This window comes from Nerophis ophidion, linkage group LG07 (genome assembly GCF_033978795.1).
Source record: "Nerophis ophidion isolate RoL-2023_Sa linkage group LG07, RoL_Noph_v1.0, whole genome shotgun sequence".
In the NCBI taxonomy this organism is placed as follows: domain Eukaryota; kingdom Metazoa; phylum Chordata; class Actinopteri; order Syngnathiformes; family Syngnathidae; genus Nerophis; species Nerophis ophidion.
The window spans coordinates 60,227,996-60,300,084 of record NC_084617.1 but is presented as its reverse complement, the minus strand read 5'-3'; the positions used below and the strand labels follow the sequence as shown (position 1 = coordinate 60,300,084).

Here is a 72,089-nt window from a genome sequence, read left to right as displayed (position 1 = left end):
TTGCTGTGTAGTGGTTTGTTGCATTGAGAAAAAAAAAAAAATTGATTTAAAAAAAAAGAGAATCCATTCTGAATCGCACAACGTGAGAATCGCGATCCGTATTCGAATCGATTTTTTTCCACACCCCTAATATATATATAAAATCTCCTGATGATTGAAACAGTTGTGTAGAGATTAAGTAGTCTTGTGATTTTTCCCACACATAGCTGAGATAGGCGCCAGCGCCCCCCGCGACCCCAAAAGGGAATAAGCGGTAGAAAATGGATGGATGGATACATATATATGTATATATTTATATATATATATATATATATATATATATATATACATATCTATATATATAATAGTGGAGAAATATTTTTACACACTTGCAGTGTGTATATAAAACGTTGATGGAGGGTTTTGAAGTTGTTTTAGTGAGCTTTAATTTGAAGGTGAAAAAAGAGATGTGTTCTTGTCTCTCATAATGATCGTGAACAATGGGCACAATTCCCAAAAAAAGTACAGTTCCCCTATTAAAACAATAGAGGGCTGTCATAGAGATGAACTTTTACTAGCATCTTTTGCAGAAGGTCCTTAAAAAATAGCAAGGCACTCCCTTAACTCTGACACAATAAATAAACCATTGTCAAATATTCACCGTGGAGAGCGCTGGTTCTCCGGAGTATACAACATAAGACTAATAGTGAAGGTAGAAGTGGGACCCCCAGGTTCTAAGCTTTCTGGAAATGTGACCACCCCCCCCAGAAATGTTGTCGAATACCCCTGATCTAATGTATTACAAAGTGTTCTGTTGCCTTCTTAATTCCTGTTCAACCTGGTACCTACTGAAGGGTGCTCCTGCTTGCACTTTGCCTATTCCTCTTTGCATCCTGGGATCACACCAACAGCCGACATGCGGCAGGCATTGTCACAAAAGCATGTTTTGTAGTAAAAATACGGTTCAAACTGAAGTATCAGTGAAATTAAGGATGTGCTTACTTATTGCTATTAATGAGATGGTGGACATGGTCTTGGTGTAGGTTAATACTTCACTTACATGTGCATTATTCCAATAGCGTTTTGGTGTAGCAAGAGCAGGGTGATATTGCAGAGTTACATTATGGGGATTTATCAGTAATAAAGAGAAAGATAGCAGCAGGGTGGGGGTGGTTGACTCCTCAATGGCTGGATCAGCATCATCAGCATTGTAATGAAAGGATTAAGCTCTGCTGGGGTTTTTGGACCAAGACTGCGAAATTAGGCCATCTATGTGTGGGTTGAACTATGTGTATTTTGGGCATGCAGGAATGGTTTTAGTTGATTTATCCCCTGACGGGTGACAATGTACGTCTTTGTACCGTACTTTGCTGAAGTGCAGTTCTTGTGCCAGCACCACTGCTTTCTCATACGTCTTTTTTTGCTATTTTTCAGAGGGTGTTCAAGCAGCGAGACGGAGAGCGAGGCGGGAGATTTGTTGGACCAACAATTTGAGGAGATAAACAACAAGCTTAACTCCGTCACTGATCCCACGGGCTTCCTGCGCATGGTGTCCAGAAACAACCTTTTCAACAGGTAGTTTGCACCTGGACATTTGTGCGTACCCAGAGAGTCTGTATAGGAAAGGGGAAATCAGCATTTACTGATTCATCTGGGAAAGGAGTCATTTTCCATTGTTCAGCCCGTGCAGAGGCAGTATGTGCGGAATCCCCTTATTAGATAGACTGAGTCGAGCCAAGCCTCTAAAGCCCCTATCATCTGTCTGTTCTGATGAGGCGGGTCCATGTGTGCATATACAGTGCATGCCAGACACTGACACCAGTGTGCGGAGGTATTTGTCTGTCCCGTCTGTTTGCTGGGCTAGACATTTCAGTCAGGCTAGAGCTCGTTCATTTACCAATCATCAAATAATTTATCATATTACGACGCAAAGCGCTCGTTTACACTGGTGCCGGTTGGTAATGTACACCCATAGATCACGGGCATGTGTGACTGTGTCATATTTCCCTGTCCTCGTCCTCTATTGAGCTTCTTTTTGATGAGAGGGTAATTCCGTCTTTAATTGAGTCTTGGTGCTCATTAAGCTGCTTTAATGGGCTCCCGGTAATAATCCACTCATTCTTTTTTTTCGCCTCAAAAAGAAAAAAGCCGGGAAATAGATAGCTCCTTGTACTGTGGAGCCGACCATCGATCTCATTGTTAAAGCAAGAGAGGACAGAGGCAAAGCTCATTGTCAGTTCAACGCGTACATCGCTGGGTTATGATGATAAACTGCGTGTGAATTGCATTCTGTACCGCCTTACTGCTCACGGATCTAACGGCTGTATTATAAGGACAATAACCTCTAATTAAAACACAAGTCAAAAACACAAAATATTCTAACATTCTTTAAGAGGTATTACAAAGATATCTGATACAAGGCCACTGATTTTCGTGGAAAAAGTACCTAATAGCCATTTCTGATTAAAGGGGAACATTATCACAATTTCTGAAGGGTTAAAACCAATACAAATCAGTTCCCAGTGGCTTATTTTTTTTCGAAGTTTTTCTCAAAATTTTACCCATCACGCAATATCCCGAAAAACGGCTTCAAAGTGCCTGATTTTAACCGTCGTTATATCCAACCGTCTATTGTCCTGTGACGTCACTGCGTGAAGCCACCTGAGACAAACATGGCGGATTGCACAGAAAGGTATAGCATAGTAGCTCGGATTCAGACTTGGATTTCAGCGGAGAAAGCGATTCAACAGATTACGCATGTATTGAAACGGATGGTTGGAGTGTGGAGGCAGATAGCGAAAACGAAATTGAGGAAGAAACTGAAGCTATTGAGCCATATCACGACAGACAGCGGCACGGGAGGAAGCGAGGACGAATTTGGCGATCGCCTTCTAGCCAACGATTGGTATGTGTTTGTTTGGCATTAAATGTGGGTGGAGGGAAAGGCTGGATACAAATATAGCTACCAATGAGGCATAATGATTGAATATGTACATACAGCTAGCCTAAATAGCATGTTAGCATTGATTAACTTGCAGTCATGACGAAAATGGTGGATTGCTTCATGTTGTGACGTCACAGGTGAAAGGTCATTGCTCCGACAGCGAACAATTGAAAGGCGTTTCAATCGTCAAATTCACCCTTTTAGAGTTCAGAAATCGGTTAAAAAAACATATGGTCTTTTTCTGCAACATCAAGGTTTATATTAACACTTACATAGGTCTGGTGATAATGTTCCCCTTTAATGCCTTTTAAAGCCGATCAGAAACTTTGATGTTCTTTGACAAGCAGCTAGCAGGGACCATATTGTCCGTACTATAGAATACACCACCCACCAAATTTTAGAAAAATGTATATAATTACATATATAGGCCGCATATATGGGCCGCATATATATACCGGTACGAAGGATTCTGTAAATGTTAATTTACATAGCCTAATTGTTTCCAAACATTGCCTGTCACACAGCAGTAAAACGACTGATCCAACATAACAGAAGTCATCGTCATGGACCCACTAGCTGCAGGAGCGAGGTCTCCAATTCACTAAACAGACGTTGCTTGGACTGATAATTGAGGAATCCTTTCGAGCAGAAATGATATTGTCGGTCGTACTTCCGGTTAAAAAGACAACCCTCAATGGATACCGGTCCGACTTACTGCCAGCAATGCGGACCAAGCTCTGACACTGATCATGCAGCGAGCGGACTGCCACAATCAGACAGTTCGTTACCCCATACTCTCTGAGCACTCCCCACAGGACTTCCCAGGGTACACGGTTGAATGCCTTCTCCAAGTCGACAAAGCACATGCATTGATTCTGTTTATAACTTTTATGGACAGAATTTCTAGACGCAGTCAGGGTGTTGAGGGTATCTGGTTTGGTGGCTGCAAGATTAGGTCTCTGCTTTTTGCAGATGATGTGGTCCTGATGGCTTCATCTGGCCAAGATCTTTAGCTCTCACTGGATCGGTTCACAGCCAAGTGTGAAGCGACTTGGATGAGAATCAGCACTTTCAAGTCCGAGTCCATGGTTTTCGCCCGAAAAAGGGTGGAGTGCCATCTTGGTTGGGGAGGAGATCTTGCTCCACGTGGAGGAGTTCAAGAACCTATGGGGTCTTGTTCACGAGTGAGGGAAGAGTTGATCATGAGGTAGACAGGAGGATCAGTCCGGCGTCTTTAGTAATGCAGACGCTGTATCGATCCGTTGTGGTGAAGAAGGAACTGAGCCGGAAGGCAAAGCTCTCAATTTACCGGTCGATCTACGTTCCCATTTTCACCTATGGTCATGAGCTTTGGGTTATGACCGCACAGTATAAAACTTTCGGTGGACAGAATGAGACAAAGGAGTGGAAGATTTTACATGTAAACAAACTGTTGCGTCTTAATGTTTTAATTGATTTTACCCTTTAAAATTGTTTTTAATCATATTTTTTTAATATTGTTTTTTATATTGGTTTTATATTTATTTTTTGTTTGTTTTCATTCAGTCATTGGTGGAGCATGATATTGTTTTTAATATTGTTTTTAACATGGCTGTGCAGCACTTTGGAAACGTTCTTGTTGTTTAAATGTGCTATATAAAGGAAGTGGATTGGATTGGCGCCGTCCTCTTCACGCCAGCGATATTTGCCGCCACATTTTGGTTTTAAAATCCAAGAAAATGGCGCGGGGGCTTGCTTAGAACACACAACACACATAGGCTACCTGATTGGTCAACAACACACTTGCTCAGTGTTGTGTTGTCTTTTTGGCTACCCGCCAATGTGGCGGGTAGATTGACAGTTTCATCCGCCAATCACAAAAGTTACCCGCATTTGGCATGTGGGCGGGTGCTAATTTCATGCCCTGTATATGTATATATCCACACACATGCACATATCCATACATATACATATATATACATATACACATATACTTGCATCAAACTAATCAATCTCAACAGCACTCACCATACATCAATGAAAAATGTACCGTTCATACGTGTGTTTGGGATCGGTATTGGTATTGACTGATCTTATTCATGGATGATCGGTACTGGGATCGGCAGCATAAAACCCTGATCAGAACCTTCCTAATTCAAATCCGACAATTTACATTCCTTCACATTGGAAGGTGTGGTTGTGTTTTGTCCTTTTTTTGTATCAGCAGTTTTACGTGTCGTTGACCCCCAAAGTAGGCACCCACACTAGCAAAGAACCATCCTGCGTCTGTTCAGCAGCTACACTTGACACTCACATTGTCTTGGATTATCCCTTCATTCTGCTCTCATTCTTCCATCCTGTCAGGCTAACAAACGATTGTTTGCTTTCCATCCAGGCTCATGCCAAAGGCTGAGAGAGAGAGAGAGATGGGGGCCAGTGTTGAGAGGCATTAGAGAGAAGCTCGTGGCCTCGGGTTCCCATAAGAGCCAGCTAGATGCCTTTTGGCTGGGGCTGGGAAGGAAATAGCAGATGGAGGCTTGTGACAAGTATGGCAATAAAAGCTGGCCCCGTGTTCCTACTGCACCAAAGGTTTTCCACCCTATGGCCATCATTAGCAAGTTCTCAGTATGTTGCGTCTTCTTACTCAAACACACGGACGCATTGGGAGTCAACACATTCCAATTTGTGGCAGAACTCATTCATAATGCATATCTGACATACCTATTATAAATGGGATTTAAAAAAAAAATTTTTTTATCAACCATCTCTTTAAGTGGTGCCTTTAAATAATTGTAGGACCCAAGGCTACTGCACATGCTGTAATTGCAACATACCACAGTCCAACACTGCCACCTAGTGGAGTCTTGAACACTTCTTCTTCTTCAGACACTATGCCTTGTCAGATTCTCTCAACATCCATGTATTTTCCAACAAGTTACCTGGAGCCTATTCAAACCGACTTTGGGCAAGACTCACATCCACACTAACCATGTACAGTGGGTCAAAAAAGTATTTAGTCCGCCACCGATTGTGCAAGTTCTCCCAGTTAAAATGATGACAGAGGTCTGTATTTTCATCATAGGTACACTTCAACTGTGAGAGACTGAATGTGAAAAAAAAATCCAGGAATTCACATTGTAGGAATTTTAAATAATTTATTTGTAAATTATGGTGGAAAATGAGTATTTGGTCAACCATTCAAAGCTCTCACTGATGGAATAAGGTTTTAGCTCAAAATCTCACGATACATTCATTCTTTCCTTAACACGGATCAATCGTCCTGTCCCCTTAGCAGAAAAACAGCCCCAAAAAGTTCTATTTTGGTTTCATCTGACCACATGACATTCTCCCAATCCTCTGCTGTAACAAATGTTTATACATTTTGGTATAAACTCAACTCGTCGTGTTTGGAGGAAGAAGAATACTGAGTTGCATCCCAAGAACACCACACCTACTGTGAAGCACGGGGGTGGAAACATCATGCCTTGGGGCTGTATTTCTGCTAAGGTGACAGGACGATTGATCCGTGTTAAGGAAAGAATGAATGGGGCCATGTATCATGAGATTTTGAGCCAAAACCTCCTTTCATCAGTGAGAGCTTTGAATGGTTGACCAAATACTTATTTTCCACCATAATTTACAAATAAATTCTTTAAAATCCCGACAATGTGAATTCCTGGATTTTTTTCCCACATTCTGTCTCTCACAGTTGAAGTGTACCTATGATGAAAATTACAGACCTCTGTCATCATTTTAAGTGGGAGAACGTTGCACAATCGGTGGCTGACTAAATACTTCTTTGCCCCACTGTACATACATTATATTGCCAAAAGTATTTGGCCATTGCCTTGACTCACATATGAACTTGAAGCGCCATGCCTTTTCTAACCCATAGGGTTCATTCAATATGGTCGGTCCACCTTTTGCAGCTATTACAGCTTCAACTCTTCTGAGGTTGCGGAGTGTGTTTTTAGGAATTTTCGACCATTCTTTCAAAAGCGCATTGGTGGGGTCACACACTGACGTTGGTCGAGAAGGCCTGGCTCTCAGTCTCCATTCTAATTCATCCCAAAGGTGTTCTATCGCAGTGGTCCCCAACCACCGGTCCGGGGACCGGTACCGGTCTGTGACGCATTTGCTACCGGGCCGCACAAAAACATTTTCTCCAACTTAACTTTGGCCTGTCCCACTAAACACACCAATAACTTGTTAATAGTTGTATATTACAAATCCTAAAAAGGAAGTTGCTATTTGTTCTAGTACACTAATGAACATATAAAATGTTAATGTGCTAGATTGTTGCCAAAGGCTGATTTCCATCTGCAGGGTCATTGTATATAGCAGGGGTTCCTAATCTGTTTGACCTCAGGACCCAACTTTTCCACTACAGAGAGACCCACGACCACTCCAATATTAACACTGAATTAGTAATCTTACTCTTGTTTTTTTTAAATCATATTCAATACAATTAAATATCTACCCTACTTTCAGTTTAATAACTTGTAAAATGATATGAAAGCATGTGTTAATCACAAAGATTATATTATTAATTTCAACCTTAGGCTCAAGTCAGGCTGATTAGAATATATTTTTCTTTTACATACAATATGTATTAGGTTGTGCTAGAATAAATAAAATCCATTAATAAAAAATGTTTCTTAACTAAACTGGCAATATAATTAAAGTACAAATGAAAATACTGCTGCAAAGCTATAGTCATATTTTTTGCACTTAAAAAATTCTCTAGGGCTTTAGCGCCAGACTTCTTCTCTTTTTTTTATTTTGGCATTACTGCCACAAGTGGTGGAAAAGTGTATTACAACTAAGTACCGCTGCGGCCTATATGAACCACAGCTGAAAAACACATATTACATTCTAGGGGGTGCTCATGGCCCTATGGTTAAGAAAGACTGGTATATTGTACATGCCATCAATGTGCGTGGTATTAAGTATATGCCATCAACGTGCCGGGGACCATCTCTTCGCAAATAAACACGCCCAAGGCTCCCATGACTTCAGCTTTATAGTGAGTGTATTTTTCATGCTCATTTTGCTTGCGGTTTTTTTCTGCCAAACGTGTAAAGCCGGTCGGTGAGAATAATGCATACATTAAACCGGTCCCTGGTGGAAAAAAGGTTGGAGACCCCTGTTCTATCGGGTTCAGGTCAGGACTTTGTGCAGGCCAGTCAAGTTCATACACACCAGACTCTGTCATCCATGTCTTTATGGGCCTTGCTTTGTGCACTGGTGCACAGTCATGTTGGAAGAGTAATCGGGTTGTTATTAATTGTACACGTAATCCAAACAATGCCTGTATATATATATATATATGTATATAAAGAGCATTTTTTATGCTTTACAATTATTAAATACAACTTTTTTTTTAGATGCTTTAATCAATCAATTAGTTCCTATATGGTCATTGTCATAATAACAGAAGTCATACATGTCAACGAGTTTTTGTTGGAGCTTAGTCGAGCGGCATAGAAACTGCATTGATGTGCAGGTTGACAGTAGTTTTCATGAGCATTGTAAAGAAGATAAAGGTAAGGGGGGTACGGGGTGGGCCAACAGTCAGATGTCTGAAGAGTGCTATGTCGGTGTTGCAGCAATGGAATGTCCAGGGCACAATTATTGAGGTGGTGAAGAGTGAGGTATTAAGATGGACGGGGTCAGTAAAGGGGCAGGCTGTTCATTTAGCAGCCTGACAGCCTGGGGATACAGGCTGTGAGACAGTCTGGTGGTCCTGGTGCAAATAGACCTATACCTTATCCCAGAGGGTAGCAGGTTGAAGAGTCCATGTGTTGGGTGGTGCCTGTCCTTCAGGATGTTGCGTACTCGCTTCAGACAGCAAATGGTGTACATGGCACTCATCTCCGGGAGTATTGTCCTTGTTTTCCCGCCGTTTTGACCAGTGTTAATTTTGTTGACGAAAAGTTTTCGTCATAGTTATCGTCAATGACCTTTTTTTCCGACTAAAACGAGACAATAACTAAATAAAAGATAATTTACTTGGACTAAGACGATGACGAGGGGTATTGACATATTCGTCAACGAATAAAAACGAGACGAAAATGTCTGCCAGAGACGAGATCCAATCGGAACTCATTTAGTTAGGAAGAGGAGAGAGGACATGTGGGGAAATGTTATATTTGACGTCAAAGATAACAAGACGCAGTGTAAGAAATGCAGCGCGAGGATTACGGGGAAAAACACAACAAACTTGAAGCGACATTTACAGTCAAATCACCCCGAAATCCACACACAGGTAAGCATTTTCCACAACATACAACTCAAGGGACATTATCCCGTTTATTACACGGCTTACTTGTGAAATACTAAATTTGAGACATGATTTTCATCAAAATACGACTTGTATCGGTGATTTTTCCGCTGTTTTGCTTTGACTTTCAGAAATTGAAGGGAAAGTTTCCATATTACCCTTTAGTCGACAAAATCTACTGTAGTTTTCGTCGACTATAATCTTACGATATTTCGTCAACTAAAACTAGACTAAAACTAGAGATAAAATACGTTGTTTGGTCTTTTCGACTGTAGAAGCAGTATTAATGTCCCAGTATAGATCTTCTGTTATAGTCACCCCTAAAAATTTTCATCATTTTGTACAAACCCCGTTTCCATATGAGTTGGGAAATTGTGTTAGATGTAAATATTAACGGAATACAATAATTTGCAAATCCTTTTCAACCCATATTCAGTTCAATATGCTACAAAGACAAGATATTTGATGTTCAAACTCATAAACTTAATTTTTTTTTGCAAAAAATAATTAACTTAGAATTTCTTGGCTGCAACACGTGCCAAAGTAGTTGGGAAAGGGCATGTTCACCACTGTGTTACATCCCCTTTTCTTTTAACAACACTCAATAAACGTTTGGGAACTGAGGAAACTAATTGTTGAAGCTTTGAAAGTGGAATTCTTTCCCATTCTTGTTTTAAGTAGAGCTTCAGTCGTTCAACAGTCCGGGGTCTCCGCTGTTGTATTTTACGCTTCATAATGTGCCACACATTTTCGATGGGAGACAGGTCTGGACTGCAGGTGGGCCAGGAAAGTACCCACACTCTTTTTTTACGAAGCCACGCCGTTGTAACACGTGCTGAATGTGGCTTGGCATTGTCTTCCTGAAATAAGCAGGGGCGTCCATAATAACGTTGCTTGGATGACAACATATGTTGCTCCAAAACCTGTATGGACCTTTCAGCATTAATTTTGCCTTCACAGATGTGTAAGTTACCCATGCCTTGGGCACTAATGCACCCCCATACCATCACAGATGCTGGCCTTTGAACTTTGCGTCAATAACAGTCTGGATGGTTTGCGTCACCTTTGGTCCGGATGACACGATGTCGAATATTTCCAAAAACAGTTCATATGGAAACGGGGTTTGTACGTTGTTGGGTCTTTCCGACTGTAGAAGCAGTATTAATGTCCCAGCATAGATCTTCTGTTATAGTCACCCCTAAAAATTTGAATGGTTTTCTACGACCTTGTTATTAATTAAGAGTGAAGGGTGTCTTCTGAAGAAAATACTGTATCACAAACAAATCAGCGATGTAATGAGGCCGCAACATTTATATTAAAGTGCTATGTGGCGAGGGACGACAGTATGCAATAATATACTGTATTTTGACTCTTTTCACCCAACTGTTAAAACACAAATAGGCAGAAAACTGCAGTGACTGGACTACACCTCCTCTACACAGCAAAAGGACATTGACACATGGACTGAATAAGCAAGAACATTTTTCCATAATGTTTTCGCTCAGGATGCAATATCATGCCGTGTCAAATACGATATCATCTGTGCTAAGATGGATGGGTTCTTAATTTAAATGTACTGTTATCTTATCATCTTTAGCGAACAACTTTATAAAGGCAAGTTTGGTTAATTAAAGTGCCTTAACGTAATTGGTAACAATGTTTTTTTGTTTTTTTTTTCATGCAGGAGCTGCCAGAGCATGACCAGCCTGTTCAGTAACACCGTGTCTCCTGCAAAAGATGGTTGTTCCTCCCTGTCTCGTCGTTCCAGCAACCTCGGAAAGCCTCCGCTCAGAGCACTTTACGATTTGCTCATTGCACCTATGGAGGGGGTGAGCATTACCTCTCTGCGGGAGAGATGAGGCCAGCACACTGCACGCTTTATTTCCTTACTGCATCATCGCGCTTTTCCTTTTCAGGGTTTGATGCATTCCAGTGGGCCGGTGGGCAGACACAGACAACTTGTCATGGTGCTGGAGGGAGAACTGTACCTGATACCCTTCGCTCTGCTTAAAGGAAGCTCATCGAATGAGTACTTATATGAGCGTTTTAGCCTCATTGCTGTGCCCTCAATCCAAGGCCTTGGGTCCAGTGCAAAGGTTAGTCTTATTATAAAAGTTGATGAAACACTGCAACACTCGTTCTGAATTTTTGCGGAATGATTGCACATTTACAGCAGGGGTGCCAAACTCAAATACAGAGTGGGCCAAAATTTAAAACCAACCAAAGCCGCGGGCCGAGGTTGAACAAATTAACCTTTTAATAGGGACCCAAACAAGTTTTGCATTGAATATTGAACAAGCAAGGCTTATATAACTTTATAGTGACATACAAAATCGAGTTTCAAATAATAATAATAATTTAAAAATATCAATGGCATATCAAATAAAATTTAAATAAAAAATTATTGCCTCTTTTGGGCGGTGGGGTTGAGGTGGACGGGGTTTGGTGATAGCGAGGGGTGTATATTGTAGCGTCTCGGAAGAGTTAGTGCTGCAAGGCGTTCTGGGTATTTGTTCTGTTGTGTTTATGTTGTGTTACGGTGCGGATGTTCTCCCGAAATGTGTCATTCTTGTTTGGTGTGGGTTCACATTGTGGCGCATATTTGTAACAGTGTTAAAGTTATTTATACGGCCACCCTCAGTGTGACCTGTATGGTTGTTGACCAAGTATGCTTGCATTCACTTGTGTGTGTTTGTATAAGCCACATATATTATGTGACTGGGCCGGCACGCTGATTGTATGGAGGAAAAGCGGACGTGGAGACAAGTTGTAGAGAACGCCAAAGGCAATACCTTTAAAGCCCACCCCAAATATTGTTGTCCCGGATGAAATTCGGGAGGGGCACTGAACTTCGGGAGTCTCCTGAGAAAATCGAGAGGGTTGGCAAGTAAGAGTATTAGCGGTGAATGCGGTGTTACAGCGGCGGGCCAGATCTATTGTTAATTATATATTGCCTCAAGGGCCAAGTGAAATTACACGGCGGGCCAAATTTGGCCCGCGGACCGTAGTTTGACACCCATGCCTTAGAGAGAAAATACGTTGTTGGGTCTTTTCGACTGTAGAAGCAGCATTAATGTCCCAGTTTAGATCTTCTATTTTAGTCACCCCTAAAAATTGTAATCATTTTGTACAAAACCCGTTTCCATATGAGTTGGGAAATTGTGTTAGATGTAAATATAAACGGAATACAATGACTTGCAAATCCTTTTCAACTCATATTCAGTTGAATATGCTACAAAGACAATATATTGGTCCTGCTGTTTTTTTCATGATACTATTTCTATGAGCACTTGTGGTGACGGTGTGGCTATGTATGTGTGTAGTGTGCATATGTATGTATATATTTATCATTTATGTATATACAAGTTCATTAAGTTTGAACATAGAGTGAACAAGGAAGTTCGAGCTCAGAGTAATTTATGATTTAAAGAAAAGGGTTGGGATTAAATAAGTGTATACTTCTTCTCACTCAAATATGTAAAAAAAAAATAAAAAAAAGTCAAATGCTCATTTGTTTTTGTTTTTTTTATTCTCCATTGTTTTCATTTTGTTATAATAGCCGTTAAGGCTATAGCACTGTATTGGATCATGCTTGCTCTTGGTTTTTTTTTGCATATTTGAAATAAAAATATATCAATCAATCAATATTTGATGTTCAAACTCATAAACTTAATTTTCTTTTTGCAAAAAATAATTAACTTAGAATTTCTTGGCTGCAACACGTGCCAAAGTAGTTGGGAAAGGGCATGTTCACCACTGTGTTACATCCCCCTTTTCTTTTAACAACACTCAATAAACATTTGGGAACTGAGGAAACTAATTGTTGAAGCTTTGAAAGTGGAATTCTTTCCCATTCTTGTTTTATGTAGAGTTTCAGTCGTTCAACAGTCTCTGCTGTCGTATTTTACGGTTCATAATGCGCCACAGATTTGAATCTAACTACTGTTGTGGATTTAGGTTCACTCCCGGCGTCCTGGTCCTGCGCCATGCGGTGGTGTGTCCATGGCAGCGGTGGTGGGGAACCCGAGGCTGCCCTCACCTGTGATGGACCGCTGGCTGTGGGGGCCCATGCCCTCCGCAGAAGAGGAGGCTCTCATGGTAGCCGAGCTGCTGGGATGCCAACCTCTCGCTGGTCCTGCAGCCACAAAAGAAAGGGTCATGAGTGCCCTCACACAGGCGGAGTGTGCCCACTTTGCGACTCACATTTCCTGGAAACTCGCAGCTCTGGTGCTAACCCCGAACCCCGAGAGCGTGCCTGGTGCAGCGAGTGCAAATGTGGGAGGGGGTACCATCGGCAGAGGTGCCAGGGGAAGGAGAGGAAGTAGTGGACGTGGCAGGAAAGGATCTATCGGGAGCAGCTACACCAATCCGGAGTCTCTCCACATGCAGGAGGACAGCAGCGATGTGGAGAGTATCTGTGATAGTCCACCTTTACAGGAGTTTCTGCTGACAGCTGCAGATATATTGGACCTGAGGTTACCTGTCAAGCTGGTTGTGCTTGGGTAGGTGGGCTACATAGGGCAGCGCTTAAGTTGCTGTAGAAAAACATTTAAAGGGGATCTATGATGAATTTCGTCTTTTGTGACATATCTTTTTAATTTTATTCAGCCTTTATTTATTTAACCAGGTAAAATCCCATTGAGAGCAAATATCTCTTTTCCAAGAGGGCAGCAGCAAATCAAATCAAATCAACTTTATTTATAAAGCACATTTTAAAGGCCTACTGAAATGAGATTTTCTTATTCAAACGGAGATAGCAGTTCCATTCTATGTGTCATACTTGATCATTTTGCGATATTGCCATATTTTTGCTGAAAGGATTTAGTAGAGAACATCGACGATAAAGTTCGCAACTTTGGTCGCTATTAAAAAAGCCTTGCCTTTACCAGAAGTAGCAGACGATGTGCGCATGACGTCACGGGTTGTAGGGCTCCTCACATCCTCACATTGTTTAGAATGTGAGCCTCCAGCAGCGTGAGCTATTCGGACCGAGAAAGCGACAATTTCCCCATTAATTTGAGCGAGGATGAAAGATTTGTGGATGAGGAAATTTAGAGTGAAGGACTAGAAATAAAAAGTTTTTTTTTAAAAAGGCGATTGCAGTGAGAGCAATTCAGATGTTTTTAGGCACATTTACTAGGATAATTCTGGGAAATCCCTTATCTGCCTATTGTGTTGCTAGTGTTTTAGTGAGATTAAATAGTACCTGATAGTTGGAGGGGTGTGCCCACCGGTGTGTTGAGGGAAGTCACAAAGCTGCAGCAGACAGAGGCGACTTTTTACCACAATTTTCTCACCGAAAACTGCCGGTTGACATGTAGTCGGGATCCATGTTCGCTTGACCACTCTGATCCTTAGTAAAGCTTCACCTCCAGGAATATTAAACAAGGAAACACAGTGTGTTTGTGTGGCTAAAGGCTAAAAGCTTCCCAACTCCATCTTTCTACTTTGATTTCTCCATTATTAATTGAACAAATTGCAAAAGATTCAGCAACACAGATGTCCAGAATACTGTGTAATTGCGTGATGAAAAGAGATGACTTTTAGCCGTAACTGGTGCTGGGCTAATATGTCCCCTCCAACCAATAACGTCACAAACACGCGTCATCATTCCGTGACGTTTTCAACAGGATCTCCGCGGGAAATTTAAAATTGTAATTTAATAAACTAAACCAGCCGTATTGGCATGTGTTGCAATGTTAATATTTCATCATTGATATATAAACTATCAGACTGCGTAGTCGGTAGTAGTAGGCCTTTAAGTTGCTGAAGAAAAACATTTAAAGGGGGACCTTTGATGAATTTCGTCTTTTCTGACATATTTTTTTATTGTATTTTGCCTTTATTTATTCAACCAGGTAAAATCCCATTGAGATCAAAGAGCTCTTTTGCAAGGGAGACCTGGCTAAAAACGGCAGCAGCAAGGTTACATTAAAAACAGTAAACAACACATAAAACATCAAATTTACAACATTAAAACTTGCTCACATACCACATGTGCATACAGACAACATAGATTTCAATCATTTCACAGAAGTTTTAAACTCATTTAATGTAAGAAGGGTTTGAAGTTGAAGATGCGATTGTTGGTTATTCCAAGAATTCGTTGATGAAAACCTCAATGCTTTCTTGCCCAGTTCAGTTCTTACTTTGGGGACGACAAATTGCAGAACATTCATTGAAGGAAGATTGTGACTTCCTTGTGTCTTTGTTAAAAGACAAGACAAATTATTAATGTTGTTACAGTGTTGGATACACGTGTTAAACAATGTCAACTCATTAGGTTCATGCATCAAATCATTATGTTCATGCATTTTGGCTGATGATGTCTCTGCAGGGTTTTGCAGACTGGCTATGTTACACACATCAGTGTTTCCCCCAGACCAGAATATTTCTTAGTTAAGGTGGTGTCTCTCCAGGGGGAAGGGGACAGGCGGACGGACGGGGAAGGCAATATACGATATATACCTCTATATTTTTAACGTAAAGTAAAAACAAAACAGTTCTAGTTGCCGGAGATACTGAGTACGTCATTATTTTGACTTAGTAGTTGCCTGAGATACTGAGTACGTCATTATTTTGACTTAGTAAATATTGACTTACAAAGACAAAATAATGACTACGTCAATTTAATATCTGTATGAATAATGAATACAAATAAGGCAACAAGAGAAGCATCCTACACTTCTCTTTTGTAAAGTAAACTGAACAGCCGATATGTGCATCTACATCAACTATATGGTTTGCCTGAGAAGCTAGACAGGACAAAAAAATATATATATACATATGTATATATATGTATATATAAGTATATATATGTATATATATATATATACAAAAAAAAAATATATATATATATGTATATATATATGTATATATATATATGTATGTATATATATGTGTGTATATATATGTATATATATATATTCTTTTTTAAGACTTTAGTTTAGGCGGTGGCTCTTTGTTAAGGCAGCCGCCTTAACAACAAAACGCTGCAGGAAACCCTGGACATTACGACATAACAAAACAATCTAGTATACTGTATAATTTTTATATAATTTTGGCATGTGCATGATAACATATTGCTGCTAAAAGCAATTTTTTTTCATGCACAGTCTCGAGTGTGGGGGTATTCCTAATGATGTGACCGGGTAAATCTATGTTAGATGGAAAAAAATGTATATATATTTGTATATATATATATAAATATATAAAGAGGGTACGTTAGTATGTGTGCCTCACAATATGAAGGTCCATGGTTCGATCCTGGGCTCGGGATATTTCTGTGTGGAGTGTGAATGTGAGTGTTAATGTTGTCTGTCTATCTGTGTTGGCCCGCTGATGAGGTGGCGACTTGTCCATGGTGTAACCCGACTTCCACTTGTGTGCAGCTGGGATAGGCTCCAGCACCCTCGCGACCCCTTAAGGAAAAAGCGGTAGAAAATGGATTTATGGACATTTTCCAAAGAAAGATTATGATACTTATGGAGAAGGTAGGCTGCGATGAGGTGGCAACTTGTCCAGGGTGTACCCCGCCTTCCGTCCGATTGTAGCTGAGATAGGCACCTGCGCCCCCCGCGACCCCAAAGAGAATAAGTGGTAGAAAATGGATGGATGGATGGAGAAGGTATGTTGTGGTTTCATTTGCAAACTGGGAATAACTCCACAATCAAACATCCTATCAAAAAAATGGGTTGTAAAAATTACTGTGAAGCAAAATTTATACCGATGTACATCCAACACATATTATCTAAACAATGTTTTAAATGTAGATTAAGATCATCCTAGGTCCCCTTTACAGGAAACATTTTGTAAAATGAACAAATCAAAGTCATTGACTTCTTTAAAATTGTTTCATTGTTGTGTCCCAGTTCCTACCTGGAGTCAAGCAGCAAGGTGACAGCAGACGGTGTCGTGGGCCTGACCCGCTCCTTCCTGGCTGCGGGAGCTCAGTGTGTTCTTGTCTCCTTGTGGCCCGTCCCAGTGGCAGCCTCCAAGGTTTTTGTCCATGCCTTCTACACTGCCCTTCTGAACGGGACCAAGGCTAGTGCCGCGCTGGCCGATGCCATGAAAACTGTACAGAGCAGCAAGCAGTACTCGCACCCCTCCAACTGGGCAGGTTAGTGACTAATCGCAAATGATTTTATTAGTACAAACCCCATTTCCATATGAGTTGGGAAATTGTGTTAGATGTAAATACAAACGGAATACAATGATTTGCAAATCATTTTCAACCCATATTCAGTTGAATATGCTACAAAGACAACATATTTGATGTTCAAACTGATAAACTCTTTTTATTTTGCAAATAATCATTAACTTTAGAATTTGATGCCAGCAACACGTGACAAAGAAGTTGGGAAAGGTTGTAATACATACTGATAAAGTAGAGAAATTCTCATCAAACACTAATATGGAACATCCCACAGGTGTGCAGGCTAATTGGGAACAGGTGGTTGCCAAGATTGGGTATAAAAGCAGCTTCCATGAAATGCTAAGTAATTCACAAACAAAGATGGGGCGAGGGTCACCAATTTGTAAGCAAATTGTCGAACAGTTTTAGAACAACATTTCTCAACGAGCTATTGCAAGGAATTTAGGGATTTTACCATCTACGGTCTGTAAAATCATCAAAAGGTTCAGAGAATCGGGAGAAATCACTGCACGTAAGCAATGTTATTACAGACCTTTGAGCCCTCAGGCGGTACTGCATCAAAAACCGACATCAGTGTGTAAAGGATATAACCACATGGGCTCAGGAACACCTTATAAAACCACTGTCAGTAACTACAGTTGGCCGCTACATCTGTAAGTGCAAGTTAAAACTCTGCTATGCAAAGCAAAACCCATTTATCAACAACACCAAGGAACGCCGCTGGCTTCGCTGTGCCCGAGCTCATCTAAGATGGACTGATGCAAAGTGGAAAAGTGTTCTGTGGTCTGACGAGTCCACATTATATTTGGAAACTGTGGACATGGTGTCCTCCGATAAAAAGAGGAAAATAACCATCCGGATTGTTATAGGACCGAAGTTCAAAAGACAGCATCTGTGATGGTATTAGGGTGTATTAGTGCCCAAGGCATGGGTAACTTACACATCTGTGAAGGCACCATTAATGCTGAAAGGTCCATACAGGTTTTGGAGCAACATATGTTGTCATCCAAGCAACGTTATCATGGGCGCCCCTGCTTATTTCAGCAAGACAATGCCAAGCAACATGTTATAACAGCGTGGTTTCATAGTAAAATAGTGCGGGTACTTTCCTGGCCCGCCTGCAGTCCAGACCTGTCTCCCATCGAAAATGTGTGGCGCATTATGAAGCGTAAAATACGACAGCGAAGACCCCGGCCTGTTGAACGACTGAAGCTCTACATAAAACAAGAATGGGAAAGAATTCCACTTTCAAAGCTTCAACAATTAGTCTCCTCAGTTCCCAAACGTTTATTGAGTGTTGTTAAAAGAAAAGGTGATGTAACACAGTGGTGAACATGCCCTTTCCCAACTACTTTGGCACGTGTTGCAGACATGAAATTCTAAGTTAATTATTAGTTGCAAAAAAAATAAAGTTTGAGTTTGAACATCAAATATGTTGTCTTTGTAGTGCATTCAACTGAATATAGGTTGAAAAGGATTTGCAAATCATTGTATTCCGTTTATATTTACATGTAACACAATTTCCCAACTCATATGGAAACGGGATTCGTATGTTAAATATACTGACTATGTGCTAATTATGGTTATATTTAAATCCCAGGTTACATGCTGATCGGTAGTGATGTGAAACTGAACAGCCCCTCCTCTTTGATCGGGCAAGCTTTAGCGGAGATCCTGCAGTATCCTGAACGTGCACGGGATGCCCTGCGGGTTTTACTCCACCTGGTTAGACATAGACACACAATATGTGTATAACAGTACAAGCATGTGCAACACTGACACTAATATTGCACTGTTACAGGTGGAGAAGTCTCTTCAGAGGATCCAGAATGGTCAGCGTAACTCCATGTACACGTCGCAGCAAAGTGTGGAAAATAAAGTGGGCGGGGTCCCTGGGTGGCAGGCCCTGTTGACGGCCGTGGGCTTCCGCCTCGACTCTGCAGGCACCGGAATCCCTGCCGCAGTTTTCTTTCCCACTGTCGACCCAGGAGACAGGCTCCAACAGTGCAGTACCACTTTACAATCACTTCTGGGTATGTGACACACATGGCCTAATCTACTAAGTTCCGAAGAACACGTGCTAAACAGCGTGGTGCAAACTACAAAAATGTTGTGTACTGTCAATGGGCGTGTTGCGGCTGATCTACTAAAATTACGTGCACAATTACTAACCAGTGCAAAAGTGGTGCGGACCACCCTGTATAAATTACAATTTTGCATGTATACTAGCTGTCACCATGGAGACACTCATTTCCCGCCACATTTATGGCATCAAATGGACCAACATGTGGTGTTTTGTTTTGTTGTTGACACGCAGCACACAGATATGATAAGAACCATATTTTCTATGCGATAATGAAGCGTGATCTGGACATCAGAACTTTTAACATGCCGAATGTGTATTCTGGAAGGCGCTGCGGTGTCTTGATGGTGCATCATGAATGACCCAGTGGCAAGAAAATGCATATTGCAGGATTTTTTTTCATGTAGGAGATATTTTTCCAATTGGAAAAAACAAACACATTTAAACAAAAACACTAGCAATTTTTTTAATCAACTGCTTCAGTCGTCTAGCAGCTATAAGAATATAAAATGTCCTTGCTGAAAAGACATTTGTGTAATATTTAATTTTTTTTAAATCGTCTCCATCCACTGTCATTGCAACACAATCGCCTGTTTTCACACAGTCGTTTGTGCGTAACTGTGCCAGTTTGCACAAACTTTCCAGATGTGCAAAAGATAAATGCACAATTTCGACCCTTCACAATAAAATCCGTGTGTGTGTTACATCTGACATCTTATGTTTGACCGTGCTAACAAAAAAACTTCTAGAAACAATACCTTCATGGAATTTGTTGTGATATAAATTGCAATACAAATACAATTTTACTTACAATTCCTTTCCTATTTCAAAATTGCACTCATGAGACTTGAGGCACTCTTGTTTACAGTTCACGCTTAAATGCCCAAAGTTGGGTATGGTGAAGAGAAAAAATGAAATCCGTGTTTTGTAACCAAGTGTTGTGATGGTGCATCATGAATGATCCAGTGGCAAGAAAATGCATATTGCAGGATTTTTTTTCATGTAGGAGATATTTTTCCAATTGGAAAAAACACATTTAAACAAAAACACCAGCAATTTGTTTTAATCAACAGCTTCAATCGTCAAGCAGCTAAAAAGATATAAAATGTCCTTGCTGAAAAGACATTTGTGTAATATTCAAAATGTTTTAGATTGTCGCCATCCACTGTCATTGCAACACGATCACCTGTTTTCACACAGCCGTTTGTGCGTAACTGTGCCGGTTTGCACAAACTTTCCAGATGTGCAAAAGATAAATGCACAATTTCGACCCTTCACAATAAAATCCGTGTGTGTGTTACATCTGACATCTCATGTTTGACCGTGCTAACAAAAAAACTTCTAGAAACAATACCTTGATGGAATTTGTTGTGATATAATTTGCAATACAAATACAATTTTACTTGCAATTCCTTTCCTATTTCAAAATTGCACTCATGAGACTTGAGGCACTCTTGTTTACAGTTCATGCTTAAACAGCCCAAAGTTGGGTATGGTGAAGAGAAAAAATGAAATCCGTGTTTTGTAACCAAGTGTTGTGATGGTGCATCATGAATGATCCAGTGGCAAGAAAATGCATATTGCAGGATTTTTTTTCATGTAAGAGATATTTTTCCAATTGGAAAAAACAAACACATTTAAACAAAAACCGCCAGCAGACACCAAAACGACTAAATTGAATTTGTTTTAATCAACTGCTTCAGTCGTCAAGCAGCTATAAAAATATAAAATGTCCTTGCTGAAAAGACATTTGTGTAATATTGAAAAAAATTTAAATCGTCTCCATCCACTGTCATTGCAACACAATCGCCTGTTTTCACACAGCCGTTTGTGCGTAACTGTGCCGGTTTGCACAAAGTTTCAAGATGTGCAAAAGATAAATGCACAATTTCGACCCTTCACAATAGGATCCGTGTGTGTGTTACGTCTGACATCTTATGTTTGACCGTGCTAACAAAAAAACTTCTAGAAACAATACCTTCATGGAATTTGTTGTGATATAATTTGCAATACAAATACAATTTTACTTGCAATTCCTTTCCTATTTCAAAATTGCACTCATGAGACTTGAGGCACTCTTGTTTACAGTTCACGCTTAAACTGCCCAAAGTTGGGTATGGTGAAGAGAAAAAATGAAATCCGTGTTTTGTAACCAAGTGTTGTGATGGTGCATCATGAATGATCCAGTGGCAAGAAAATGCATATTGCAGGATTTTTTTTCATGTAGGAGATATTTTTCCAATTGGAAAAAACAAGCACATTTAAACAAAAACACCAGCAATTTGTTTTAATCAACAGCTTCAATCGTCAAGCAGCCAAAAAGATATAAAATGTCCTTGCTGAAAAGACATTTGTGTAATATTTAAAAAAAATTTAATCGTCTCCATCCACTGTCATTGCAACACGATCGCCTGTTTTCACACAGCCGTTTGTGCGTAACTGTGCCGGTTTGCACAAACTTTCAAGATGTGCAAAAGATAAATGCACAATTTCGACCCTTCACAATAAAATCCGTGTGTGTGTTACATCTGACATCTTATGTTTGACCGTGCTAACAAAAAAACTTCTAGAAACAATACCTTGATGGAATTTGTTGTGATATAAATTGCAATACAAATACAATTTTACTTACAATTCCTTTCCTATTTCAAAATTGCACTCATGAGACTTGAGGCACTCTTGTTTACAGTTCACGCTTAAATGCCCAAAGTTGGGTATGGTGAAGAGAAAAAATGAAATCCGTGTTTTGTAACCAAGTGTTGTGATGGTGCATCATGAATGATCCAGTGGCAAGAAAATGCATATTGCAGGAATTTTTTTCATGTAGGAGATATTTTTCCGATTGGAAAAAACAAACACATTTAAACAAAAACGCCAGCAGACACCAAAACGACTAAATTTAATTTGTTTCAATCAACTGTTTCAGTCGTCACACAGCTATAAAAATATAAAATGTCCTTGCTGAAAAGACATTTGTGTAATAATAAACATTTTTTTAGATTGTCGCCATCCACTGTCATTGCAACACAATCACCTGTTTTCACACAGCCGTTTGTGCGTAACTTGCACAAACTTTCCAGACATGCAAAAAATGAATGCACAGTTTCGACTCTTCACAATAAAATCTGTGTGTGTTACATCTGACATCTTACGTTTGACCACAGTAACAAAATAACTTTCATATTTACTGTTATTATCATTTTTCACTTGGAGAAATAATGGAATTTCTTGTGATATAATTTGCAATACAATTACAATTTTACTTCCAATTCCTTTCCTATTTCAAAATTGCACTCATGAGAATTGAGGCACTGTTGTTTACAGTTCACGCTTAAACTGCCCAAAGTTGGGTATGGTGAAGAGAAAAAATTAAATCCGTATTTTGTAACCAAGTTGAGAATTTTTTAGTTATTTCAGCGTAAATCCAATTGAATTGTGATTAAGCCATTTAAATCCTCGAAATGGAATTGATTTCGGTACTTGTCCAAGATACCCATATTAGAATATTTGAAATTAATGGACCACAATGGACACAAGCCTTTTGGCTTTTTGTGCCATCCATTTGCCTTTTTAAAAGCATAACATGGATTCAATTATTTAAAATGTCATTAAACTTCTCAATCAATGAATCAAAGAAATGTGCTTGGTTGACAAATAATGTCACAAATCTCTTTTATCTTTAATCCTGTCCTTCAGGTCTGCCACCACAAGCCCTCCAGGCTTTGTGTAAACTCATCACAGCTTCGGAGGCAGGGGAGCAGCTCATCAATCGGGTATGAACAGGATACATAACATTGTTTTAGCAACTTTACTGTAGGAATGTCTGACTAATTAATAGCGCAGATTTGTCATTGCATAATCGTATTACGTCAGGTCTGGATACACACTAATGCTCTGGCACCTCAGGTTTCAATTTAATCTGCGGCAGTGAAGCCTAACTAGCTTTGCGTCAAGTACTGGGTTTTATCTAAAGTCTTGTTCTCTTACACTCAAGCATGTGACGCCATAGAATAATCTTTATCCGCATTTCTGCGTCACGTGAGGCTAACACGTGTTTTAAGTGAATGGCTACCTATTTGTGGCAATAAGCAGTTTCTGTTGCCTTGATTTTCAAGTAATGCTCCAAATAAACCATTACAATTTATTTTGCCCCAGGGTGTGATATTACACGATACTGCTCCTGTTATCCTTTTCATTGACTTGAACCCCTGTGAGCTTTGTGAATGGTGTGTGTGCATGCAATTAAAAACCTATTCTCTCTTCCCTTTCCCCTTACTGTGCAATCTGAAGGCTGTTAAAAATATGGTGGCAATGGTAAGTGGGCCTTCACCTACCTGCACTCCATCCCACACTAGCCTGTTCCTGCCTCACCTTCTGTAACACCACTGTCCTGTAGTTGTATCAACATCTGCATGCATAGACTGTAGCGTAGCAAATATGTGCTGTATTCCACTGCATACATGTTCATATTTATGTTATATCCCAAAGATAAAGGGCCTGTTTTACTAAGCTCAAAATATTTTGCGCTAAACAGCGTGTGCAATCTATAAACCGGCGTGTACTATTAGTGGGCGTGTTGCATTAGATCTACTAAACCCAGATTTCCACAGGACGCGTTTATTTTCAAGTTAAAGTTAAAGTTGTCACACACACACTAGGTGTGGTGAAATTTGTCTTCTGCATTTGACCCATCCCCTTGTTCACCCCCTGGGAGGTGAGGGGAGCAATGACCAGCAGCAGTGGCCACGCCCGGGAGTAATTTTTGGTGATTTTAACCCCCAATTCCAACCCTTTATGCTGAGTGCCAAGCAGGGAGGTAATGGGTCCCATTTTTATAATCCTTGGTATGACTCGGCCGGGGTTTGAACTCACAACCTACCGATCTCAGGGCGGACATTCTGACCACTACGCCACTGAGTAGGTCAATGTGTTCGTTTCCACTGCCTGCGGTGCGTTGACTTCCAGATCCCTGTGCTAAATATATAAGGGCCCAACGATTCGTAAATGTCGACAGATACATTTGTTGAAATAGTCGTGAAGTGATCACTCGTGCTTTTCTGTACGGACGCGAGTCAGCACCGCCACTCGCCTCAACATTGTGAGTAAAAACATGTAAAGTGTGGGAATATGTCCTCCAATGCTTGCTTGATCATCCATCCATTGTCTACCGCTTGTCCCTTTTTGGATCACGGGGGGTGCTGGAGCCTATCTCAGCTGCATTTGGGCGGAAGGCGGAATACACCCCGGACAAGTCACTCCTCATCGCAGAGCCAACACAGATAGACAGACAACATTCACACTCACATTCACACACTAGGGCCAATTTAGTGTTGCCAATCAACCTATCCCCAGGTGCATGTCTTTGGCGGTGGGAGGCAACCCACGCAATCATGGGGAGAACATGCAAACTCCACACAGAAAGATCCAGAGCCCGGGTTTGAACTCAGGACTACTCAGGACCTTCGTATTGTGAGGTGATGAGTGTCGATAAATCACACCGTGTGTGCTAAATATTATATACCGTATTTTTCGGACTATAAGTCGCAGATTTTTCATAGTTTGGCCGGGGGTGCGACATATACTCCGGAGCGACTTACGTTTGAAATTATTAACACATTACCGTAAAATATCAAATAATATTATTTATCTCATTCGCGGAAGAGACAAAGAAAATGTCAGCAATCGTTACATACACGTCAGCAATCGTCACACACACGTCAACCAATAAGATTTCGGCAGGGGAGGGTCATAGCAGAAGTGCATTGTGGGTCATGGAATGCTAACTGCGATATGCTATATGCTACTGACGTAGCTATTAAGTTGGATCATTTCATCGTTGGCGATAACTTATAAAAACTGAGAAGGGTTGAACAAAAATTGGACCGAAAAGGAAATAATGTACTTCAGATTACAAGCTGGACGTAGTGAAATATGCAGCAGAAAACGACAAGAGGAACCGGCGCATACCTTTGGAGTTGGCAGAGTTGTTTAGAAACGACATCGAGGAAGATTTCATCAGATCTAGCAATTAGAAGTGACAGATTGTTTGGTGAAAATATAGCATGTTTTATATGTTATAGTTATTTGAATGACTCTTACCATAATATGTTACGTTAAAGGGGAACATTATCACAATTTCTGAAGGGTTAAAACCAATAAAAATCAGTTCCCAGTGGCTTATTTTATTTTTCAAAGTTTTTCTCAAAATTTTACCCATCACACAATATCCCGAAAAACGGCTTCAAAGTGCCTGATTTTCACCATCGCTATATCCACCCGTCTATTGTCCTGTGACGTCACTGCGTGAAGCCACCAGAAACAAACATGGCGGATAGCACAGAAAGGTATAGCATAGTAGCTCGGATTCAGACTCAGATTTCAGCGGAGCAAGCGATTCAACAGATTACGCATGTATTGAAACGGATGGTTGGAGTGTGGAGGCAGATAGCGAAAACGAAATTGAAGAATAAACTGAAGCTCTTGAGCCATATCGCTTTGAACCGTATACAAGCGAAACCGACACAACAGACAGCGGCACGGGAGGAAGCGAGAACAAATTCGGCGATCGCCTTCTAACCAACGATTGGTATGTGTTTGTTTGGCATTAAATGTGGGTGGAGGGAAAGGCTGGATGCAAATATAGCTACAAATGAGGCATAATGATGCAATATGTACATACAGCTAGCCTAAATAGCATGTTAGCATTGATTAGCTTGCAGTATATGTCTGATTAGCACACTCCACATAAGTCAATAACATCAACAAAACTCACTTTTGTGCATTCATGCACGTTGGAAATGCATCTGCCTTGAGTGTCGCAAGATATCCACACATTCTTGCCATCTCTGTCGTAGCATAGCTGTCGCCGGTAAAGTGTGCGGAACAAACGAGGGGCTTTTGCATCTTTTGGCCACTGGTGCAACTTGAAACCGCCTGTTAGTGTTGTTACACCCTCGGACAACACACCGACGAGGCATGATGTCTCCAAGGTACAGGAAAACAGTCGAAAAAAACGGAAAATAACAGAGCTGATTTGACTTGGTGCGTGTAATGAGATTGAGAAAATGGCGGATTGCTTCATGTTGTGACGTCATCGCTCCGACAGGCTATCAATTAAAAGGCGTTTAAATCGCCAAATTCACCCTTTTAGAGTTCGGAAATCGGTTAAAAAAACATATGGACTTTTTTCTGAAACATCAAGGTATATATTGACGCTTACATAGGTCTGGTGATAATGTTCCCCCTTAACATACCAGGCACCTTCTCAGTTGGTTATTTATGCGTCATATAACGCAGTGGTCCCCAACCACCGGGCTGCGGAGTGGCCCGATTGGTACCGGGCCGCAGAATAATTTTTATTCATTTTTATTAAAAAAAAAAATATATATATATATATATATATTTTTTTTTTTATTAAAGTGAAGTGAAGTGAATTATATTTATATAGCGCTTTTCTCTAGTGACTCAAAGCGCTTTACATAGTGAAACCCAATATCTAAGTTACATTTAAACCAGTGTGGGTGGCACCGGGAGCAGGTGGGTAAAGTGTCTTGCCCAAGGACACAACGGCAGTGACTAGGATGGCGGAAGCGGGAATCGAACCTGCAACCCTCAAGTTGCTGGCACGGCTGCTCTACCAACCGAGCTATACCGCCCCATTAAATCAACATAAAAAACACAATATACACTTACAATTAGTGCACCAACCACAAAAACCTCCCTTTTTCATTGACAAAAACGTCCCTTTTTCATGACAAAGAAAAATGAAATAAAATAAAAATAAAATTAAAAAAAAGGATTATTAAGCGTTGACCGGTCCGCGGATAATAAAAGGTTGGGGACCACTGATATAACGTACACTTATTCAGCCTGTTGTTCGCTATTCTTTATTTATTATAAATTGCCTTTCAAATGTCTATTCTTGGTGTTGGGTTTTATCAAATAAATTTCCCCCCAAAATGTGACTTACATGTATACTCCAGTGCGACGTATATATGTTTTTTTCCTTCTTTATCATGCACTTTCGGCCGGTGCGACGTATACTACGGAGCGATTTCTAATCTGAAAAATACGGTATTTGCATCTTCCTTTTTCCCAGTATTGTGGGCGTTTTGATGATCAGCTTATATTTTGACAACAGGGAAGCAAAATGGATCGCACGCCTTACTCTGCTCACTTAGGAGAGAACAGTCCGCTTTGCACACGTTTAGTAGATCAGCGTTGCGTGTGCTATTAAGTTTGCACGTGTTTGAGTCCATGCAGACGTTTAGTAAATCAGGCCCAAATTGTATTTTGAGATGAATTACAACCCTCGGTCAAAGGTGTTAAAAGAGAATTGAGGACAAAAGCAGGTTGCTATGTGTTGACAAAGGCGTCTCTGTTCTCAGCTAAGTAATCCCCAAACATAACAGGCGGAGGCACGTGTGGCTCGCCATAACGTTCTCCTGCCCTTAAAGCCTATTCATAGCTGAAACTTGCCTGCAGAAGATGTAGTCACATATGTTTTGTTATTAATTTTAGTGGATGTAGAAATTTTTTGGACAGGAACATGTGAAGTCACACTGGGTTGTACATAAAAACACCAATATACGTTTAAAAATTGTGTAATTTGATATACTGTGTATAGTGGACCCTCTATTTACAAAGTTAGTTGGTTCTGGAACACTAGAAAAGTTTGTATACTGAAGCAAGTTTCTTCGTAAGAAACAATGCAAACATGAATGATAGTAATAATAAAGTCCCTATTTTTGTAATGGTTTGTACACTTTGAACAAAATATAAAGCGATATACAGTATGTACAGTGGGGCAAAAAAGTATTTAGTCAGCCACTGATTGTGCAAGTTCTCCCGCTTAAAATGATGACAGAGGTCTGTCATTTTCATCATAGGTACACTTCAACTGTAAAAGACAGAATGTGAAAAAAAAATCCAGGAATTCACATTGTAGGAATTCTAAAGAATTTATTTGTAAATTTTGGTGGAAAATTAGTATTTGGTCAACCATTCAAAGCTCTCACTGATGGAAGGAGGTTTTGGCTCAAAATCTCACGATACATGGCCCCATTCATTCTTTCCTTAACACGGATCAATCGTCCTGTCCCCTTTAGCAGAAAAACAGCCCCAAAGCATGATGTTTCCACCCCCATGCTTCACAGTAGGTATGGTGTTCTTGGAATGCAACTCAGTATTCTTCTTCCTCCAAACACGACGAGTTGAGTTTATAACAAAAAGTTCTATTTTGGTTTCATCTGACCACATGACATTCTCCCAATCCTCTACTGTATCATCCATGTATCCATTTTGGTATAAACTCAATTTGTCGTGTTTGGAGGAAGAAGACTACTGAGTTACATCCCACCATACCTACTGTGAAGCATGGGGGTGGAAACATCATGCTTTGGGGCTGTTTTTCTGCTAAGGGGACAGGACGATTGATCCGTGTTAAGGAAAGAATGAATCGGGCCATGTATCGTGAGATTTTGAGCCAGAACCTCCTTCCATCAGTGAGAGCTTTGAATGGTAGACCAAATACTTGTTTTCCACCATAATTTACAAATAAATTATTTAAAATTCCTACAATGTGAATTCCTGGGTTGTTTTTTTTTTCACATTCTGTCTCTCACAGTTGAAGTGTACCTATGATGAAAATTACGGACCTCTGTCATCATTTTAAGTGGGAGAACTTGCACAATCGGTGGCTGACTAAATACTTTTTTGCCCTACTGTATATCAAACAAACATAACAGGGGTGTGATCAACTTTCTATTTAATAAAAAAAATCCAAAAAATAACAACTAGCTGAACTACAGCTTACACAGACACACACATTGTCAGTAGCCCAGTGGTGCATTCAGAATTTAGAATCCCAAAACTCCTTAACTTTAACAGCCAGGTTCCTACAATAATTAGAAATAAAAAATAAAAATCCACTTCACTTGGTTGGTTTGCCTTCTTTGCCTGCAGCAGGGGAAGGGAAAAGGCCGTTTCGACAACGCTGTGGATACTTTCTGAATGTTTCAAACCACACATCGCTTGTCCATTGCTTTTTTTAGACTCATGTTGAGCTGGCAAAACTGGAAATGTGATGTGAAAAAGGCTAAAAAGACACTTAAAAAGCACACAACATAACACATTAGCTAATAACTGCAGCACTCTGCTGAATGAATGGAGATTTATCAGCCAGCCCATAATGGATGTGCTTCCCGTCACAAAATGACTGCCCTACAGGCACACAATTGGTAGATGAAACGCCCATTCACTGAGAATTTTTTAGTGTTCAAAATTATCAAAAAGTTTGTACAATGCGGGGGTTGTGAATCGAGGTTCCACTGTACTTACCAACAATACAATCAATGCTACTTTCTCTTATTAAATTGCAACTTTTTTGGTTCTTTCCTTTTTTAAGCTCCACCAGGTGCTAGTGCAACTTCAGACTGGCGAAAAGGAGCAGGACTTTTCTCTCCTGCCCATTCAGGTGTCCATTAGTGTGCAACTCTGGAGGTTGCCAGGGTGCCATGAATTCCTGGCTGCACTCGGTGAGTCAGCTCCCTCCCAACTGAAGCATCCCACGGCACATCCAGCCACGTACGTAATTGCTTTATCTTTTTTTCACGCCCAGGTTTCGACTTGTGCGAGGTGGGCCAAGAAGAAGTGGTGCTAAAAACGGGCAAGCTAGCTAACCGCCGCACTTTGCACTTTGCTCTGCAGTCTCTGTTGGCACTTTTTGGTTCGTATTTGTGATTTGTCATTTTTCGTTTGTGGTGATTGTGTGTTAATATTTGTTTTTCATCATATCTCGCAGATTCCACAGAACTGCCTAAGCGTCTGAGCCTAGACAGCTCATCCTCCCTTGAGTCTTTGGCTTCAGCACAGTCTGTTTCCAACCCCTTACCGACGGGATACTCGAGCCTTCCCTTCTCTCCTCATTGCCTGGACAATCAGGCATCAGACGCCATCTCCGTCTACAGCCTCAGCTCCGTGGCTTCGTCCATGAGCTTTGCTTCCAAGTCCGACTGCGACTTCCTCAGTCACCGACACCGCAGCGGTGCCGCAGCACACTACGCGGCTCACAAGCACCCTCACGTTCCCCGCAGCCGCTCCTCTCCTCATGGAGCAGCGGCTGCTATTTCCGCAGCCCGAGGGGAGGAGGAGGAATATGAGGGCTTCTCTATCATCAGTAGTGAACCACTCGGAAGCCACTGTGACTCTTTACCCCTGCCGCCGGGCCACAACCAGCGACATCACAGAGGAGGCCGAGGGTTTGTTGCCGGGTCCAGCACCGGGGCTGGGAGAGGTTACACAGTATCGGTTTCATCAAGAGGCAGCGTCAGCACCCCCACTTCCCCAGTCAAAACCTGCCTCGTTCCCAGCCCGAACTCACCGTTCCAAAAGGTGGGTAAGGTGAGCAGCTCTGACACAGGCGAATCCGACCAGTCCAGTACCGAGACCGACAGTACCGTGAAGTCTCAAGAGGAAAAAAGTGCTCCTCTTGATCCTCAGGAGTTGGCCCAGAAGATTCTAGAGGAGACTCACAGCCATCTACGGGCTGTAGGCAGTCTCCAACGAGCCAGGGCAGAAGGTGGAACTGCAGGAGGAAGTTCCCCACAGAGTAGCGCCTTCCGTTCTTCGGAAACGAGTGCTTTTAGCCGTCCTAACAGCAGCGCTAGTGGCAGAGCTCAGTCTTCCCCAAGACCCAAACCTCCCTCCCGGTCATCTTCGCTGCAGAAAATAAGCTCCGGCTACAATAGTCCTGCTGTCTCGGAGTCTTCCCAAAAGGACGGCAGCCATCCGTCCCCTACTTCAGACAGTCATGCGCTGTTCAAATTGAAGTACCCGAGTTCCCCGTACAGTGGTCACATATCTCGTTCCCCAAGTAATGTCTCTCCCAGTTCAGGTCACCAATCTCCGGTTGGTAGTGCTCCATCCCCCGCCCTGTCCTATTCGTCCACAGGCTCTGCCACATCGGCCGACACCCCAGACCTTGACCGATTAAGAAGAGGGGTCATTGATGAAAAAGTCCAAGCCATCCATAACCTGAAGACCTTTTGGGCCAATGCTACGGTCCAGCAACAGCATATGGGCCCCGTCAAAGGTGTTCACAGCTCTGCGAGTCCTCTGGCATCTGCCAGTAGGGATGTACTGAGCCTTCTAAACCTCTCTCCACGACGTTGTTCCCCTAATGATACCCAAGACAGCCTGGAGCTGCGGGAGCTTGGACTACAGTCAGTGGAGAGAGCGAGCAAGAACTCTAATGGGCATCACTGCTCCAGTCCCAAGAAAGGGGCTCCATCGCCGACCATTTCTACAAGCAGCAGTCCCGGTGCTCGTTCCATCCGACTGCCTGCTGGGAACGGATACAAATTCCTGTCGCCTGGAAGATTTTTCCCTTCTTCGAAATGCTGAGACCTCCGATGAAGCTGAAGAAGTAGGTCGCTTTTCAAGGCCGTGATTGGCCAGCCAAGCTTTACAGACAGTGGGAACAATTGGTGATTGGTCAGTGTGATTCACATGCCTGCAGTTTTGTCTGTGCCCAAAATTGTGTAAATGGCAAAGAGAAATACTCAACGACCTGATACTGTGTTTGTGTGTAACTGTGTGTCAGGTAAATGTAAATGCCATTTGGTCCTTCACCCCCGAAACATTACTGTTTGTGCGGGCCAAGATGCAACACATATGACTGACTTCTTCCATTTTACATTTGGTTTAAAAAAAAATAATGGTTATTATTGGTTGTTATTGTTATTAATATTAAAATTATTATTATTATGTTTGTAAATTAATGCCAGTGTTTCACAATCAGTATTCAGCGTTTTTTATCTTATTGAAAAGTGAACAAACATGTACCGTGTAAAGATGGGTAGAGTGGAAAAAAAAAGATTTAATATTTTTTATTGAAGTCAAAAGGGCATTTTGCCTGATTTCTTTGTGAATTGAGTGTCTGCTCTGAAGCATGGATTCTCTTGCTATTCAATGTTAATTAAGACGTATGACTTTTTAGCCCATGATTTTTTGAGGTTAAGATCAAGGTTTCATGACAACCATCTGTCATTTATCAGTAAACTGTTTCAATAAAAACAAACAAAAATATTCTCTCTTCTCCTTTGGATCAGTTTATAGTCTGCAACTACTACATACAGTCCTGGTCAAAAGTTTGCATACACTTGTAATGTCATGGCTGTCTTGAGTTTCCAATCATTTCTACAACTCTTTTTTTTTTATGATTAGAGTGATTGGAGCACATACTTGTTGGTCGCAAAAAACATTCATGAAGTTTAGTTATTTTCTAATTTATTATGGGTCTACTGAAAATGTGACCAAATCTGCTGGGTCAAAAGTATACATACAGCAATGTTAATATTTGGTTACATGTCCCTTGGCAAGTTTCACTGCAATAAAGCGCTTTTGGTAGCCATCCACAAGCTTCTGGCAAGCTTCAGGTTGAATTTTTGACCACTTCTCTTCAAAAAATGGTGCAATTCAGCTAAATGTGTTAGTTTTCTGACATTGACTTGTTTTTTCAGCATTGTTCACATGTTCTCATTCTAAAAATCTTAATTGGATGAATTAATTAATTAGGGAAGGCATTCGACCGTGTAAGCCGAAGTCCTGTGCGGAGTGCTCAGAGAGTATGGGGTAACGGATTGTCTGATTGTGGCGAACAGCTCCCCGTATGATCAGTGTCAGAGCTTGGTCCGCATTGCCGGCAGTAAGTCGAACACGTTTCCAGTGAGGGTAGGACTCCGACGAGGCTGTCCTTTGTCACCGATTCTGTTCATAACTTTTATGGACAGAATTTCTAGGCGCACTCAAGGCGTTGAGGGGTTCCGGTTTGGTGACCGCAGGATTAGGTCTCTGCTTTTTGCAGATGATGTGGTCCTGATGGCTTCATCTGACCGGGATCTTCAGCTCTCACTGGATCGGTTTGCAGCCGAGTGTGAAGCGACCGGAATGAGAATCAGCACCTCCAAGTCCGAATCCATGGTTCTCGCCCGGAAAAGAGTGGAGTGCCATCTCCGGAGTGGGGAGTAGATCTTGCCCCAAGTGGAGGAGTTCAAGTACCTCGAGTCTTGTTCACGAGTGAAGGAAGAGTGGATTGTGAGATCGACAGGCGGATCGGTGCGGCGTCTTCAGTAATGCGGACGCTGTATCGATCCGTTGTGAAGAAGGAGCTGAGCCGGAAGGCAAAGCTCTCAATTTACCGGTCGATCTACGTTCCCATCCTCACCTATGGTCATGAGCTTTGGGTTATGACCGTAAGGACAAGATCACGGCCGAAATGTGTTTCCTCCGTCGGGTGGCGGGGCTCTCCCTTAGGGTGAGAAGCTCTGTCTTCCGGGGGGAGCTCAAAGTAAAGCCGCTGCTCCTCCACATCGAGAGGAGCCAGATAAGGTTGTTCGGGCATCTGGTTAGGGAGGTGTTTCAGGCATGTCCAACTGGTAGGATGCCACGGGGAAGACCCAGGACACGTTGGGAAGACTATGTCTCCCGGCTGGCCTGGGAACACTTCGGGATCCCCTGGGAGGAGCTGGACCAAGTGGCTGGGGAGAGGAAAGTCTGGGCTTCCCTGCTTAGGCTGCTGCCCCCGCGACCCAACCTCGGATAAGCGGAAGAAGATGGATGGATGAGATGAATTAGATTATCAATATGTGTATCATGGTTTTTGTTCTTTGTATGTGGTAAACACTTTGACTTTGAACATTCTCTTGAAACCGGATCATTTTAGTACATTGTTTGATTTCTTTACAAATGTTTTAAGTTATTTTTTTCTGAGTTTGTATTTGTCCTATTTTGTTGAGAAGAATTTTGGTATGTGCTTGGGTAGGTTATAGTTTGCTTTGTGCATAATTTAGGAGATTTTGTCAAATGCACTATATCTTTGAATTTTTATATTTTTGATTCAATAAATAAAGGGTTTGAATATTCTCTTTTAAATGGAGGCAAACCGGAAGTACAAAGAAAGCGCAAAAATACAAATAGAAATATTACAAAATACAATATGATTGGCAACACTAAATTGGCCCTCGTGTGTGAATGTGAGTGTGAATGTTGTCTGCCTATCTGTGATGAGGTGGCGACTTGTCCAGGGTGTACGCTGCCTTCCGCCCAAATGCAGCTGAGATAAGCTCCAGCACCCCCCACGACCCTGAACGGGACCAGGGGTAGAAAATGAATGGATGGACATTATGATAACTGTTATGTGAGCTCATGACACTACTTATCTTGCTGATTGTATTGTACCATATGTCCCAGCAAGTAATCTGCATCCTAAGAACCCCGGTTTATTAGTGATTCCCAGAGCCCAAAAAAAGTCTGCGGGCTATAGTGCGTTTTCCATTCGGCCTCCAGTACTCTGGAATACTCTACCGGTAACAGTTAGAGACGCTACCTCAGTAGAAGCATTTAAGTCCCATCTTAGAACCCATTTGTATACTCTAGCCTTTAAATAGATCCCTCTTTTAGACCAGTTGATCTGCCGTCTCTTTTCTGCTCTGCCTCTCTCCTGCGTGGAGAGGTTATAAGGTGACCACAGATGACGCGCTAGCTGTACAAAGTCGGGACCCGGGGTGACCATTCATCTGTGCATCAGTTGATGACGTCTGTACGCTGCTGACTTGTCTCCACTCAACATGATATCCTGCTGGCCCCACAATAAACTGGACTCTCACACTATCAACTAGATCCACTCGACGTCCATTGCACTGATCGGCCCGGTCCCCACATCTGCGGTCCCCTCCAAGGTTTCTCATTGTATCGCATTGGGTTGAGTTTTTTCTTACCCTGATGTGGGAACTTAGCCGAGGATGTCGTTGTGGCTTCTGCAGCCCTTTGAGACACTCTGGATTTATTTAGGGCTATATAAATAATCTTTGATAGATTAATTGATTGACATAAGAGTCACTCTCCTTCACTCATAAACCCTTGTGTATTTTGTTCATCATATTGTTGTATCGAGAGGAGCCAGATACGGTGGTTCGGGCATCTGGTCAGGATGCCACCCGAATGCCTCCCTAGGGAGGTGTTTAGGGCACGTCCGACTGGTGGGAGGCCACAGGGAAGACCCAGGACACGTTGGGAAGACTATGTCTCCTGGCTGGCCTGGGAACGCCTCGGGATCCCCCGGAAGGAGTTGTACCAAGTGGCTGGCAGTGACGTACTGTCAGGGGAGACAATTGAGGCAGTGCCTCACCTGCCACCAGGTGGCTTAACCATGAGATGTTCCAAAACAAAGTAATAAAATAAAATACGTTTTAATATTTCTCTTTTGGTTTATGCTTTCTATGTGATTTTGGTGTGGTTCCTGTATATTTTGATAATTTTCATTGTCAAAATTGCGGAAATTCCATATTTCCTGATCAAAACACTGCAGCATACGAGAAGTGAGGCAGACACAGGCGGTGCCTCAACGGCTACAACCGGTGTGTATTGGACGTGTGCGTGCGAGGGGGCGCATGCTTGTTGGCAAAGGGAAAAGGCAGGCAATGAGGCAGCATGTACCTCTGCCTTAAGGTAGGGTGCGATATATTGTCAACCTGCAGTTCAATGCCTCGGCAGTACTCTGACTCGCCACACTGGGAGAAGTGGGGGCGCTCAAGCTAGCAGACACAGGTCTCTCCAGCAGGAGCCAGCCTTTTTTCTTTTCTTTTTTTTTAAAACTGTATTTATAACAAACATGGCATTTTTATTACAGTAAGCCAGCATTTGTGGGTGTTTTTTGTCGGATGCAAAAATATTGTATAATTTTTTGGAATGAAATGAAATTAAATGAATGTGTCTGCCAATATGGAGGATTATATACTATATCCAAGATTAAAATATTTTCTAAACTGGACTTTAAGACAAAATGAATGTGGTCATACAAAGTATGTTTTCATGGAGGATAGCTATTGTTGCTTCAGATACAAATGCAGAAAGGTAAGATACACTCACGATACTTGATTTATTTTGTTAAAAGCAAATGGGACCAAAAAGTATTTAATAACAACTTTATTAAATACTTTTTGGAACCATTTATCATATCATAATATCATTATGATAACGTTTTTATGAAAGCGAATAACTCCTTTCTTTCCCTGTAACTATAATGTGCAACATAAATCAACAATGACTAGAGCTGCACATATGAATTTAAGTATAAAAAAAGAAGAAGAAGAAAAAATATGCATGCCTCACCTGGTGTTTAGTTAATCGCATGTCACTGGTGGCTGGGGACAGGGAAGCCTGGGCTTCCCTGCTTAGGCTGCTGCCCCCACGACCTGACCTCGGATAAGCGGAAGAAGATGAATGGATGGCTGGATATTGTTGTATCATCTGCCTGGGGACTACAAATGAAAAACAGACATTTTACTAACTGGCATAGACTGGACACAGACTTAGACTTAGACTTCCTTTTTATTGTCATTCAAATTTGAACTTTACAGCACATATAAGAACAACATTTTGTTATACAAGCTCATGGTAGTGGAGGATTAAAAAAAGCAATAGGGTGCATATATAATTACATAAATATATATAAATAATATATATATAAAAAAATATATAAACCAATAAATACATTACTGTACAGATAAATATATTGCACTTTTTCATATGCGTCCACGTTTATGGATGAATGTTATATTGTCTTTTTTATTCCAGCGAGTTAATCCATTTTGGGGGGAGTTGAGGGGATAATTTAATTATGATGCGTTCAAGAGTCTTACAGCCTGAGGGAAGAAGCTGTTACAGAACCTGGAGGTTCTGCTTCGGAGGCTGCGGCACCTCTTTCTAGAGTCCAGCAGTGAAAACAGTCCTTGGTGGGGGTGGGAGGAGTATTTGCAGATTTTCTGAGCCCTGGTCAGGCAGTGGCTTTTTGCAAACTCCTGGATAGGAGGAAGAGGAGTCTTGATGATCTTTTCCGCCGTCCTCACCACTCTCTGGACAGACTTCCAGTCTGAGGCACTGCAAGCACCACTCCAGACAGAGATGCTGTTGGTCAGCAGGCTCTCTATAGAGCTTCTGTAGAATGTGGTGAGAATGGGGGGAGGGAGCTGTGCTCTTTTCATCCGACGCAAAAAGTGCATGCGCTGCTGAGCTCTTTTTACAAGCGCTCCAGAGTGTAGGGACCAGGTTATATTGTCAGTGATCTGCACCCCCAGGAAATTGGTGCTGCTTACCATCTCCACTGCTGTGTCGTTGATGTAGAGTGGAGCGTGGCTGGACTGGTGCTTCCTGAAGTCAACGATGATCTGACATTTTTATAAATATACACCGTAAAAAATGTACTTTTATTTTGTTAAAGAACTACTGAAACCCACTACTACAGACCACGCAGTCTGATAGTTTATACATCAATGATGAAATCTTAACATTGCAACACATGCCAATACGGCCGGTTTAGTTAGTTTACTAAATCCATCCATCCATCATCTTCCGCTTATCTGAGGTCGGGTCGCGGGGGCAGCAGCCTAATCAGGGAAGCCCAGACTTCCCTCTCCCCAGCCACTTCGTCTAGCTCTTCCCGGGGGATCCCGAGGTGCTCCCAGGCCAGCCGGGAGACATAGTCTTCCCAACGTGTCCTGGGTCTTCCCCGTGGCCTCTTACTGGTTGGATATGCCCTAAACACCTCTCTAGGGAGGCGTTCGGGTGACATCCTGACCAGATGCCCGAACCACCTCATCTGGATCCTCTCGATGTGGAGGAGCAGGGGCTTTACATTGAGTTCCTCTCGGATGACAGAGCTTCTCACCCTATCTCTAAGGGAGAGCCCCGCCACCCGGCCGCTTGTACCCGTGATCTTATCCTTTCGGTCATGACCCAAAGCTCATGACCATAGGTGAGGATGGGAACGTAGATCGACCGGTAAATTGAGAGCTTTGCCTTCCGGCTTAGCTCCTTCTTCACCACAACGGATCGATACAACGTCCGCATTACTGAAGACGCCGCACCGATCCGCCTGTCGATCTCACAATCCACTCTTCCCCCACTCGTGAACAAGACTCCTAGGTACTTGAACTCCTACTAAATTGCAATTTTAAATTTCCCGCGAGGTATCCAGTTGAAACGCTTATATTGACGCGTGTTTGTGACGTTGTTGGTTGGAGCGAACATTTTATTCTAGTACCACTCACAGCTAAAAGTTGTCTGCTTTAATCGCATAATTATACAGTATTTTGGACATCTGTGTTGCTGAATCGTTGGCAATTTGATCAATTAATAAAGGAGACTATAAAGAAGAATGCTGTTGGTGGAAAGCGGTGTATTGCAGCTGCCTTTAGCAACCAAAACACTGCCGGTGTTTCTTTGTTTGTTGTGAAGCTTTAATATGGAGCAGAGCGGTCAAGTGAACATGTTTCTCTACCACATGTCAACCAGCAAGTTTTTGGATTAGAAAATTGTGATATTAGGTCAGCTCTTGCCGGAGACTTGAGCGGAGTTTGCGTCCTCCTGCAGCAGCTGTCAAAAAGGCAGCTGTGACTTTCTTGGCTCCTCCATATGGCTTCCCTCAGAGACACTGGCGGTCACCGCAGCCCTCCGACTTTCAGGTATGACCTTATAATCTCACTAAAACCCTAGTAACACAATAAGCAGATAAGGGATTTTCCAGAATTATCCTAGTACATGTGTGTAATAACATCTGAATCGCTCCCACTGCCGTCGCCTTTTCTTTTTTTTCTTCTTAGTGCTTCACTCTAACTTTCCTCATCCACAAATCTTTAATCCTCGCTCAAATTAATGGGGAAATCGTTGCTTTCTCGATCCGAATCGCTCTTGCTGCTGGTGGCTCACATTATAAACAATGTGAGGATATGAGGAGCCCTACAACCCGTGACGTCACGCGCACATCCTCTGCTACTTCCGGTACAGGCAAGGCTTTTTTATTAGCGACCAAAAGTTGCTAACTTTATCGTCGATGTTCTTTACTAAATCCTTTCAGCAAAAATATGGCAATATCGCGAAATGATCAAGTATGACACATAGAATGGACCTGCTATCCCTGTTTAAATGAGAAAATCTCATTTCAGTAGGCCTTTATTATGCATGCGTTTTGTCCTAAAGGTAAATAACATTTACTGTTGGGGGCTGGGGAGCAAAGGGAATAGATTTGATTGGGTAATGCGTGTGAGAGAGTGCGTCCATCCAATCACCGACAGCGAGGGGCGGGGCTAAAGATTTCTAGGCAGCTCATGACGTCAGCAGCAAGCCGCAGTGGCGACAACAGCAAGCCGCAGTGGCGACAACAGCAGTCCGGTGGGGTCGGAAGAATCACGACGAGATGGTCGTCACCAGGGAATAGTAAGTGTGATATTGTCGTCGAAACATTGTGACATGTAATACGGCGTTTGGATTGTACGTAATGGGTTTGGTTTTGCGAGTTGGATAGTCGCTCGGAAAGTTTTCATGATGTGTGTAACACAGACACGAGGGAAGTCTGGGCTTGCCCGTCAACTACTAACTCTGTGGCCTACCGGCGTTAACAGCTGCTCTTATGTTATGTTTCTCAAACGGCCGTGTAAATTACACATTAACATCTCCGGTAACGGCTGTCGTCTTTTTTTTTTTTTTTTTTTAAACCGTTGAATATTATTCCTTCACTTCCGTGAAGTAAAACTTCATCTAACTTGAGCCAAACGTTAACTTCCGGTTTGCTAATGCTAACATAGCTTGCCATTTACTAGGCGTCAACCATCTTCTAGTGCCAGAGATGTGTTTTCGGGCATTAAGTGTAATTAAATACACTCTGTTTCCATTTTTTGAGTGACTAAACTTTTAAGTTTGTTAATGTCTCCATACAGTAAGTCAGGGGTCACCAAGCCTTTTGAAAGCAAGAGCTACTTCTTGGGTACTGATTAATACAAAGGGCTACCAGTTTGATACACACTTAAATAAATTGCCAGAAATAGCCAATTTGCTCAATTTGCCTTTTTAAATATATTTTATTATTAGTAATTAATGATATTTATCTTTGTGGAAACACTGATCATCTTAATGATTTCTCACAACAAATATATATAGAAACAGATAAATATCAATATGCAACACTTTATTTTTTATTTTTTCTCAAAGTGCACATTTTTCAAATTGAACATTTCCAAATGATCACTTCTAAAACAGTCTTGGTAAATCACAATATCCCATTTTCACTAGCTAGCCACTAACATTTTTTAACAAATCATGAACTACTTTGTACCATGTTTGTACAAACAATAACTCATGTAAAATACAAAAGTCAACTCTCAATTTTTAAATAAATCATGTCATACTTTGAACAGGACACCAGATCTGTAATCTGTTTCTTTGTCAGTTAGTGGGAATAGAATCGAATAGAAAGTACTTTATTGATCCCTGGGGCAAATTCAGCACCACAGTTCGCTCACAATAAACAATAATAATAAATAATATTTGACATATATTATATATATAATATATGAATAATATAAATATATTCTACATTTAAGTGCAGTCAAAAAGGAACATATGACCTCCTGTGTCGTTCCGTGTTACATTTTGGGAGTCTGAGCCTTCGACTGAACGTGCTCATTCTCACCGCAAAGTACGAGTGTAGTGGGTGGGAGGTGTTGTCCATAATGGCTAGGAGTTTTGCTAGACTTCTCCTCTCTGACACCACCGCCAGAGAGTCCAGATCCACTCCCACCACATTACTGGCCTTCTCTACCAGCTTGTCCAGTCTGTTTGTGTCCCTCACTCTCAGCCCGCTGCCCCAGCAGGCAACGTGTACAAGAAAGCGCTCGCCACCAGCGACTCGTAGAACATCTTTGTACAGCAGTTGAAGGATCCTAGCCTCCTGAGGAAGTAGAGGCGGCTCTGTCCCTTCTTGTAGAAGACCTCAGCGGGTTTTGACCCATTCAGCTTGTTGTCGATGTGTACACCGAGGTATTTATAATCCTCAACCATGTCCACATCAACCCCCCTGATAGAAACAGGGGTCGCCAGAGTACTCCTCCGCCTTTCCAGGTCCACAACCAACTCCTTGGTCTTCGTCACATTGAGCTGGAAGTGGTTCTTTTCACACCATGTGACAAAGTCCTCCACCAGTGCCCTGTATTCCTCATCATCACCATCCTCAATACACCCCACTATCGCAGAGTCATCAGAAAACTTCTGAAGGTGGCAGGACTCTGATTGATAGTGGAAATCGGTGGTGCAAATGGTGAAGAGGAAGGGGGAGAGGAATGTATTGCTGAAGCCTGGCATTGCTGTTAACTTGTGTGTTGTACTCTGGTGTGTAACTTGACACTGCAACTCTGAGTGAGTCTTGCAGATGTGCATCAGTGAGGTGTGTTCTGTGTTTGTTCTTGATGAAGTTCATGTCAGAAAAGGCTGATTCACAACGATATGTTGAACCAAACAGGTTCAAAGAATTTATTTAAACAAGTGAAGACTAAGTCTTTAAAATATTTTCTTGGATTTTCAAATTCTATTTGAGTTTTATCAATCTTAGAATTAAAAATGTCGAGCAAAGCGAGACCAGCTTGCTAGTAAATAAATAAAATTTTAAAAATAGAGGCAGTTCACTGGTAAGTGTTGCTATTTGAGCTATTTTTATAACAGGCCAGCGGGCTACTCATCTGGTCCTTACGGGCTACCTGGTGCCCACGGGCACCGCGTTGGTGACCCCTGCAGTAAGTAATGATGCTAGTTTAACAGTTAGCCCGGAGTCCTAAAGTTGGGACTAACACAACCCTTACAAACAAACAATAATATACATTTCAGTTATACACTGAAACGGCACAAAGATATTTATGATGAATGCCTGTAAAAAAAAAAATAATGCTTGATTTGATTCTACTAGTGCCTGGCGTTTTTTAAGATTAGTCCAATTTCGCAGGCAGTATATAAAGTACAACTGATAGTCACCCACACACGAGGTGTGGTCAAATTACCCTCTGCATTTGACCCATCCCCTTGTTCCACCCCCTGGGGGATGAGGGGAGCAATTAGCAGCAGCGTTGGCCATGCTTGGGAATCATTTTTGGTGATTTAATCCCCAATTCCAACCAAATTGATGCTGAGTGACCATTATTCATTACCATGAATTGATTAACATGGACCCTGATTTAAGCAAGTTGAAAAACTTAACCGGGTTAGGGCTGGGCAATATGGCCTTTTTTTAATATCTCGATATATTTAGGCCATATAGCGATGCACAATATATACCTCGATATTTTGCCTTGGCCTTGAATGAACACTTGATGCATATAATCACACCAGTATGAGGATTCTATGTGTCTACATGAAAACATTCTTGTTCATACTGCATTAATATATACTAATTTTAAACTTTCATGCAGAGAAGGAAATCACAACAAAGTCATTTGACCAAATCTGTATTTATTAAACAGTTATTAAGCAGTGGGACAAACACTCACGCCATTTCCAAAACAGAAAGTGCAAGATTGATTTTAAGTGTCAAATAAAAATGAGCTGCATGATAAGAAATCAAATAGTATTCATCCTTCGCTATGTGTAAGTTACTACGGACGTTTTTAAATTCGGTGCTGATCTGGAAGTGTTTGCCTCGGCATTTTGATGGTGTGGGCGTCTGGCACCGAATGGAGATGTTGACATGCGGAGTTTCAAACACTCTTCATTCTCTAGCGGGTGACTTTTCAAATGATGCTACATATTAGCAGTGATTCTACTTTTTATAGCAACGCTTCAGCACCACACTTGACAAAATACGGTTGTCTGTTCGACATATTCCCACTTGAAGCCGAACCACCGTCAGACGATGGACTCTGCTGTTTTTCATGGAAATTAATTATTCCTTCATTCGCAACTTCTTTCTCTCGTATTGCCACTCGCAAGGCTCCACTAGTATCACAGCTAACGTTACCCATGCTGCTACGTCTCTGCTCCGCGAGGGCGTATGACGTTGTATGTGACGTATGTAAGAAAGTGCGCTTATCTGTGAGAAGGAGAGACAGGAAAGAGCGAGAAGAGCCTGTAATGTAATGCCCGCAGCTAAAAGCAACTGCGTGAGAACGTATACTTGAATATCACGATATACTCTTTCTATATCGCACAGAGACAAAACCGCATTATATCGTGTATATCAATATATCGCGCAGCCCTAATTTGGGTGTTACCATTTAGTGGTCAATTGTACGGAATATGTACTGTAATGTGCAATCTACTAATCTCTAAAAATTCTCAATCAATCAATCAAAGTGCCAAGCAGGGAGGTAATGAATGGGTCCCGTTTTTATAGTCTTTGGGATGACTCACGACCTACCGATCTCGGGGCGGACACTCTAACCACAAGGACACTATGTATTTTTAGTTGAATTACTGCCCGAACTCCACAAACACACAATGTTATTACTCACGCCCAATGATTCATAAATATAAAAACTATTTTCTGATGGTAAAACAACGTTTCCCAAATATATAAAAAAATGTTTGTTTACAAGTTTAAAATGTTTGGCAGTGAAAAGCGGCCCCGAAAGGGACAAGCGGTAGTAATTGGATGGATGGATGGATGAAATGATTCCACCCTGCGTGATCCGCACACTTGCACTGAGAGAACCCGTAATTCGTACTCTACAATGACGGGTGGTGCTGCTGTGTGAATTTAAGGCCGTCAGGGCTACTGTTATTTTGCGCATGAGACCGTCCGCCAAACTTAACAAAGAAGAAGCAGGGTGGGGAGTAAAATGGTGGACAGGCGAGAGGGTAAACAAGTTTAACCTGTAAGTTTCCCCTCTCGTCTGTCCGCCATTGTGCTGCCCACCCTGCTTCTTCTTCTTTATTTTTGGCAGATGGCACCATGCACAAATAACAGTAGCACTGACGGACTTAAATTGTAGTCAACAGCACCACCTATCATCGTAGAGTGAAAAATATGTGTGTTCTCAGTGCGATTGTGTGGACTATTACTGACATTAGTTTAACTCGTAGAAAATTGTTTCTACCTGCAAATCGTTTTTTTTCTGCAGAAATGTTATGTTTTTTTTTTTACTTGGGAATCGTGTTTTTATTGGCTGAAAATTCTCTTTTTTTACTTGGCAATTATTTTTGTGTTTGTGGAGTTTTTGGTTGCACTTTTACTACACATTTGTCAGTCACTATATGCGCACCCCCTTGTTTTTTAAATGCAACAGCTTAGTCAGTATAAATGCACCCTCTTTGTTTTTTAAATGCAAAAGCTTAGTACACAAAAGTTGTTGTTTGGGCACTTTGTTGCCCTTAAAGCAGTGGTCTACATCCTGTTTGGCACCACAGACAAGTAATTTAAATAACAAATAGGTAGGGGGCATTTGTGTTGGTGTCAAATCCCACATGTATTTGAAATGCATAGCCCCATCCATCCATTTTCTTCTGCTTATCCCTCTCGGAGTCACGGAGCACGATCAAAAATTTTGACTGTATGCTATTAATTCTTTTAAGCCAACTGATGGACAATCAAAGGAATAGTTGGCCATTCTAGCTGAATAGCTGGCTGTGCATGTCGTAGTGAGACTGACAGAAAAAAAACTCAGGTAGAGAAGTGTCTTGTAAACAAAGCTGGGCTTGGTCAGATGTTAATCAATGTTTTGAAATTGAGATAAATCAACTCTCGGTGTACCACAGCCTCTTGCTGCCCTAGGACAGCTGCCGCCAAACCAACCTATAGGAACATGCCAGTAAATGATGTAAATATCACTGCTAAATGGAAGCGGATCAATTTCAGAGGTCCAGTGAAGCAATATTAGCCGGCTAAAGCAAATGCTAATAGTCTATGTAAACTTGCATTAACGTGACTCAACACTGACATCAAACAAATGTAAACAACAGCAAAAAATGTAAACCCATATTCTTCTTCCTCCTTTTCATGTCTTTGCAATTCACCTAAGTCTAACACCACAAAACACCACTGTGGGCATCTGTTGCCATGTTAACAATTTGCATCATTGGTGGCCAAAGGGCGTACGTCAATGAAGCTTAGAGCCTGGTACAGTATTTGCTTACTCGTAGTCAGTGCATTGTAAAGGACTGAACCAAATCGTACAGTATTTAAAAGGTATTCTTGACTGTGTGACAGGTGAACTTCTGCAGTGTGAGATGGAATTTTAAGACTTTTTAAATTGTGCAGTTTATGTCCAGCTTCACACCCAGTCAGGTCATATTAATTATTACCAAAATACATAAATATCTAATGTAAGTGATAATCAGAATGTGTCTGTAGTCCTTGGCAGCCATAGTAGTGCTGTGCGATATTTAAACCACAAAAATGTCTATTGTATGATACAATCCTCTTGAATATATCATACCTTTTGCGTCTAGGCTACTTTGCGTTAACATTTTCACATCACTTGAAATAACTTACTGGCGAGAGCATGCATATCAACAGCATGGGACATACGGTAAATACAATGTAAGCCAAACAGGAATTAGTGCCGGAAAGAGGAACTCCTTTTGTTTAGATTTTTTAAAAAGTCAGACGCCAACTAAAAAAAAATCTGCAAAACACACAGCTAAAGAGTTGTTGCTAGTGACTTGAACAGATCTGTTCTGTCACCTGAAAACAGGACATCAAAAACCATACAGAGACAGTGTTAAAATGCAGTAATACGAACGTCAACTCAAAACTACAAAGTGATGAAAATAAAAACACACTAGACGAGCTGAGCAAAAATAGTTGTCCAAAGGCACCTTCAATGTCAAGCAGGCACTAAGGAATAAGAGATTCCATCTCAAAATTCATGTTGACATGACAAAAGTATTCAAAGAAGGGCTGGGGCTTTATTTTAAAGTATAATAACTATTAAGGTATAATAACTAAGTTATTTTTTTTGTGTGTTTAACAATATTTTCCTTTTTATATATTAAAATAAGATGTTTTACAAATAATGCGAGAAAAGGTAAGCAACATTGACATTCATTTTGTGTGCGTATGTAATTTTAAGAAAAAATACTATATGGTCATATATTGTTATCATGACACAAAATTACCTATATCTGAATATATTTTCGTCCATATTGAACAGCATCATGTCACAGTAGAGCTGGGTGGTATACCGGTGTTATAGTTAATACCGGTATATTTTAAAAAACGGTATATATTTGAGACAATACCGCCATACTGGTATCTTTTGGTGTGCCTTTGTTACGGCCATTACTGGCTAGTGTGGCGTACCCCCGCCAGGGTGTTCAGCAGGCACTGTAGCTGAGGAATTATCCAGCGAGTGGGAAGTATCTTTGTCGATACGATTTCAAAATACAGTTATATATCGCATACAGCGATACAACCTAAAAACACTGGGATATGAGTTTTGGTCCATAACGCCCAGCCTTATGTCACAGTAATGATTTGTTGTTATCAGTATGTGGCCCTTTGTGTTAAACTGCAAAATACAGGCTCACTATGGGGTGTCGGTGGTACCCAAAAATGTCCTCATATTCATTATTTGTTGTGAGCACAGCTTACTAAACTCTAAAGGAAAAGTAAACTGTTAATTAAGTTTAACCCAGCAGAACTTTATAAGAATGCTGGCAGAAAAAAAATGTGTGTGTGTGTGTGTGTGTGTGTGTGTGTGTGTGTATGTGTATATATATATATATATACATATACATACATTTTTTTAATCCCAAACTAAGACCCTTTCAAGTTTTCCATTTGTTTCAGTAAGGTTCCTGACATGCTGCTGAAGTAAACATTGTGTCCAACTGAGCATTAATGTCTTTACTTAAGAAAACTGGTAATTGCATTTGTTAGAACATGTTGGAACTGACAATTTGACAGTCTATTTGCAGCCTCCATTGCTTTTTTGTACTGTTCAGTAATGATGTTGAGATGTTTGTAAGACTATAAGAACTCATTGTCATCTTTCTCTCTCTTTGTTTGACCAGCCGTGTGGTTTTACCCTGTAGTGTTGAAGAGGTGAGTAATGTTTTTACTTTGTTAAAAGCAGTGCTAAACCTTTTTATTCAGAAAGTAATATGATTGCCAACAATTTCTGTTTTTTAACCTGTTTTTTTGTTTTCATTGACTGTTTTGTCTCACCCACTCTGTTTTTCTTTACTTTTTACTTTGTAGCACTTTGAGATCCTGTTTGATAAAAAAGTGCTTTAGAAATTAGTGTATTAATATTATTAAAAGTAGTTCTGTGATTTTCCACATTTGTTTTCTTAACCCACTGAAATTGGGATCTTTTTAGTTATTTGCTAACGTCTTACATGACCTTATCTATAAACTGTTCAATTATTCAATGAATTACCCTCAGTTATTTGATGTTTGAGCTAAAAATATATGACCAATTATACTATACCGGAACTTCCAGGTCAATTTTTTTTTTAATCCAACATACTGCCTCAATATCTAAAAAAATCAGTTTTACTGCTGTTGTTGACATATTTTAGTGACTGTGTTACAGTATCAAGTGGGACAGTTGTTCTCAGTGGCAGAAGCAAGTAAAAATGAGACGGGTGGTGGCGAAGGGATTGAGGTCCTGAAGAATGAGCCATATGTGGAAAATAATGAAAAAGGACAGTATACACACAAAATCTACCACCTGAAGAGGTTTGTGTCACTGTAGATGTTTTTCTTTTCAATGTAATTGCACTATGGTACCAGGTAGTGGCAGTATTGTCATTGTTGATAATAAGTAGAGCTTTATTGCAAGTACTTACACCTAATGTATCTCTTTATCCCCCACCACGTGACTCCACAGTAAAGTTCCAGGGTTTGTAAAGCTCTTTGCACCAGAAGGTGCTTTGATATTTCATGAAAAAGCTTGGAATGCTTACCCCTACTGCAGAACAAGTGAGTCATCTTTCTATCATTGTTTCCGTTAGGCTTTCCATAATTTCTAACATCTGAATTTTATGTCACTGTGTTCAATATGTTTCATAGCTAACATGTTTTTCTTTTTTGTCTTTATACCTATGCTTGGCCAGTTGTGACGGTAGGTATCCTTTTTTTGTTTTTTATTTATTAATCCCTTAATGCCTCCCTCAGAGGGCCGCCTGTAACTGTGAATAATATATGAATATAAATGTATAAGGACTCCCCTTATCATACTGTCACACAATTGCCTTTGTATTTTATTATTTTATATATTTTTAATGTACACTAAAACAATCTGCAGTTTTTGTGGTAAACAAACTGGAAGCTCAGCTGCCAGAATTTTACCATAAAATTTGTTAAGATTTTCCCACAGCATATTACTATATATGGGAAAACAGTTCCGCTGTTTTTACGGTATAATTCTGATAACTGAGCTGCCATTTTATTCAACCGTAAAACAACGGTTGTTTTTCTTTTTTTTTTCACATTGTATTCATGATAATAGAAAAACAACACCATTGTTTTTGTTTTAATGTACAGTAAAATTGTAATTTTTACAGTGTACAATTTGATGGATTTTTTTCTTCAAAGTCAAGCAGATATTTAAGTATTTATTTTATTAACAAAAATGTTTGTTGTATACTATTTGTTGCATTATTAGAAAATAAAGTATTCTCTACATGTATTTTTTCTGTCAAAATGTAGATAGAAACTTTGTAGATGGTACTTTTATTGAGGCATATTATGTCCAAGCTTTCACGGGCGCCACATAAAATGATGTGGCAGGTCAGATCTGAGCCCTGGCCTCAGAGTTTCATGAACCTTTTTAATAGGTGAAGATTCACTGCATTCTAATGAAGTGTCGTATTTTTTGCAGAATGAGTATATGAAAGAAAATTTCTTTATCAAGATCGAGACATGGCATAAACCAGATCTTGGAACACAAGAAAATGTAAGAACCTGTTCATGACATAAAAATAATACTCTGCATCTTAATCTGTGTTTTTAGTCAAACATTTTATTTGCATGTTTATATTTCAGGTGCACAAACTAGACCGTTCTGCGTGGAAGGAAGTGACTGTTGTGCCCATTGACATTGCAGACAACAGCCAGGTTTCCTCTGCTGTGAGTAGAAGTTCATTGGACCTCAATTAAAAGTTAAAAACACACTTTGGCGCCTTCATGTGGACAAACCTTTTCATTGCATGCTCATTGTAACACTTTATATAGCAATAAACATGGTTTTATGTTTTTCAAAGGCAAATGTTAGTTTTTTTGATGGATTTATTTGCTCGATTGTGTTAATGTTGCTTTAAAAAAATTTTGAAGCTATACTTTAACTACATTGATTTATTTTCTTTTTATGAGCTTCCATGTAGAACTGTTTACTCAGAAAAGGAAATATTCAATGTATAATTAAAACACAATTGTGCTCGATTAGTATTGGATAATTTGTGTAGAATGTGGTCCATTTTCTCCCGCTTGTCCCTTACGGGGTCGAGGTGGGGGCTGGAGTCTATCTCCGCTGCATGCGGGCGGAAGTCGGGGTACACCCTGGATTAGTCGCCACCTCATTGCCGGGCCAACACAGATAGACAGAAAACATTCACACACTAGGGCCAATTTAGTGTTGCCATCCATGTTTTTGGAGGTGGAAGGAAGCCAGAGTACCCGAAGGGAACCCTTGCAGTCACGGGGAGAACATGCAAACTCCACACAGAAAGATCCTGAGCCCAGGATCGAACCCTGGACCTTTTGTATTGTGAGGCAGATGCACTAACCCCTCTACCATTGTAATGCCGATTATTTCCTTTCAAAGCCGATCCACTCCGATACTTGATTTTTATATGATGCCTTAACTATCGGAGGTGGCTAGCAGCTTACTGCGTTTATCGATACACTGTAAAGTCAGTAATCATCATCTCCATTGTGGAAAATAAAAATTTCTTAGAGGACAAGGCTAATAAACATGTAACACACCGACTGAGAGCAAGCACGAGCAGACAAGAAGGTATGCTAATTGCTAAAATAGTTTGAAGCAACACAACATACGTGCATAGTAAACTTAAAGAAGTGTAGATGGAACTGTGTTACAGCAGAAAGTAAGCAAGATATGGCAAGTTTATTTATAGAACAACATTTTTACAGAAAGCAATTGAAAGTTCTTGAAAATAACAGAGAAAAATGGCAATCATAAAAAAATGACCAAAAAATATATATATATAATTATAAAAATAATAATTTCAATTTGAAAATACAATCATAATTCAAAATCAATCAAATAGTGTAGAAAAATACTTTGTCATAAGCACGATTTAATAAAAAGAACATTGAGGCCTGTCTCACATCTTCTGGAAGACTTTTGTTATTGATTTAATGTGGCTGTAAAATTTCAAGCTGATTTTAACAGAGAATTAACTAGTAGATTATTAAGAGTTTAGAGAGAATAATATGACTGCAATTGAGCATCGGTACCCTGTGTTGCGGCCAGGTGAACACGTAAGGTGAGGGTGGATCGATACATACTGTATGTAGTGTCGATATTAAGAGCAGTATAAGTATATGATCAATACTAGTTTGGTTAGATTAATATTTTTATTTAAAAAAATGTTATTTCACAGTCATTTTTGTTATTGTTTACAAATTCTGGTACCAAATGATTTAGATTAGTAGATGGTGGTTTGTCTTTTGTTTTATTTTGCATTGTTGACTTTCTTCATCTCAAAATAAGGAAATAGTTTAAATATGGTGTTATTGTTACACTGTCAATAGCCCTCACTATAAAGACATCACACATTTTACAGTTAATACTTGTAATCGGTAACTCAGAGCATAAAACCCTGATTGAAGTGACCCTAGATTAAACGTAGGTTATTTTGAGGGGCAGATTGTAAATTTTTCTATAATTGCTGCAGCAAGAAAAAAAATCAATCTCCCTAAGATATTGTTACACATTATTGCTGTTATTTAACGTCACATTGCCTCATTTTATTTTGGCTGTGTGTGTGTGTGCATGTGCGCATATGTGTTTGTTTGCCCTGTGAAGTTAACGAGGCAGACATGTTTGCCTTTCCGGAGGAGAGTGTTGTGTCTGAGGGCCCTATCAGCCACTAGCCTCGGGCATGGTTTCAGGGCTTGGGACGTACTGCCGGCACCGATGAGTTTGTTAGAGTAATTACAGCTTGCAGTTCTTCATATGGCAGAACTAGACAAACACGCGCAGACTTGGGCTCCAACACTCTGGTTTTTACTTGAGTTGCTCCTTTTTGTTTGCCATGGCACATCGATTCACAGACCTCATTAGCGCAGCACACTGCATTGTTATATGACTCAAGCTCCCAGCATTAAAACAGTCAAATTAGCAGTGTGTGCCTGTGCTCTATATTCTTGTGTGTGCCACACATTTTGCACCCTCCTGTTTGCTGATAGTCCTGAAAAATAGCTTTTAGCTGCAGGCACACCATTATTTATTTAAAATTGCTGGGCCTGAGCGATTGATAAATTCAAACCCATTTGATTTATTCAAGTTCCTACTGTATATTTCTTGCCCATTTCATACCGTTACGTATATGCTGTGTATGCTCGGTAATTCTCATATTTAGTACATGATGGGCAATACAGGGGTTATGACAGCTATGATGATTGCATCACTGAATTGGACCATGTCTTTCCACATGTCCTTCACATGTCAATAAAGCTATGGTGACAAACTTCTCTGCTCTATTTTTTTCACTTTGTTTGTATGATAACCATATAAATACCAATTTCAAAATAACTTGTTTAAGCCTGTTGAGGTTAAGGTATGTTTGTTGTTAATACATATTGTGTGCTTTATTAATTGTCACCTAGGATTACAAGCCAGATGAAGACCCCACCATGTTCAAGTCTGTTAAGACAGGAAGAGGACAACTTGGGCCTAACTGGAAGGTATTTGTGTTAACATTACATTAATATTGGACTTTTCTTGAATTTTGTACCATGTGTCTTACTTTTGCATTACCACCTTTAGCAGGGGTCCCCAAACTTTTTGACCCGGGGGCCGCATTGGGTTTAAACAGGGGTCACTAAACTTTTTGAAACCAAGAGCTACTTCTTGGGTACTGATTAATGCGAAGGGTTACCAGTTTGATACACACTTAAATAAATTGCCAGAAATAGCCGATTTGCTCAATTTACCTTTAACTATGTTATTATTAATAATTAATGATATTTATCTTTTGTGGAAACACTGATCATCTTAATGATTTCTCACAATAAATATATATAAAAAACTGATTATCAATATGCAACACTTTATTTTTATATTTTCTCTAACTGCACATTTTTCAAATTGAACATTTTCAAATGATCACTTCTAAGACAGTCTTGTGAAATCACAATATCACATTTTAACTAGCTAGTCACTAACATTTTTTAACAAATCATGAATTAATTTGCACCATGTTTGTACAAAAAATAACTCATGTAAAATACAAAAGTCAACTCTCAAATTTTTAAATAAATCATGTCACACTTTGAAATAGACACCAAATCTGTTTCTTTGTCAGTTAGTGGGAAGCCTGGCATTGCATGCTGTTAACTAGTGTGTTGTAAATGGTGTGTAACTTGACACTGCAACTCTGAGCGAGTCATGCAGATGTGCATCATGAGGCGTGTTCTGTGTTTGTTCTTGATGAAGTTCATGTCAAAAGAGGCTGATTCACAAAGATAAGTTGAACCAAACAGGCTTGCAACCTTCATAGCTGCTGCACATACACCACTGTACTTTTCTGTGTCAACAAGGCACCAAAAGTTTGGTGCAGCTTGGTGGGCTTTACATTTTAAATTGTCAGGAAAGAAGAGGAAGGAATTTAAAAGGTAAAAAGGTATGTGTTTTAAAAATCCTAAAATAATTTTTAAGGTTGTATTTTTCCTCTAAAATTGTCTTTCTGAAAGTTATAAGAAGCAAAGTAAAAAAATAAATGAATTTATTTAAATAAGTAAAGACCAAGTCTTTAAAACATTTTCTTGGATTTTCAAATTCTATTTGGAATTTATCTCTTTTAGAATTAAAAATGTCAAGCAAAGCGAGACCATCTTGCTAGTAAATAAATACAATTTTTAAAGTAGAGGCAGCTCACTGGTAAGTACTGCTATTTGAGCTATATTTAGAACAGGCCAGCGGGCGACTCATCTGGTCCTTACGGGATACCTGGTGCCCGTGGGCACCGCGTTGGTGAGCCCTGGGTTAAAATAATTTGGCCGGCGGCCAGGCTGAAGAAAAGTGGTAGAAAATGGATTAGAAAGGACAGAGTTAAAAAAAAAAATTAACTTGGGACTTCCCGCGGGCCAGATCTCGAACGCTGGCGGGCTGGATCTGGCCCGCGGGCCGTAGTTTGGGGACCACTGACCTTTAGAGTCAAGGCTGGTATTAGTAGTATCATTAAAAATGTCCTCATTCTTTCCAAATTAAAGGTTGAAAAACACCCCGAAACAGATTGGGCTCAGTGTTCAGCGCCCCCAACAATATTAAATTATATTTTTGTTATCTCCTAATAATGATCAGTTTAATACGCTCAACTAAAAAAAGCCTGACAAAAGCTGTATTTCGTTGACATCATTTGGTGTCTAATTTATAAACGCCAAAAATTGTACTTGAAAATTGCATACAGCATCTTTGTGATCTAGTCAAAACCACTTGGCAAGACATTACTCTACCCGTACCAGCACGCAAACTATAAGGATTTCATACACGCGTTTTGGAGGCAGTAAGAACTGAGGACTTAAGTGAAGTGATGAAGTGGAGCCAGATGACTCACACATGTCATACAACTTTGTATCAAACATTAATTATGCTTCTTCTTTATCACAAAACCAGCCGTATTGTTTGTGGCCTTACAAAATTAATCATACTTTTATTTCCATATCATTTTTCATGTAAAGTTCATACTAAAGTATGGTATTGTAACTTTCCTTTCAATTTTAGGAGATAAACGGAAACTCATTTGTTAAAGGAATCTGTCCATGAAAAGATCATATCCGATGAGGAATACCCAACATTACATTAAACGGCATGAATTTTAAAAGTTATGGAGATCAAATCATCAGGGATTTTATTTAGGGCTATCAAAATGAACGAGTTAACTCAGGGGTTTAATCACAAAATTTTCTCGCATTAATCATGGATACACTTAATCTTGCGATTTATTTAACCTTAGAAGGCTTTTTTTTTTTTTACCTTAACTTCTATATGGTCACTGATCAAATCAATGCATTTGTCAGTAGAAAAAGGAGTGAGGAGACTCCGACTGGTGTGCTCGCTGGCAAATTTCACTCTAAAATACACCCTGAAAGGACTTTAGATAAAACATAAAATTTTGTGCAAGTAAATGACATGCCTTTTAAGTAAAACGTTAAATGTTCCTGAATGACATTCTGACCGTAAAATTGCATTTGTAAAATTTGCACAAATATTAGGGTCTTTTTCTTAAGGTAATTGCAATCATGCAAGTGAGTGATTACTTGAGATTAATCAAAATAACAAAATATTATTTAATTAAAACAACCATTTGACAGCCATAATTTTATCACAATGTGGTCGTTATAAAGCCTAATCACAATGCACAGGAAAGTTGTCATAATGAATAAAAACCGTGTCATGATCAGTAATTTATGTTTAAACATTATCGCAAGGTTGATAACCACAGATTGTATTCGGATTATTTTGACTGAGATGTGAGTGAATGGGAAGGTTGAAAGATGTACAAAAAACAAACATTTTAGGAATACTGTCATACTGTTAAATTCACAAGTGTACATGATCAAAGCAATTGGGGGTGTACTTTTTTTTTTTAACCCCAAGATAATATTGATAACTTGTTGCTTTTGATGACTAACACCAATAACTTATTTATATAATTATAATGTCCCACTTCCAAATACATGCACCTGGATATAGGTTGATTGGCAACACTAAATTGGCCCTAATGTGTGAATGTGAGTGTGAATGTTGTCTATCTGTGTTAGCCCTGCGATGAGGTGGCGACTTGTCCACGGTGTACCCCGCCTTCCGCCCGATTGTAGCTGAGATAGGCACCAGCGCCCCCCACGTCCCTAAAGGGAATAAGCGGTAGAAAAATTGATGGATGAATAATTATGTAAATTTTACTGTAATTTGTGCACACTTGTATTTAAAAAAAATACTCTGAGGGATTACTCTGAGGGATTTCCCAAACGATGCCTGTAGATTTGTTCTGACAAAAAAAATAATTTTCAGAATGGTCCAGCACCATCATTTCCATGATGAAATCTCAGATCGCTTCAACCCTCAGGTCGTCTCTGCCAAGCTTGTTGCACCTATCAAACGTTGAGGTGCTGGTAACACTTTCTTTGCAGCTGGCTTTGAGGCAACTCCTTATCAGCCCAGATTAATGCCCCCCCCCCCTCCTCCTCGCAAAATGTCTGTGGCACATTTGATGCAAACCGCACGTGAAATGTCTTCCTCTGAAACTGTGAAGTCCCACATGGTCGACACCATGTTTGTTTGCAGTGTGCACAGGGGAGGTTTAAAGACAGGCTTACATCATGGCACATATTTTTTCCCATCTGTGTCAGCACAAGTGCAACAATGAGTTGTTACTTGGTTTGATTTTTATAACCACTGCTAGAAAATGAAACCATCTACAGTACTTCACAATTCTCGATTAAGCCCATAAACACCTGAAATACACTGTTGTTCACGGTGGAGTGCAAGTGATCAAGAAGGGTTTTGGATTGACCCTTTTTCGGTTAAAATTAGGCGTGCAGAGTGCCAGGATATGTAGCAGACCCTGCATCGCACATTTGCAGTTGAGTGTAATTTTATAAAAAAAAAACAAGATCACATAAGTGTGTGTGCACATACTGTTTTATTTCTGAAGACCCTATCCTTAAAGATGTAAGAGTGCTTGTTGAATATTTACTTGGGCGTAGCACACTTCATTGATACATTAAATGTTTTTTTTTACCGCTGCTCTACAATCTATCTGTATTTGTCAGGAATACACTCAGCTGGAGTGAAGCTGCCGGAATGTAGCTGTCAGTTGATGAAGACAAATCACCACTTCTCACTTCTAATTGGCTTTAATTGAAATTTCAAGTTGCCTGGGTAGATCTTGGTTTTATTCTCCAAGCTCTGTTTTTTCTCCATCTCAGTCTTTCTCTCTGTGTCTCTCTCCATCTGTTTGTCCGTGTAAGCAAGCAAAATTATATACATTTAGTTTGACAAGTTGCAATACTGGACATTACTAATATACAGCTGTGGTTAGAAGTTATGATACAAATATTGCGTTAATCTATTCAAATGGTTCTTTTTTTAACCAGCATGATTATGCAATTAGTGATTTTATAATTATCCATCTGGTTGATTTTTTTAAAAACCCGAATTGTGTGTTCAAGGTTGAATTTGTTTTTGGATTTTTTTTTAATTTGTAAAGGATTGAAGTGATACATAAAGGCTTTAATACAGTATATTGAGTTTGTCCGACCCCAAAGGGAATAAGCGGTAGAAGATGGATGATATCCGCATTTCGGTTGTGCGTACCGACACCAGTGAACTTCCACATAAACACTTTTTTAAAACTGACCCCGTTTACTTTTAAATTCACTGCTTGATTGAAAACCGTTTTTAAAGTGTCTAGTATTTAAGATCACTGTGCTTCAACATTTTGCTGCCCATAATTTAAATTGCAATAGCAACTGCCAAAATCATACATTCGAAAAACAACAGAAGTGGAGAAAATGCTGGCTAATTTTTTAAGGCCGCAGGCATTATTCTTCGGCTCTGACTGCTCAGTGTTCACATGCCAAGAAGAGACGCTGCTTCCTGGATAAAACTAATTGTATAGTTTTCAGTATTAACAATACTGAAAAAAAGCAAGCAGGTACCGAAGTATTTTTTTCTGAGTGTCTGTATTGACTTGGCATCAAGGTATTTATAATTTTGACAAATATAGATGTAGATAAATTAAGTTATTTTTGTGTCACTACTTGGCCAAGGTTCTGGAAGAATACCCAAACTGTTAATATCCTAAAAAGATATTGGTTGCAATGTTCCGTAACATCCCAAAAACCACCAAAATTACGGTTTCCAGTGAACCACTGAAACTGGGGAAAAAAATTAAAATAAAGAAGCTCCTGCTCTGAAAGCGACACCTTTTTTAAAATTTGTATTACATTTGCAGCTGTCCACTGAAACACGTGCCTTCAGGACAAAAGTTTGATGTTCTGAAGAGACAGATTGAGCTATTTAGCCACAATGAGACAAGTGTGTTTGGAGTAGCCAGCGTGAGGCTTTCTAAGAACACTGTCCCAGCTGTGAATCAAGGTGGTGTGCTCTGGGGATGTTTTTTTTGCCAGCGGTGCTTTTGCAATGCACAAACTGGATGAAATAATCGTAAACTTGCATCCTTATTCAACTCAAAGGGAGTGAAAATGTTCAATTTCTCTGCTGAATCTAGCTGAATGGAAACTGTCAGTTTCATTTTAAGGTCAACGCTCTGTATCTTAAGAAACCGACAACAGTAACCCTTTAAACATTACCTGTGCTCTTAAATTGTTACTGTTAAATCACTACTGCATTTTATTTGCAAATTGATCTCACTTGATTGCAACATTTGCTTTATTTGTTAAATTCACCATGCTGAGATTTATCTTGACATGGTCAGCCTTGTAAAACAGGTGTTAATAACCTCAATGGGTCTTTTATCTGGTTAAGTAAAGATGGATTTAAATAATAATAAGCAGCTTGATTAAAATTGGACTACAATTTGGTGTTGCTGTGGGACAATCATCAAATGCATCAAAACTGTTTTTGAAATAGATATAAAAAGTTAATTTTAAACTTATGGAATTACTTTCCTAAAGACCTGGCCAAACCTGTTGAACATTTTTGTACTGCAGTATGCTATGTTATAAGCAACACAAAGTTCTAAGAAGAGTGTTAAATATCTAGCCAGCATTATGGTAGAAGATTGTTGGCTACAAAAAGACATTTAATAAATATTAATGGGGACATACTGTATTCATCTACAGTTTACCCACATAAGATTCCATGTGTAAAATTTTGACTGTGTAAATTACAGTAACCTATCCACCCCAAAAAATGGACTTGCAATTGTCCTTCCAATTCTTGTTTAAAAAAAAATACATGTACAGATACTCAAAACCATTGAAGTACATTTTAATAATGAATATATAAAGCAATGGGATTGTATGATTTTGAATCCAACTTTATGTTGGATTCAAAATCAAAGTTCAGATATATTATTGGTCCCAAATTAATGACATTCATGACTGTAATGAATACATCTTTTGACCGTTACTATTAGTCTGTTGCTCTACCGTAAAGGTGGCCTCTATCATCAGTTCTCCGTTTTAACAGTTGAGATTCTTGAGCCCTCAATGTTTAACGTGCGGAAAGTTTTTCTTTTTGCTTCTAGGAATGCTTCCAAACGAAAGCAGGCAAGTAGCTTTAAATATATGAATAAAGAAAGACCGCTTTTGCTTATGTATTTTTTAATTAGATCATTCCACCGTCCACAGTGGACATGGGAGAAAACCTGAAAGAAAGTAGTTATGTGACAACAGAGGCACAATTTCTGCCAGCTACACGGAGCAATACAACTCTTGTCTATCTCTGCATGCACACATGCTTGCATATCGCTCCGCTTTGTATTTCTGAAAACTTCTGCTCCTTTGAGTGGGGCACAGAGAGGGAGAGAAGAAATGTCACCAAAAGTGTTTTGATGTAGAATGTGTTTCATGTGAAGTTCTCCTTTTCGATGACAACTTTTCTAAACCCACTGCAAATTTAGAAATGTTTCTCATTTCCCTTCTCTCGCTTTGCTCCGTGATGGCAGCATCAAAGGGCAGCAGGATGGGAGTAAAGGAGGCAGGTCTGTGGCATTTTCTCCTGGAATGCTGAGCCGGAATGAAGTGATTAATTAAACGGGTGTTCTCTGAGGCTTCTCTGGGACTATTCTGGGGGCAAGTAGGTCCTAGGTGTTAATAATGTAACCAGCTTTGCACCACAACGCCCTTATCGCATCTACACTTCCGTTTTATCTGCCTTCAGTGGCCACAAAGGCGTGCAAGTTGGAAACGGTGTTGCTGTCGGGGCGGAGGCAGCGAACAGGTCCCTTGATCTAGAGTTTAACCACTTTGCTCTGCCACCGCCTTTCCCCTTTCCTTTCTTTTTTCTTGTCTTCAGAGGACAGTAAAGAGCACAAAATGGATTTAGAAAGTATGTTATAGATTAGGGGGATTTTATCTTTGTACACTAAACTCCATACATAAAGCTTAATGTAATATTTTTGTAGCTTCAGATGCTGCCAAGATTAGTCTTGAAAGGTATTGTCTTAGATGTCTACTGCCTTTTATGACGCAATTCTCATTGGAAACTTTTTTGTCATATCATGTGCAGCTGAGATAGGCTGCAGCATCCCCCACGACCTCATACGGAACAAGCAGTAGAAAATGGATGGATTGATGAATTCTGTTAAAATTAAAATCTTTGTCGAATTGATTATTTCTTGTGATTCTTTTGTTTCTGTCATCAGAAAGACTTGGCTAACAAAACTGACTGCCCGAAAATGTGTGCTTACAAACTGGTCACAGTCAAGTTTAAATGGTGGGGCTTGCAGAGTAAAGTGGAGAGCTTTATCCATGAGGTAATACAATCTAAATGTATTGTCTATTTTTTTTGCAACCATGTAAATATTAGAATAACAAGTATAAGAAAATACATTTTACTCAATTTTATTTGCATGATAATTTTCATAGTAAACTCTGCAACTTACTTTCAGCAAGAAAAGAGGATCTTCACCAATTTCCACCGTCAACTTTTTTGTTGGATTGACAAGTGGGTGGAGCTGACAATGGAAGACATTCGACGAATGGAGGCAGAGACCCAGAAGGAGCTGGATGAGGCGAGTACATTGAGCTTTTGAAAAAAAACTTCAAGATTAACATGGCATATGATAGCCCTAAATGAGAACACTACGTGATGATAGAAATATTCAGAAAACGGCTAATGTGAAACGCTAATGAGTTTTATTTCAAATATAAATGTCACTCGTCTATCTCCACACAAACCTTGATTGGTGATACAGTAGAGATGGTTTGGCTTGGAAGAGTTTAAATCGTTTCGGTATTTCATGATAATGTTATAATAATGTTATTAAACATACAAATAGTTAATACTATTAAAACATGACTGTTTTCTTACAAACCCCGTTTCCATATGAATTGGGAAATTGTGTTAGATGTAAATATAAACGGAATACAATGATTTGCAAATCATTTTCAACCCATATTCAGTTGAATATGCTACAAAGACAACATATTTGATGTTCAAACTGATAAACATTTTTTTTTTTGCAAATAATCAATAACTTTAGAATTTGATGCCAGCAATACGTGACAAAGAAGTTGTGAAAGGTGGCAATAAATACTTATAAAGTTGAGGAATGCTCATCAAACACCTATTTGGAACACCCCACAGGTGTGCAGGCTAATTGGGAACAGGTGGGTGCCGTGATTGGGTATAAAAACAGCTTCCCAAACAATGATCAGTCTTTCGCAAGAAAGGATGGGGTGAGGTACACCCCTTTTCCCGCAACAGCGTGAGCAAATAGTCAAACAGTTTAAGAACAACGTTTCTCAAAGTGCAATTGCAATAAATTTAGGGATTTCAACTTCTACGGTCCATAATATCATCAAAAGGTTCGGAGAATCTGGAGAAATCACTCCACGTAAGCGGCATGGCCGGAAACCAACATTGAATGACCGTGACCTTCGATCCCTCAGACGGACGGCACTGTATCAAAAACCGACATCAGTCTCAAAGGATATCACCACATGGGCTCAGGAACACTTCTGAAAACCACTGTTACTAAATACAGTTAATCGCTACATCTGTAGTGCAAGTTAAAGCTCTACTATGCAAAGCGAAAGCCATTTATCAACAACATCCAGAAACGCCGCCAGCCTCTCTCGGCCCGCGATCATCTAAGATGGACTAATTCAAAATGGAAAAGTGTTCTGTGGTCTGACAAGTCCACATTTCAAATTGTTTTTGGAAATATTCGACATTTTGTCATCGGGACAAAAGGGGAAGCAAACCATTCAGACTATTATCGACGCAAAGTTCAAGAGCCAGCATCTGTGATGGTATGGGGGTGCATTAGTGCCCAAGGGCATGGGTAACTTACACATCTGTGAAGGCACCAATAATGCTGAAAGGTACATACAGGTTTTGGAACAACATATGCTGCCATCTAAGGGCTTTCTTTTTCATGGACGCCCCTGCTTATTTCATCAAGTCATTGACAAGCCACATTCAGCACGTGTTACAACAGCATGGCTTCGTAAAAAAAGAGTGCGGGTACTTTCCTGGCCCGCCTGCAGTCCAGACCTGTCTCCCATGGAAAATGTGTGGCGCATTATGAACCATAAAATACGACAGTTGAACAACTAAAGCTCTACATAAAACAAGAATGGTGAAGCATTCCACTTTTAAAGCTTCAACAATTAGTTAGTGATGTAACACAGTGGTGAACATGCCCTTTCCCTACTATTTTGGCACGTGTTGCAGCCATGAAATTCTAAGTTAATTATTTGCAAAAAAAAATAAAGTTTATGAGTTTGAACATCAAATATGTTGTCTTTTTCGTGCATTCAATGGAATATGGGTTAAAAAGGATTTGTGAATCATTGTATTCTGTTTTTATTTACTTTTAACACAATTTCCCAACTCATATGGAAACGGGGTTTGTACAAAACTTGTACAGTAGTTCCTCAACTTATGAACTTAATTGATTTTTTTGACAGAGCTCTTGACTCAAAAAAACACCCCACCCTCGCCCAAAAAAACATGTAACATGGGTTTTAAAAGAAAAACATACTTTTAGATAATACGTTGTATAAAAGCAACATAGAATGTAGTATTAACAATTATAGTAGTTAAAAGAGGTAAGTAATAATAATGATTTTCTGTCAAACCCACCATAATCAGCTTCCCCTTATTTACATGGTTAAAAGTCTGCCATTTGGATAATATTTTAACATTATTTGCTTGTGTTAAACACATTTTGCTTCAGTTTGGTGCAGACTAGCAGTGATACGCTTGATGGCGAAATGCTCGGTCATGTTTTTAATAATTCATTTGTGTATTCAATAAATATCATCCGCTGCGTCTTCTTAGCACTGTCCTTCACACTCACTTTTTTCATCCTATTGGAAATCAGAGTTATGTCAATCTCTAGCTGTAAGCTAATACTAGCGAGTAAGACTCGGGGCCTCATGTTTTATGAGTTGCGTGGATTCCCTACAAAAAATTGGCATACGCTCAAATCCAGAAAAATTAGGAAACATTTTGTATGAATATACCATGACCCAGATTTGTTCAAGGCATTTACCCTTCTTTGATCGCATGATATCTGAAAAACTAAATATTTTACTTTTAATTAACCTTAACTTGCTAAGTTGTGTCCGAGCTGCCCCCCAGGATTGCTTACATCAATGTTTGAGATGAATTGTACTTTTTGTTCCGGTCTAGATGCGCAAGAAGGGCTCGGTGTGTGGCACAAAGGCAATAGAGGAATAGCCTGGCCAGGTAGAGGCCAGACTCCCATGCTTATCTTTGGGATCCATGTTGCTGCAGACTTTTCTGCATTCACTCTTTTGGTGGTGTTAAAATACTTTGTTTTCCATCCACTCAAATAGCACACACCTGTCACCCACCTTTTAATAGCGCACCCTAAATTGTTTTTATTGCCACGGATTAGACCAGTTTGCAGAATGGTCCATTAAAAATCGCATTTGTATGAGCGTATGTTGACTGGATAAGCTTGTTAGTGACATGCCTCTGGATATTTTATGTATGTCTCTGTTGACCAGTCATGCATGCACATTGAAAGAAGCCCTGCCTTTTTAAAGTTAGTTAAAGACCAAATGCTGGATCAAGCTTAGTACCCACAATCCTCAGTAAAAATACAAGTTTGAGGAGTAAATCACATGCTTCTAATTTCTGTGAAACACGTTCTCTGGGAAACCTTAGCCGCTGATTTTTTTTCGAACTTTTGGCCATAAAAGGGGAAAAATGTATGAATCCAGGCTGTGCAGGGCTGGGCTGGCCTGGCCTAGACTAAATGAGCCACGCTCAAACATTGTCTGCTGTCTTCCAGCATACAGCATTGTCCCAGCATGTGGTTCCCATTTTCCCTTCTAAGAATGAAAATGTTGGTTAGCATCAAAGATGATTTTAGTGTGGACATGGTCATAGTTGCTTGAATGATACTAGCATGTGATTCTACCTCAAAGACAATATTAAATTGCTTGACAGCATTGGGCGAATGACAACTTCAGACCTCAACGAACAATGCCCCCTGACCAAAACAGTCGTTTTGTGCACACCAATGTGCAATGGTTCTGTCAGACTAGAAGGAAAGAAGCGAAGTCCAAAGGAGCGGTTCTCTTCAGGATGGCTCCTTTTTCTTCATTAACATACAAATGGAATTCTGCCTTTGAAAAAGCGTCTGAGCAGTGATTGAGTGAAAGAAGAGAGAAGATTTGGGGGAGGATGGAAGGAAGAGGCTGAATCCTTATGTCGTTTTACCCGAACTGTCTGCTCTTCTGTTTAAAGCCATAGTTGTTTGAACTGTTCCATTAACGTCTTCAGCTATCAGATTCTACCACTAATTGGCTTTCCAAAGCCCTCAACTTCAGTGTGGGAGAATCTGAGATAGATGCTCTTTATCTACCTAGAAAATAAACAAGATGCTTGATCAGTAATGTTTGGCTGGATTAATACAATTTATGAAAGTAGTTTTTTTTACATTAATTGAACATGCAGCCAAATTTAAAAAATCAACCCACAAGCCAAGCATTTAAAAAAAAAAAAAATTGCGAAGACTGGCATTAGTAGTTGACAAGCTTGAAGGCCAAACAAAAATCTTGGGCCGTCGAGTAATTATTATTCATTACAATTAATAATTGTCTAAATATTGTCATTTTAAAGCATATATATTTTGTTAAAGCTTTAAGTTAACAGAAGGTTGCCTGTGGTAGTGCTATATTTTTGGTTTAAAAAAGTAACTGCGAGCAAGTTGCAAACATCCCCTTTGCATAAGATTTCAAAGACTTAAGTAAAATGTGTTTTTAAAATATTCTTGCTTTGACCTGGCCAATAACACATTTGGCTGGACAATATATTGACCTACAATTTATTGCTGATAACAATATTATTGTCAACATTGACATTAATTTAACCACTGATGTAATAATACATATAAATAATTTTAGAAATACCCTTTCAAATGCAATAAACTTATATTTTCATATTTTAACTGTCATTGAAATGTAAACTTTAAATATCCAAGTTAAGTAAAACAAACAAATAATAAAAAAATGTTAAAACGTGTGAAATTATCAATATTGCGCTATCGTTGAATGTGCTCTGCAATGAGGTGGCGTCTTGTCCAGGGTGTACGCCGCCTTCTGCCCGATTGTAGCTGATATAGGCACCAGCGACCCCAAAGGGAATAAGCGGTAGGAAATGGATGGATGGATGTTGAATGTGCTCAAAGTATTTATTCACACACTAAAATAGTTTAGCGAAGTTCTATTTATTCTGTTTTAATAACTAAAATACATTGACACACAATATACTTTATTGGCAAAGGAAACATGAAATATTGTTCTGCCTTCAAAAAAACTATTATTTTTAAATGTGTGTTTAATTATGGTTATCTTCTTTCTTAGGGCATTCAATCGATCGAAACTGGACTGATTGGTTTGTTTTAGAAGGCACTTAACCTTTCATCCAAGTAAGATTCATCATATCATACTCATAGACTGGGATTTGTCAGATCTAGTCTAGACTTTGCTGCATTCACTCTTTTGGTGGTGGTGAATACTTTGTTTTCCACCCAAGTCTGACCAATCTCAGTCTAAGACTAGATAGGACTAATCTAAATCTATGAGTATGAGCTGATGAAGCTTACTTGAATGAGAGGTGAAACGTCTTCTAAGACAAACCTAACAGTCCAGTTGTGATCGATTGAATGTCCTGGGATTACAATGACCTGGGTGAATGAGAATAACCATGGACATTTATCTATTCTCATTTTAACTTGTAAACATTTAAGAATGTGTTTTTTTTTAATGAACGTAAATTGGGTGATCACTTTGTTTCACTTCCAGTTTATGACGTCAGGCGAGTTCACTTTCTTTTGAACGCATTGTCTTTCAACTCGACACTGTCGAGTATACATTGATCATTTTGTGTAAAGACAGCAAAACCTTGATGTTTAATGTGAATATTGTATCCTAGTTTTTTTAGACAGCAATGTGTTCATACATGTTTAGATTGGAGAATGACTTCTTAATGGGGGAAAATGCAGTTGTCTTTTATTTTCATATTAGCATTTAAACTAGCCCGCAAGCTAACACTAGTCCATCCATTTTCTACCTCTTGTCCCTTTCGGGGTCGCGGGGGAGCTGGAGCCTATCCCACCTGTACCCAGGCAGAAAGCTGGATAGACCGTGGACGAGTTGCTACCTCATCGCAGGGCCAAGACAGACAACATTCACAGACAGTTGACAATCAACCTATCCCCAGGTGCATATCTGTGGAAGTCGTTTTTGATCATTTTATCAAAGTGTGATTATCAATCACGTTTTTTTGATCATTTAAATTTAATACGGTAATACTAACCGTCAGGATTTTTGCAGCGGTTATCATTTATGTGCATGTAGTACTAATGCCCGTAGCTGCTGAACCCGATGCTAAGAGCATAAACACGCTTTTCCACATACCGATTTATTGAGCCTGGCTAAGTTACAGAGTTAATTTTCATTTATTATTAAATTAATTGACTTCTCGAAAATCGGCCCAGGTATGTCCATGTCTGCGTAGACATTAAGGGTGCCACAGTTTAGGTAACCCTTCGGTTTTTTTGAGCCATGGTTTGGTTACGTTTTTAGGTGTAAATCTTTTTTCCTCAAAATTCTATATTTAGTTTGTCAGCAAAAACTGCATATTAGGGAAGTAATGATAAACGATTATGATAACCTTGGTAAAAGTTACGACAGTTAGTATTACCTTTTTTAAAATACAATTATTGAAAAACCTTGATTGATAACGGCACTTTAATGAACTCATGGTTTGACTGGCCAGCTCGCTAGCGTAAATGCTAACATGAAAACAAGAGACATTAAACGACATACTCCAGTCAAAACTTGTATAAACATGTTGCTGTATGAGCAACTAAGATATTTGATTATTCACATTGAACTTGCAAGCTGTGCTGCTCTCTTAGGAATGAGTGATCGTTCTATACTCTGAAGAAAAGAGACATAGGTGTTTTTATGGTACGTTCAAGGACTGCTGAACAGAGTAGGAGGCTGCTGCGCTCGCCAGCATTAATAAATCAAATTTAATTTTTTATGTGCTTTTCGTTTAAATTAATCTAAGTGCTACAGTACGAACTAATATTTAAAGGGGAACTTAATTTTGCGGGGAATTTTGCCTATTATTCACAATACTTATGAGAGACAAGAACAAAAGTTTTTTTGTTTTTTTTCCATTTCTAACTTACAAAAAATGTCTCATTCTGTCTGGCTAGCCACGTAGCTAATTTGGGCAATCATTTCTACCTGTAAATTGCTTTAAAAATGTTTTAAACGCCAACAATGCTTCATTCACGTTCTGTAACCTGTATAATAAAACGTAACCTGTATAACTAAGCTGTAGCAACATTATTGTAAGAGCAAACACGGAAGAACTTTTTTTTTTATAGTGTAGTAACGTGTAGGCGTGCTACGGTATTAGCTGTAAAAGCTAACTACGGAAAGAGATAAGCTAGCTTCCACGTCAGCAAGTAACGCGTTTTGAGTTTGTAATGCACAACAATGCGATCGAAAAACATGACCAATAATATTACAATATCTGTAAAGTCTTAGCCCACATTTCATGTTTTGTTTTTACACAGCTATCTCGACAACATATGCACTGTATTGTACGGGGACGTGCTGCTTATGGTGAATTATTTGATGGAAAGCTGTCCGTTTCCAGTTGCTTTGGGCACACCAATCGTTTGGCATAACTTCGCTCAAAAGTTCCAGATTTGCAGTGTGACCAAATCGCACTGACCTGACTCTCTGGGCTTTTTTGTGCTCCAACGTTTCATCCTCTTCTTTGTTTGCTTCTAAAAGCAGCAGAAGATAAGGTTATAAATCCTCATTTGTCCAAAAATAGTCATCTTCGGTGTCTATTACCAATTCTGCCATGATTACAGCACGCTCGCGTGTTTGTTTGCGGAAATAGGAAAACACAGTGGATGCCGGAAGTTGGATGTGCGCTGCTATGGAAGCGGAAATAAATGCGCCAGACAAGGAAGTAGCGTTATTGATTAAAATGACAAAAATATGGTAAATATTGTACATATTATGAACATGTCCTACACTACAGACATGTTCATACAGCCTTTTGGCTTTTTGTGCCATCCGTTTGCCTTTCTAAAGCATTACATGGATTCAATTCCTTAAGATGTCAATATACTTCTTAACCAACCAATCAATCAATATGTAGACTTGCAGTGTGTACATATAACATTGATGGAGGGTTTTGAAGTTGTTTTAGATGGCTTTGAAGGCTATAGCGGTGACTCCCATGAGCCACATCTTTCATGCGTTATCTTTAAATCCCTCAAAAAAGGGTGTTCTTGTCTCTCAGCATGATTGTGAACAATAGGAGGGACAATTCCCCAAAAAGTACAGTTCCCCTTTAAAACAAAGCTTAGTCATTAATAAAGATAAAATACCAAGACTAAAACACTGTTTGTGAGTATAAGAAACCCAAAACATGAAAAATAGTGTGTTTTCTAACATTTATATTCTCCATCCATCCATCCATTTTCTACCGCTTGTCCCTTTTGGAGTTGTGGGGGGTGCTGGACCCTATCTCAGCTGTTAGTTATTCAGAAAAATAACTTTGTCAAAAAAATTCATTCTGTTTTATAGGTATTTTCTAATAAGCATGATGATTCTGATCACGGTAACCATGACATGTTTTCATATTGTTGTATCTTTACTGTATACTGAATATTAAACTTTCTTTTCAAGTAACTAAACAACACGTTCAAATGGTAGATTGCCTCTTACTCCTTTACACTTGTATACATCAGTGGTTTGGCAAACGGCAAGTGGTGACCCCAATTGTTGATTTCTTTTAAAAACTCAAATAGTTTATATTTAATGAAAATCCATTGATGTGCAGTTGAAACGTGAGTTAGTGTAAAATAATGTGCCAACACAAAAATGAGTTACCGGTAAATAATTTCAGAAAATTTTTTTTATCCATAAAATCAAAAATGGTTTAAAGAAGAGTTGCGTGTAGAGTTTTTGAGTACACGTAATTTCTGCAAACGCATAAAAGAAGTGTGATTCTAAAATATGTTGGTATACTTAAGTTTATTCTCCGAGTCTCGACCAATAGTTCAGTCAGTCATTAGGTGCCTGAGAGTCCGCATTGAGGGCAGAACTTCCACGCTGTCTCTGGCAAAGTGCATTGAAATGAAGTCGCTGCTTCTTCAAAATGTTTCAACATCCATGCTAGTGTTGTTCATATTTCTCCAAAGGATGTGAGGGGGAAGAAGCTCAACAGTTGAGGGACTTAACATTGTGAGGGGGGTCCATAATACATATTGTCCCGTACAGTTTGGTATTTTCACGAGTGGACATGGCCTCACTTACACTCAACTGTTTAACTTGCGTATCCTAACAAACTCTCTTTCTGCTTTCCCACAGCTCCGCAGTAAAGGTGAAGTAAGAGGAACAAGTGCTGCCGAGGAATAAAGCGGCAAAGAGTTTTTAGACTGCCACGATGGCGGCTGCTAACGGCGCTCCTTCTGTGGCGTTACTTTTTTTTTAACTCTTATCACTTAAAGCACGAGGTCCTGCAATCCATAGAGCAGATCCCCATCTTGCACCCAATCTATCATCTGAGGACTCGATTACTAGACCCCACTACAATCTTTACTGACTTCATTTAGATTTCCCCGACCTGCCGGATGGATAAGAAAATGAACATTTTGATCAAGATACATTTCACAGCAGCACACTTACAGTATCTGTTAAAACTTCCATTGGCAGAAGCTGGACCAAATATTTTCTCAATATTCTGTTGGCTTTGTGTCAGGTTTTAGCCCCCAAAACATTCCTCGTACAGTCTGGTTTAACACTTAGGCTCCAATAGATACCTCCTTCGCGCGAGTATATTTGTGCGCCATACCCGTGTTCCTTCCTGTGTCCCCCCCCTCCCCCACAGCCTCCATTAAGAGATTACTCGCTGCCTTTTCACCTCAGCCTGTCGTAATCCCTCCATCAAGCCACCTATCCACCAGCGCTGCATCTAATTAACACTGACAATCATGCCTGTGCGGGTCTTTACACATGCATGCAGACGACACGTCTAAAACGGGCACCAGCAGACGTGCTCTGATTCACAGGTGCACATGCCTTTGCAGTGACTGAACCTGGGCAGATCCCCGCATGCATGATCAGCCAGGCGATGTTAATTTGGACGCATCTATTCCTTCCGTTCACATTTCCCACGCACTCCTTACTCACAACCAGCATGCAACACGGCATTAGGGGGAAACTACTTACCCAGTGCACCTCAGCTCGGTGTATCTTCCTCTTTCTCGGTGCTTTGTCAGTGCTCAATCAAAACCAGTGCCACCTGTGGATCGACCCCACCTCTGGACCTTTTTGGACCGATCTCAACTACTGTAATGCTCGCTTTAGCTACCTCCCTTGTTTCTGACCTACCATTTCCCTGACGCCTAAAAGTTGGGACTTGTTGCAGGGCTCTATGTTGTGATATCAGAACTTTATTATATCCTCTTTTGTGTGTCACGTCTCTACAGCTCGACCAACTAATTGATGGGCATGCCATATTTTAATGAGCCCTGACTTTCAACTTCAGTGCTGTCTAGTCCTTCTAATCTGGTAAGGACTGTCATTCTGAATCATCAATAGTATTACCTGTTCATTTCACTGTTCGTTTTTTTGTGTCGTCATGAGAAGCGTATACATCTCATTGTAGTTAAGTCCTACACAATCAGTCCAAAGAGTGTTAATTCACTTGTTTACATGCAGCTGGTAAAGTAGGACAATAAGGCAGCACTTTAAAACTGTCTTCGATATCATATATTCATTTCTTTTTGCCACTTGGAAGGGGATTCATATGCTCCCATTTGTCGCAGTTTATCAGACACATGAAACGTGACGAATTAGGGGGTTTATTATACTGTAGAATGTTGAATATCTGAAAATGTGCTTTGTGGCAATTCCAATTTTGACCACAGCGTCCGTTGCTATGTTCAGCAGAGTGCATTGCAAAATGATTAACCCCCGCTCTTCCTCTCACGCAAGATCCACCCGGGGATAGTTGCAGTTTACCGAACACATGAAACGTGACGAATTAGGGGGTTCATTATCCTGTAGAATGTTGAATATCTGAAAATGTGCTTTGTGGCAATTCCAACCTTGACCGCAGCGTCAGTTGCTATGTTCAGCATAGTGCATTGCAAAATGATTAACCCCCGCTCTTCCTCTCACGCGAGATCCACCCAGGGATAGAGTCATATGAATCGCTTCCGTACTGTATTTGCCTTAATTGGAAATTAAGTATTATATTTGCAATTTGGTGCGAAGTGATTAGTTTGTGCCTTTTTAATGAACTGGATAAATGATAGATGATTTGTCGGCTTGTTTCCGTAGTTGCTGCAGAAATGCACATTTTCAAGTCTGTCTCATTGACTCCTGATGAACAGTCACGCAAACATGGAGCTTTTTGAAAGAGTGCTTTCTTGCTGCAACGATATTCTCCTGCTCTGAATTATACAAACTGTAAAGAAATCAAATGCAAACTATTTGCTTTTTTTTTTTTAGATTAGATTTTGAAAATCAGGGGAACACTGTAATGAATGTATCAAATGTCGTGCCTTTTCTGCCTGGAGATTCTTAAGTGTACCTGTCTTATCTAAATATGGAATAAATTTTGAGAAAAATATTTAGGCTCACTCGCAGGTTTGTCATTAGTCTGGTCATAGCAGGACCAAGTAGCTTGTGAATTGGTCAAGGTCTTGTTCCTCAATTATGTTTAAATCTGTGTGCTAATAGAAATGTGACGCCAAACTAGGGGAAAAATACTTGCAACTGCAAGAAAAGTTGCAAAATAACAAGAGTTGGTTTTAAAGAGCAGGAAAGACTCTCTGTCTGCCAGCTGCGATATTGGCCTCTTGTTATTGTTTGCAAAGCCGAGTCTTGTTCTGCTGAAAGGAAACCGGTTCTTGCTGACCTACAACGAGCTAATAGTGCTGTTTCTAAAAGCGGAGATGGGCAGACTTGCCCACGCACCACCTGCTACATAGCTAATCCCAATATTCTGTAGGCACTTAGCCATAATCGTGGGGTTTTTATTTTATTTAGTTGGGTAAAATACCTTTCCCAAGATAGATAGATTCTTTGTAGCCAGAAAAGCAGTATTACCATAATAGGTTATGTGAAGTAGCTCCTAACACTAAAACCCTTCAATGTCTCCCTTTGAAATTAATTGAAGTCAATTTAATCACTGCTTCGCACAAAACAGCACAAATTTGACACTCGTCTTTATAAAAAAAAATACTTTAAGTTTTAAATAAGAAACCTTCAATTAAACTTAAAGAGAACACCGGTGTCAAACTCAAGTATTCCTTCTTTCTATTGCCAGAAAAAAACACATGTATTACTTGCAATTGCAGTATTAAAAACTGTAGTTAAAAAAATGCAAGATGTATACTATCATGTTTTAAAAAAATGTTTTAAAATAAAAATGAA

The 72,089-nt window shown here is 39.9% G+C and overlaps 2 protein-coding genes across 4 annotated transcripts in view; both read left to right on the top strand.

The window, feature by feature from the left end:
* Positions 1 to 32,509, top strand: part of LOC133556628 (tetratricopeptide repeat protein 28-like) — a 655,127-nt gene extending 622,618 nt beyond the window's left edge. For 2 of the 3 annotated variants that reach the window (XM_061906744.1, XM_061906746.1), the window contains 12 exons: positions 1,414 to 1,554; positions 10,870 to 11,014; positions 11,102 to 11,281; positions 13,143 to 13,687; positions 17,057 to 17,304; positions 18,941 to 19,065; positions 19,142 to 19,373; positions 23,120 to 23,196; positions 23,714 to 23,737; positions 29,829 to 29,958; positions 30,042 to 30,149; positions 30,225 to 32,509. In XM_061906744.1, the coding sequence (XP_061762728.1) occupies positions 1,414 to 1,554; positions 10,870 to 11,014; positions 11,102 to 11,281; positions 13,143 to 13,687; positions 17,057 to 17,304; positions 18,941 to 19,065; positions 19,142 to 19,373; positions 23,120 to 23,196; positions 23,714 to 23,737; positions 29,829 to 29,958; positions 30,042 to 30,149; positions 30,225 to 31,825 (3,556 nt within the window). In that variant the 3' untranslated portion in view covers positions 31,826 to 32,509. The remainder of the gene's footprint in view (positions 1 to 1,413; positions 1,555 to 10,869; positions 11,015 to 11,101; positions 11,282 to 13,142; positions 13,688 to 17,056; positions 17,305 to 18,940; positions 19,066 to 19,141; positions 19,374 to 23,119; positions 23,197 to 23,713; positions 23,738 to 29,828; positions 29,959 to 30,041; positions 30,150 to 30,224) is intronic. The other variant, XM_061906745.1, reaches the window with a different exon arrangement.
* A 7,074-nt stretch (positions 32,510 to 39,583) lies between these two features.
* Positions 39,584 to 71,283, top strand: LOC133556627 (phosphatidylinositol transfer protein beta isoform-like). Its single transcript, XM_061906742.1, has 11 exons — positions 39,584 to 39,694; positions 47,252 to 47,282; positions 47,776 to 47,921; positions 48,073 to 48,164; positions 48,299 to 48,306; positions 49,066 to 49,140; positions 49,230 to 49,313; positions 52,038 to 52,115; positions 59,765 to 59,875; positions 60,011 to 60,133; positions 69,015 to 71,283. The coding sequence occupies exons 1-11, from the start codon at positions 39,675 to 39,677 to the stop codon at positions 69,060 to 69,062; spliced, it is 816 nt and encodes a 271-aa protein (XP_061762726.1). The 5' UTR covers positions 39,584 to 39,674; the 3' UTR covers positions 69,063 to 71,283.
* The last annotated feature ends 806 nt before the right edge of the window (positions 71,284 to 72,089 follow it).

Bases quoted from the DNA above. Each gene is read 5' to 3' on its own strand.
- LOC133556627 (XM_061906742.1), top strand. From the start codon at position 39,675: ATGGTCGTCACCAGGGAATA. The intron at 47,283-47,775 runs GTGAGTAATGTT...ACTGTGTTACAG, and splicing joins TACCCTGTAGTGTTGAAGAG to TATCAAGTGGGACAGTTGTT. The intron at 47,922-48,072 runs GTTTGTGTCACT...GTGACTCCACAG, and splicing joins AAAATCTACCACCTGAAGAG to TAAAGTTCCAGGGTTTGTAA.